Below are 72,089 nucleotides of genomic sequence, written 5' to 3'. Positions count from 1 at the left end.
TTTTCAATTCATTTGGGTGAAGATTTGATCTATCAATTGGTATTTATGATTGATCTTCACCAAGCTTATCAATTGGACTTCACATTGCTATTTGGAGCTAAATTGGAATCTTATTGACTATCCTCTACTCCAAGATAGCAAAGGTATCATTGTAATATGCATGATCATTTCATCCCTTACTTGTATGTGGTTAGTGCATATAGTACATGCTTAATAGGATCATGCATGACAAATGAAAAGTTTTAAATTCATAGCCTACCACTATTGCTTGAATGATTAGTTGATCTAGTGGTATGTATATGAGTTTGTTCATGAGCTAGTGAAACAAAGTACTTGATCTATTTTGGATTGATAACAAGTGACAAGAACAACATTGGCAAGATAACACTTAATGAGAGGTGTGAAGAAGCTTGTCATTGGTTCAAACCGGACTTGGAAGCTTAGGCAAATCAACTTAGTTCAAGTCAACAATTAGAAGCTTATGAAGATTAGAGTACAAGAGGAAGACAACTATGCAAATGGATATCTAGACCTAAATGGTTCTTCAATTGGTATCCTACAATTGGTACTCTTGATAGCAAATGTTCAAGAAAGTAAACAAGTGGTTCCATACTAGAAGACCTTAATCGGTAGAAGAATCCCATGTGGTATCGGACAAGATATTTTAATGATATCACATTTATACATATGGTATCTATCATACAAGAAGGTGGTTCCACAAGTGATCCTCAACTATAAGTGATCATCAAGCAAAGAAAGTTCCCTCACCAATAAGATTGTCAAGTGCATGACGCATGCTATGACATAGGGGGAGTGCCCCACCAAATCGTATTAAGGTCAAAGATCCTCTGTGGTATCTCAAGAGCAATTCAAGTAATGTCATTCCAACACATATGGTGATGTCCATAAAAAATGCAAGATTCAAGCCTCAACCATCTATCCCAATGCAATCCTTTGTCACAATGATATTCACACTTTTTCAATTGATATCAAGTGATTTGATTGGTATCACATGCCTTTTATAGAAATTGATGACAAAGGGGGAGAAGTTGGAACAAAGATATGATCATGGGATAAGTTGGACAACAAAAGATATGTTTCAAGGGGGAAGATCAAAGATGGACATGGACAAGGGAGTAACATTAAAAGAAAAGATGATGGATCAAAATTCTTGGACAAAAGTAAAGCACACAAGTAGGGGGAGCAAGCTCATGAACATTGATTGTTTGCATTTGATATGTGCATACTCATATGCTTGCTTGCATTGCATAAGTTTTAAATTCAATATGCATGCTTGTGTGGTGTATGCTAGTTATAGAACTTGATTAATGATATGATAACTAGCATGCATAGGTTGGTAGCTAGACTTGTGTTCTTCGAGAAAAGACTAGACCCTTGCTTTTAATGTTGATCTCATGGGGTTTCTAGTGTTTTTGTTGTCTAGCTACTCATGGTGCTAAGGATGGTGTACATTGAATGCTTCAAAAGCTATCGAACTTGGTATCAAACTACAAAGGTTTATTCTATACACCATAGCACTTAGTAGGGTTTTATGGTGCTTATCCAAATCTTGACATAGAGCTTAAATGTTGGATAAGTAGCATAAAATCCAAAACAAGTTAGCAATTTACACTTGTGTGAAGTGCTAGCTTGAAAAAGCTTAATTTCCATATCTTTGTAGAGTTGTCATCAATTACCAAAAAGGGGGAGATTGAAAGGTCCTTGTTTGGTTTCGGTAATTGAGTGACAACTTAGGTGGACTAATAGTGTTTATGTCAGATACGCAGGAGATTAGTCCACAGGTGATGATGTGATGATGGAGGAGCTCATTGCATATGAGACATGTCATGGAGTCATGTGACCAAGGTGGAGAAGATCAAGATGAGGCTTGGCTTGATGGACCGGTTGCAAGAGTGAAGGGCAAGTCGGAGGCTTTGAAGCGAGGGACCGCGTGTGACGGTGAAGCTTGAGCAAGACTTGGCGCCGATGGACCGAGGCAACGGTGAAGAGCAAGTGAGGTCAAGATCAATGAACCAATACGGTCACGTGATGATATGAAGTGGATCATATCATTTGGTTATTGGTTGGTGCTTGTGTTGCATCAACATTGGAGGAGATGGAATGGAAAGCACAAGGCAAAGGCATAACCTAGGGCATTTCCATTTCACCGGTCATAGGTGTGTAGAGAAGTTTATGACCGGATTTAGGATAGATGGCCGTACTATCAAGAGGGGCAGACCTGTTTGCATATCGGTCATCTAGTGCCACTTGAGCGATCTAACTTTGCATACGTGTTAGGATTGAGTGGCGTGGCAAGTTGAGAGGCTAACTCCTTTGGGAAAATATTTGTGAAAATGCTAACACACTTGCACATGGTGGTGTACACTTGGTGGTGTTGGCACATTTGCAAAGGAGGTGGAGTTCCTAGGGTTGAGAGGGGTGTGGGTTCCTCGCTCCCTCCCGCCGAGCTTGCGAGGCAGGATTCGGCGCTTTTGAGAAATTAAGTGCATATTTTCTATTGTGCCGGTGGGAATTTTTGGAGAAGTTGCGGGAGTGTTTCTCGCTGAGAAACACTCACCGAACGCTAAGTACGGAGGCACCAGACGTTGGCCTCAGAGTCCGGTGTGCTTGACCCTGCTAGGGTTGAGCACCGGACGCACTCTGAAAGCGTCCGGTGGTTAGCGTCCGGTGTGAGGAGGTTTTGTGACCCTCTCTGCGCATGGGTCCGGTGAGCACCGGACGCTACCGGTGCTTATCGTCCGGTGACCCGTAGGTTTGCAGAACTCTCTGCGCGTGAGTCCGGTGTGACGCAGTAGAGCGTCTGGTGGTGCTGTGCAGGCGCACGTGCGCAGTAGCCGTTGGCGGCAACGGTCGAGTTCAAACGGCTAGTGACATGTGGCTGACGCCTGAGCACCGGACGCTCGGGGTTGAGCGTCCGGTGGCTCCCTGTGAGCGTTCGGTGCCCACGTGTTTTGCCCAGTGAAGGGGCAACGGCTAGTATAGCCTTTGGGGCTAAAAATATAAGTGGTGACCGGCCTTGGTGTTGGGTATTTTAAACGCAAACAGAAAAATCCGTAAGCGCACGGATACCGGTGTAGCCTTCTCCCGGAAGTATTCTAGAGTATCGATTTTCCACAGGGAACGTGAGTGTACTAATTAAGATTCAAGATTGCCCAAGGATAACTTATATAATTATTTTTGGTGGGAGGTGAGGAAGTTTCCTGAGAGTTCTCTAGTTGATCTAAGAATCAAGAATTACTTCAAGATTATCTATATCGGGACATCAGAGCACTAACCACAGAAAGAGATGAGAAGGGGGCTAGGAAGGTCTAACTACGGTCCTACAAACACCGATCTGAACGAGGTGGAATACGTCGACCGTTAGGGCTGTCACTACCCTAGGGCTACCACAACAATCCGCAGGATTGGGTGCAATTCCAGGTAATTGCAAGACTAAACACCACGTCTAATCTATTAATTACTACTCTAATGTTTCAAAGATTAGAGCACTTGATGCAAGCGGGAATCCAATAAATAACTTGAATGTAAATAAATGTAATTAAAGAACTCAGGAATTGTGAATTGAAGAACCTAGAGAACGATGAAGAACGAACCAGTTGCTACAAAAGTACAATGTTGAAGAAGATCCGACAGATCCGGCTCCTCCTCCGCTCTCCTCTTCTCTCTCCCTATTTTCTAGATTACAACTAGAACTAACTAGAACTAGAACTAGAGGAACTAGAACTAGAACTAGATGAACTAGAACTAGAACTAGATGAACTAGAGGTAGAACTAGAAGAACTAGAGGGATCCTCTCTACTTGGATGAAGAATTGAAACCCTAGCTTTGATTTTGTAGAAGAGGTATGATCTCCAGGGGCCAGGGGGCCTTGCTTATATAGTCTTTTCAGATGAATTTGGGCCGTCGGATCAAACCGACATTAATCGCACGGTTTTCCTTGATCCCTTAGGTCGGTGGAACATGATCTCCGAAAAGGACTCTGTTTGGGCACTGTAGCAGGGCGGGCGCCCAGGAGAGTAGGGCGGGCGCCCTGCCTCCGAGCCCGATCGCCTTCCCGTTCGTTCCCGTGGCTTCTGGAGTCTTCTAGATGGTAGAAAATTGCGCGGCACGTTAATATCTCTATGTAAACCCGACGTGTGGGCCTTTCTTCCGTATTTCATGATAACCCCCTGCAGAAATAGACAAACACCAAAACTCATGGAATTCTGTCAGATAAAACCCTAAGTCTAGGTGTTGGTTATATTTGGATCCTTTTCCATGATTAATTGATTGTTAAATATGAGCATTAAGGACCGTCAACACTTAGCTGGTGCTGAGCACCATTGGGACTTAGTGTCCATGCTTGGGGAGTGCTAGGAAAGCCTCTAACTCACTTATGCTTGCAAGAGTGCGAATCAATAGCGATTGAGTGATTCTAGTGCATTGCATTGAGAGATTGCATAAAGTGGCTATTGGTGCAAAAGTTGATCTACAAACACAAAGGGCTAATACCCGATTCAAACGTTAAGGCGTGCCAGCCGATTTGACCTTACTATCGGCAAAGGTGGTAACTCGAATACTTTGGTCCCGACAACAGCGATGCGCTCGGATGTCACAGCCAAGAGGTATTCACGCGGAACTCGAGAATACGACGAGCATAAGTCGACGAACTCCTAAGAACTCGTAATGAAAAAGGAAAAATATGACGAAGTCGTCGAAAAAGTAGATGCTGGAATATGAGTAAAAACTTGTGTTTGATTGATTGATAGATATCTCATTACAAGGCCCTAGGGTCTACATTTATACCCTGCTTAAAGAGCTACAATCAGACACGACTAGGACTCGAATCCCAAATTAAACGGAATCCGTACACAAAACAAATTTAAATATCTATGGAAAACATAAAACTATCATCCCGTAACAGACCGGGACACCACTACAGGTCAATCGACAACTTTCACGTTCTCCTTCTTAGTCATCGGCAGACATCTCATCATAGCCATCAGCAAAGACTAACACTGACCATCGGCACGAACGTGTCACCACTTCTGGACTTAGTCACATTCAGCTGTCTCTTCATCGGCAAACACCCTCATCGGCAACTTCCCTAGTTACCGTTGTTCCTTCTGCCGATATATTCTTTACCGATCCCTGGGTAGGCATCCAAAAACGGCGTCAACACATGCCCCCCAATTTCGGAGTATAAAATCATTAATGCTCCGAAATTCTCTGCAATAATGATGCCTTTCTGCAATTAACTCTCCCAATTTGGCAACCGACCGTTGAAGTTGAACAACCCTGGCCCGATTCTTCTGCAGATTCCTCAAATTCCTCAACCTCCCAAACTGGACATCCCCACTTTATTCGCCCATCGGCAATATTACCGTTAGAGGGAGCTGCCGATGAACCGACCAGGAGATCTTGCACAGTGAAATATCAACAAATTACGACCGCTTGTTGTCAAATCACCTGTGCAATCCCTTGATTATCATGCGAACAGTTACCATATCCAACTGAACACCCTCGATTTTCACGGATGCGGCAAAGAGATAAGTCAGATTTGCCCTTGCCCGTCTTGTCCTATAAATACGTCCTTCTCGGGTACTCCTTCTCCATCGCATCATTCTACAGCTCCAACTCTACTTTCCTGGCGGCGGTACTGTTCGAGAGCTCCAAGAATTCCAACAAGAACTTCCTTCAACAACTCCCAAGTTTTCGATCTTCTCCCCTGCGAGGAGATGGCCATCAACTTCGTCATTCCAGAGGTCAGCGTACTGCCCTTTTTCCTGTACTTTTACTGTACCCCTGTTCATCTGTAATCTGTCTTACCGAATCCTTTTTCTTTCTGTTCTTCTTTTCACTTCAAAAAATTTCTAGCATTTGGCCGATAAGATCGTCATTCCTACCGATCAACCCCATCTCTAATGCCTTGGTCCACTAAGAAACTTGGATCTCACTGATCTTATAAACGTGGAGACAAATAGAATCCCTTTTAGAGCCAAGAATTTCTCTTTAGATCTATGGAAAGATGCTTTCCGTTCCTAGCCCAGTCCTACCAAGGGATGGAAGGACTGTTTTCTTTGAGTCAGTAACTCAAATGAGGTCCAATGGGGTGAACAGAAACTAGATCAGTGCATTAGATTGTCTCTTGCCGATATGGAGAGAAATGAATCGCTACTGATAGCTGCCTCATACTTCTGGTCAGATACACTTAATGCTTTTGTGTTTGGCCATGGCCCTGCTTCTCCTACACTTGCCGATGTGCTTATGCTCACTGGCTTAGATATATCCACTGCCGATACCACCCATCTGTTTGACACCAAACCTAGCGCGAGGGTGGAAACTCGTTCTATCGGCGGTTGGTCAGGGTATATTCAGAAGTATCATAGAACAGGACCTGTCAGTATAAAGGAGCAGACCACTTTCTTGAATATGTGGCTGGATAAGTTTGTATTCTGTGGTCGATCGGCAGGACCAACTTCTGTCTACCTATCGACAGCAGAAAGATTAGCTAATGGTGGCCGATTTCCCCTCAGCCGATATCTGCTCGGCTCTGCTTATCACCTCCTCCACCAGGTAGCCCAGAAACTACTGCTTGGTCAACCCATCGGCAACTTAGGGGGTCCCTGGTGGCTCATCAATATGTGGCTTAGTCTCCACATGCACAAGCGCCTTGAATTCGACCTTTTTGCACAGCGCTTCCCCAGGGATATAGCCGAGGACTATGAACTGGGCGAAGAAGAATCGGCAACTCGTTCTCCTCTGAACTTTGGCGAGGCCGCCATAGTTTTGCCTGGCACAGGTGGTAACGCAGACCAGGTTAGCCGATTCTTTCAAACTCTATAGGAGGGTCTGACCAGAGAACAGCGGGCATGGATGCCTTATGAAGATCCAGACACCAGATTCCCCCTGACTTTCGACCCTTTTAACGACGCTCTCAATAAAGATCACGAGGTGATGATGGCAATTATCAGCCCAAGAGCTATACCGGTGAACTTCTTTGGCAGTGGGAAAGCTTCTAATCTGACTTATGAGTTTTACAACCCATCGGCACTAGCTCACCAACTAGCTTTCGGCCAACTGCCGATTGCACTCTGCTACGCCGATGTGATAAAGCCAAGGGAAACTATCACCAACCATCTCGAGTGGATCAGAGTAGCCCAACTTCCACCAAATGCCGATACAGATGTTGATCTATCGGCTTGGGTTCCAGCTCTCTTCATCACTCAGACATACAAACAGTAGTGGGAAGAATGGAAAGAACACCTATTCTGTAGATCGGCTCTCACATACTGTGGCATGATCGACCCCCAGTACAAAGTCCCTGATAATACTGTAAGTACTCTAAACCGATACTTCAATCCTTTCACTTTCGCTTTTCATCGGTATCTTACTTCCCTTGTTACGTGCAGGTTGATGACACACCCCCATTGGTCAGCATGAGTGGTAAGCCGATTGAGCTTCTTCCATCGGGCCTGATCTCTTTGATCGGCAACAACGCTCCAACCTTGGCTGCTATAATGCATCGAGGTGTGCGTCTCAAGAAAGTTACCACCAAGCAGGTGAAGATATCCCCACCGGTAGCTGCCTCTACCTTAGCACAAGCCTTCAAGGTAAATTTTTGAATTCTTTTACTCATACCGATTCCATTCTTATACTCATTACACTTGTACTCACAAACTTCTCACTGTTGTATCAGCACACCGGCACATCGGCAAAGACCAGAAGTACGACTGCCGATGCCCCCCAGTCCAGTCATCTAAAGAGAAAATGCTCCAAGAGTACCAGATTACAAACAAAGCGCCAAAAAACAGCAACGCCTTCTCCTCCCCCAGTATCTCTGATTCTAGTAGAATCATCCCCTTCTTCTCCAGAAGTCCAGATGTCGTCTCCCCCTCAGCCATAGGAAGAACCCCAAGCGGAAGAACTCCAGCCAGAGGAACCTCAGCCAGAAGAAACATCGGCTGATGTACACGAGCAGACCGCCGATCCGGCAAGCCTAATCATAGCATCGGTAGTCTCCTCAATTCAGACGAGTATTGCACCCCCTCAAGGTGACACACTTTCCATTTACTGCCGATGAACCTATTTTTTCACTTTATTAACTACTTCTGTCAATCTTTCAGCTGACATAGTTCCATCGGCAATTCCAGCCGATCAGCCTGTAGCTCCATCGACGTCATCTAGTCAGAGGCGAGAAATAGCCCTAAAACAAGTGAGTTATCCAATCTTTACTTTCATTGTCATCAGTACTTGATCATGGAATAACTTATTTTGTTTTTCTTTCTCAGGAACAGGATTCTCCTGACAGCTTGTTCTCCTTCGCCATCAAGATTTCTAAGGATGAAGGTGAGGAGGCAAGTTCTTCTCGAGCTATTGGAATTTCATCGGCAGAAATCAGAGCAAAGTTAGAAGAATTATCGGCCCTCCTTCATCAAGACACGGCCCAATTGGTCGACGACTCCGATCCGGCCAAGGCCTTGTTCAAGACCCTCAGAGGCCAAATTCCTGCAGATACCGAGGAGATCCTCTTCAAGGCTGCTCACTTAGAAAGTCGGCGGCTTCAATATCAAAAGGCCGCTCAGCGCCTTGCCGATAGAGCTAATCACGCCCAGCTCTCAGAAGAGATGATAAAAGTGAAGCTCCTTGCCGATGAAAAGCACAAGAGCATCGGCATCTTGAAGTCCTCAGGAGATGCGCTGAAGCACAAGATCTCTGATCTATCGGCAAAGAGAGAAGCTTTGTTGGCAGAACTCAAACAGGTAGAAGAAGCCTTGTCCCAAGCTCAACAAGAAGAAAGCCAGCTGCCTGAGGCGATCAAGCTTCTTGAACAAGAGCAAAATGTCCAAGCCCGCAAAGGACTGCAGATGAAGAAGAAGCTGAAGCCACTGGAGGGCTCTGCCGATGATGACATGAAGGAGATAGAAGAAGCCAACCAGATCCGTCTGCGCGCCATATCGACGATCCAGGCTTTGTTAAACATGCGAATTCTTCATCGGCGGTATACTTGCTCTTTTCTTCCAAACACTCCTGATGTTTTTTGGTCTAGCCGATAGGATTGTTATCGGCACCTTTTAAAACATTGAGTCCGGCCCCAGATATACTTTGGTCCAGCCGATAGGAATGTTATCGGCACTCTAAACTTTTATGCATCAACCCATATGCTAGGATAATATTTCTTTAGATACTTGCCGTTCAATGCCCTGGGAAATTCAACTCCTTTGAGAGTCTCTAAAATATAAGCGTTACCAGGAGCAGATCGATTTACCCGATAAGGACCCTCCCAATTGGGAGTCCACTTCCCAACTTTTGAGCTTTTAGTCCCAATCGGTAAGATTAGTTTCCATACTAAGTCTCCATCGGCAAACTCCTTAACCTTTACCTTCTTATCATACCATCTGGCAACTCTCTTCTTATTCTCTTCTATACTTATCAAAACCCTTAGCCGATGCCCTGCTAAATCATCCAACTCGTCTGTCATCAAAGTAGCATAATCATCGGCAACCAATTGATCTTGAAAGGATAGTCACCTAGACCCAGTTTTAATTTCCCAAGGTAACACTACATCATGTCCATACACCAACTGATAAGGTGAAACTTTGGTCGACCCATGACAAGCCATCCGATATGACCATAAAGCTTCATTCAACAACGTATGCCACCTCCTAGGATTTTCTTCAATCTTCTGTTTAATAAGCTTGATAATTCCTTTATTAGATGCCTCAGCCTGCCCATTAGCTTGAGCATAATCAGGAGAAGAATTTAATACTTTAATTCCCATACCGATTACAAACTCATCAAACTCCCGTGATATAAACATAGTACCCTGATCGGTAGTAATTGTTTGAGGAATTCCAAATCGGTAAATAATATGCTCTTTTACAAAATCAATCATGTTGGCCGATGTGACTTTCTTCAAAGGAATAGCTTCAACCCACTTGGTGAAATAATCGGTGGCAACCAAGATAATCTTATGCCCTTTACTTGATGGCGGGTAAATCTGGCCGATTAAGTCAATAGCCCATCCACGGAACGGCCAGGGTTTGATAATAGGATTCATGGCCGATGCGGGTGCTCTTTGAACATTGCCAAATTTCTGACACCCTTTGAAGTACTTAAAACAATCCTCAAGTATAGTTGGCCAATAATACCCATTTCTCCTGATCATCCACTTCATCTTAAATGCCGACTGATGTGCTCCACACACTCCTTCATGGATCTCTCCCATTAAACTCTTAGCTCCATCATCACCTAAGCATTTGAGAAGAACTCCATCGATTGTCCGATAATATAATTCATCCTCGAGGAGCACATACTTGGTGGCTTGAAACCGAACATGCCTTTCAACTTTCTTGGATGGATCCTTCAAATAATCAACGATCTCTTTCCTCCAATCATCGGCACCGGTTACCGATAACACGTTAACCATAGGTTGATACCCTGAAGCATGCTGAGCCAACCGGTTAGCCTTCTCATTATGTAACCGGGGAACATGCTCTAATCGGAAATCTTTGAATTCCTTTAATAGCCGCATACTTTTTTCATAATAAGCTATCAGGACTTCGCTTCGGCATTCATAGCTTCCAGCCAATTGATTTATAACCAGCATAGAATCTCCGAAGACTTCAACAGCATCAGCATGGAATTCTCTTAACAATTCCAACCCCTTTATCAAAGCTTGATACTTGGCTTGATTATTGGTTGATGTGGCAACAATCGGCAAGGAGAACTCATATTTCCTTCCCCGAGGGGAAATTAACACTATGCCGATTCCTGCCCCCCGGTCACACGTGGATCCATCAAAGAAGAGCGTCCAAGGTACAATTTCCAAAGTCTCCACCGTACCGCAATGTTGAGTCACAAAATCGGCCATAACCTGTCCTTTAACCGCTTTAGCCGATTCGTAACGCAGATCGAACTACGACAGTGCCAAAATCCACTTACCGATCCTGCCACTCATGATCGGCATAGATAGCATATATCAGACCACATCGTCTTTGCATATAACAGTGCACTCGGCCGATAGTAAATAGTGCCTCAATTTAGTACATGAGAAATATAGGCATAAACACAACTCTTCAATGGCCGAATACCAGGTTTCAGCATCAACCAACCTCCTGCTTAAATAGTAAATCACACGCTCCTTCCCCTCAAATTCTTGAATTAAAGCCGAACCGATGACCATCCCATCGGTAGATAAATATAATCTGAAGGGCTTTCCTTGCTGAGGTGGAATTAGAACTGGAGGATTCACCAAATAATTCTTGATTTCATCTAAAGCCAACTGTTACTCTTTCCCCCATACGAACTCTTGATCAGCTTTCAATTTGAGTAGAGGACTGAAAGCACGAATTTTACCAGACAAGTTAGATATAAATCTCCTGATAAAATTTACCTTGCCAATCAAGGACTGGAGCTCAGTTTTGTTGGTAGGAGCAACTATTTTGTTGATAGCATCAACGGATCTCCTACTAATTTCAATTCCCCTTTGATGCACCATGAAACCAAGAAATTGTCCTGCCGATACACCAAATGCATACTTGTTAGGGTTCATCTTTAAACTATGCTTCCTTGTGCATTCCAACACCTTTCGCAAATCGGTAAGATGTTTTGTGAAATCTCCAGACTTAACCACCACATCATCAATATAAATTTCCACCAGCTTGCCGATGAACTCATGAAAGATAAGGCCCTCTGATAAGTAGCACCAGCATTTTTCAAGCCAAAGGTCATGACTATCCATTCAAACAACCCAACATGACCAGGACATCTAAATGCAGTCTTTGGAATATCTTCTTCAGCCATGAATATCTGATTGTACCCTACATTGCCATCCATAAAGCTGATGATCCGATGCCTAGCCGCAGCATCAACTAGCAGATCGGCAACTGACATTGGGTAGCCATCCATTGGCGTGGCTTTATTAAGATTCCTGAAATCAATACAAACCCGAAGCTTCCCATTTTTCTTGTAAACTGGAACAATATTGGAAATCCACTCGGCATACCGACACTGCTGAATAAATTTGGCCTTGATAAGTTTAGTTATTTCGGCCTTGATATCAGGAAGAATATTAGGATTACATCGGCGAGCTGGCCGCTGATGTGGCCTAAATCCAGATTTGATAGGCAACCGATGTTCAACAATCGATCGGTCCAACCCAGACATCTCAGTATAATCCCAAGCAAAGCAATCTTTATATTCCTTTAACAAATCAGTTAACTGCTGCTTACACTCAGAATTTAACTTAGCACTAATGAAAGTAGGTCTAGGTTTATCACCACTACCTATATCTACCTCTACTAAATCTTCGGCCGATGTGAATCCCTGGCCTAATTTTCCATCATCGGCGAACCTATCCATTAAAACTCCTCATCAGAACCGACTGCTTAGATCGGTGGAATTTCATAATCGGCAACTTTGAGGAAATCCTTCTCCCAAATCTATCCTGAGATGCACCTAGTTCTTTCATAAGTGTCCGCCTCAGCCGATGCAATAACATAAGAAGAATCTCCCGGGACAATCTCAATCTTGTCACCTACCCACTGGACCAAACATTGGTGCATTTTTGATGGAATGCAACAATTGGCATGAATCCAGTCTCTCCCTAACAGCAGATTATAAGCACCTTTTCCACTATTCACAAAGAAAGTTGTCGACAAGGTTTTGCTGCCGATGGTCAACTCGACACAGATTGCCCCCTTAACCGGAGATACATTTCCCTCAAAGTCTTTTAGCATCATATCGGTCTTGGTCAGATCTTGATCTCCTTTTCCAAGCTTCCGATAGACTGCATATGGCATGATGTTGATAGCAGCTCCACCATCAATCAATATCTTGGTCATCGGCTGACCATCAACTCTTCCTTTGACAAACAGGGCTTTAAGATGCTGCCTTTCATTGTCGGCAGGCTTTTCAAAGATAGTTGTCATCGGATCTAGAGCCAACTGAGCTATTTGGTTGGCAAACTCCAACTTTTCATTGTCACTAGATGGCGCGAGGAACTCCATCGGCAACATAAAAACCATGTTAACATCTGCCAATGGCCCTTTCCCCTTAGGATCCAGTTGTTGTTGATCCCCAGACTGACCAGAGTTCTCGCCCTTACTTAGCTCCTCTCGTCTTTCGTGCTGCAATCTCCTTTTTTATGTCTTAGTCAACCCCTCTGGACACCATGGGGGAAGTGGTGACTGCCTTGCTGATGGACGAGGATGTTCCCTTGATTCGACACGATAGGTATTAGCATCCCTGCAAAATATGAACTCATCGGGAACCCGAGCATTTGCCATCTCTTCAAGCTCTTCTTGATTCCTAGGAAAATACTGAACACGATTGCCAAGCCTATCGTGTACGCTGAGTCTGCCCCCCAGCCGATCATGAACTGACGCTCTCCCCCTAATCGGCCCATTAAACCGCCGATCATCATCATGATAGCGCCGATCGGATCTGTCATATCGATCATAACCATTGCATTCAGGGCAATCTCTAATAGTGGGCAATTTAATATTCTGCTCCCAGCAATGGATAAAGAACGGGCAGTTCCAGTGATCTCTGTGCCGATTCCATTCTTGTCGACGTCTTTCTTCTTCCCGATGATAGTCTTATTGATGGTGCCGATACCGATCTTCGCGTTGCTGCCAAGTCTCCCGAGGCCTTCTATGAGTTATCATAATACCAGACCGGGGAGGCCTTCCCGAGTTAATTCCCTCTTGGATCAAGCCTTTTCCTTTAGCATCGGCAACAGTAATTTGATGCTGAGGATCCACCGATGCACTTCTTTCAGCTGCTTCCGATGTCAAGACCTTGGTCTTTCCCTTAGCATCCAACATATTTGTTGGGAAAGGATGTTCATCAATCTTCATCGGCTTCTGAGCTTTAGAATCAAACTTTATTCTCCTATATTCTATAGCCGATTGCAGCTGTTGTCTGAAAACTTTGCATTCATTGGTGCTGTGAGAAGTCGCATTGTGCCACTTGCAATATTTCATCTTCTTTAATTCTTCAGCCGATGGAATCACATGATTGGGCGACAACTTGATTTGGCCTTCCTGAAGTAGAAAGTCAAATATTCTATCGGCTTTAGTGATATCAAATGCGAACTTCTCCGGCTCTTTATGCCCGAAAGGGCAAGACATCAGCTTCTTGTTTTTTATCCATTCTGCCAAACTGAGGACTGGCTCCTCATCAGAATCCGAGCTTGTTGCTTCATCAACAAATGACACCTTTTTGTTCCACGCTCTCTTGGGCTCAAAAGGTCTGATATCCTGATCAGAAATTCTCTGCACCAAATGACTTAAGCTTTCAAACTCTTGAGAGGCATACTTGTCCCTGACGTGTGGCAACAAACCTTGGAAAGCCAAATCGGCTAGTTGCCGATCGTCCAAAACCAGACTATAGCATTTGTTCTTGACCTCCCGCAATCTCTGCACAAAACTTTCAACCGATTCATCATTGCGTTGCTTCAATTTGACCAAATCGTTGATCTTCTTCTCATGGACTCCAGAAAAGAAGTATTTATGGAATTGCTTCTCTGGATCGGCCTAAGTAATCACTGAGTTAGGAGGCAATGAAATAAACCAGGTGAAAGTCAATCCAGACAAGGATGACGAGAACAAGTGAACCCTCAATTCGTCTCTGTTAGCAGCCTCGCCACATTGGATGATGAACCTGTTGACATGCTCCATAGTTGACGTATCATCCTGTCCAGAAAACTTAGTAAAATCGGGTACCTTGTACCGATTTGGAAGTGGGATTAAATCATATGCAGGAGGATACGGTGTCCGATAAGAGTAAGTATTGACTTTGGGTTTTATCCCAAACTGGTCTCTCATTACTTCAGCAATCTTATCGGCCCAATAAGCATCGGCATCTTGCCGATGAGGTGGTTGTGGATCTGATGCCTGCTAATAAACCTCCACATGTCGCTGAGGCGCACGATCTGCATGAAACATACGGTTGATCGTCTGACCACCAAACTGTTGACCAAGATTCATCGGCTGGTTGACCAACCCTTGATTCTGGAACCCAGGTTGGATCTGGCCTTGTTGAAACCCTGTAGCCTGATAATTCTGTTGAGGCATCTATGGAAAGACTTGCTGCCCTGTGCATCCATTGTTGGCATTCATCGGCGTAAACCCTGCCGATGACTGGAAATTGGGCATCATCATTGAGTTGACATACCTCGGCTGAGTCATAAACCTCTGTTGCGTCGGCATTGAATCTGCCGATGCATTAGGCATCTGGAACGTCGGAGCTTGAGAATTCCCAGTGTAAGGTCTTGCAGTAGTAGTTGTAGTATATTGGGGACTCTGATTCATCGGCATATTTGGAGGTGCTGATGCCATAGGAGCCTTGCCTCTCATATCAGCCGTTTGAGATGTACCAGGTGTTTTCAACATGAACTCTGGGGGCATACCAAAACACCACCAATTAGGAGGAACAGATCCCGACATTACCGATGCCAATAGGTCTGTAGTGAGCTTGATCGACTCTTCTGATGTTGATGGATTGGTCGGCATCGGCGTGGATTGCGCATTAGTGACTCCTAACGTACTTGGAGGAACAGCTGTTTCTGCGCCCGCAGCGGCTGTAGCAGCCGATGGAGCTATGACCACTGGTGATCCCGGTTGATGATAGACAGGGCCCACATAATTTGGTGGCAATTGTCCTTCTTTGAAAGTTGTAGCCACGGCATTGAAAACCGTATTGGACAGCACACCAGCTTGATTGATCAAGGCACGATTAATAGCACTATCAACCATGTCTTGAAGTTTACCAGGATTGGCATCAAAAGTAACCTGCCGAGGAGCCGGCAGTGCTTCTTTCTAGATTACTTCGCCACTCCTGTTGATGCTGAAGGACTTCAAACATTGTTGCTTGTAATCCTCCATGGCCTTTGCAATAGCTTGCTTCTACTCATCTTTGAGATTAGCTTCCGTCACGGGGATGACGTTCTCCAAGTCGAAATCGCTAGTCGCCATGTCGATCTTGATCTTGAATCTCGTCCCACTGGGCGTGCCAAAAGATGTGTTGGTGCAAAAGTTGATCTGCAAACACAAAGGGCTAATACCCGATTCAAACGTTAAGGCGTGCCAGCCGATTTGACCTTACTATCGGCAAAGGTGGTAACTCGAATACTTTGGTCCCGACAACAGCGATGCGCCCGGATGACACGGCCAAGAGGTATTCACGCGGAACTCGAGAATACGCCGAGCTTAAGTCGACGAACTCCTAAGAACTCATAATGAAAAAGGAAAAATATGACGAAGTCGTCGAAAAAGTAGATGCTGGAATATGAGTAAAAACTTGTGTTTGATTGATTGATAGATATCTCATTACAAGGCCCTAGGGTCTATATTTATACCCTGCTTAAAGAGCTACAATCAGACACGACTAGGACTCAAATCCCAAATTAAACGGAATCCGTACACAAAATGAATTTAAATATCTATGGAAAACATAAAACTATCCTCCCGTAACAGACCGGGACACCACTACAGGTCAATCGGCAACTTTCACGTTCTCCTTCTGAGTCATCGGCAGACTTCTCATCATAGCCATCAGCAAAGACTAACGCTGACCATCGGATGAACGTGTCACCACTTCTGGACTTAGTCACATTAAGCTGTCTCTTCATCAACAAACACCCTCATCGGCAACTTCCCTAGTTACCGTTGTTCCTTCTGCCGATCTATTCTTTACCGATCCCTGGGTAGGCATCCAAAAATGGCATCAATAGTGGCACTAAGTGTTCATGTTGCAAGCCGGGGGTGCTTGTTACTCTTGGAGGTTGCTACCTCCTAGACGGCTTGGTGGCTTGTGACTCCATCGAAGCACGCAAGGAGATTGTGCGGTGCTCCGGAGAAGAGATTGACAGGGGTACGGTACTCACCCTGCGGGGATCGCGAAGAGCAACTCTATTGGATCGTGCGTGTCATTGGCTACCTCACTTGTGGGTAGGTTCTTGCGGTGTCCTAGTGGGGACGAGGTTCGTGTAACACCTCTTAGCCGCCGAACCACCAAGTGTTGGTCGACACAACGGGGACGTAGCTTGGTGGCAACCAAGTGAACCTCGGGAGAAAATCATCGTGTCAACATTGTTCTTCCTGTTAGTTTGCAAGTCCCTAACACAAGCTTGTTCTTACATTCATTTTCTTGTGCTTGTGTAGTTGCTCTTGTATTTAGCTATCTTGTGTAGCTTGCTAAGTTACCTTCTTGCTTGTGTAGCTAGAAGTAGTTTCTCTTGCGTGACTAATTTGGTTTGTGTAACCTTGTTAGTCACATTGCTTAGTTTGTGTAGCTAAGTATTTTGCGCTCTCTAATTTGGCATTTGTTGCCTTGTTATTGAGCTTGCTAGTGAGCTTAGGCTTTGTGCGCTTTGCCTCACTAGTTTGTGTAGGAGCTCCCCGGTTTGCAAAGTACTAGTGGCATAGGTTTGTGTGACCTTGCTCCTAGAATTGGTTAGGTGAGCTCTTGCTAAGGTAGCACCTTGCTTGCTTGCTTAGGATCTTTTCAAGGTGCTAGAGAACTTAGACAGAGGGGTGTAGTCTTGGCTAGACTGATAGTTTTAATTCTGCATTTGTTTTGGTTAGCTGACGCGTTAAGTTTTAGAAAGGACTATTCACCCCCCCTCTAGTCCGCCATCTCGACCCTTCACTGGCCTATAAAAGGACCCCCTTGGCCACTGTTTTGAGATGGGAGAAAAGAAGAGAACACAAGAAGAGGCTCAAGCATAGCATAGAGCTTAGAGCAAGTGTTAGCGTAGTAGCTCCCTCACTTAGGTAGCCAGCTTAGCTCCATAGACTCTCTGCTTCTAGCTCAGCTTCGCTTTAGCAGTTGGGAGTTGTAAGAGGGATGGGTAGCCGGGCATAGCTCAGCTTGGAGACGAGAAGAGTCTTCCTTCTCTCTACTCTAGTATTATACCTTTGCTATCTTAGTACTGATTTATTTATCATTTACCTTTGGTATTTTAAGTGCTATTTACCTTTCAAGTACTTAGTTCATAGTGATCATATCATCAGTGAGCTTAGGTGCTTGATTGTGTTGGGATAAGTGCTTGGTTAGTTTAGAGTTAGTTGTTCAAGCTAGTAATTGCTCTATCATCTAGTTAGGGTGTATTTACTCCAGAGCTCGGGTAAAGATAGTAGGATTATAGATTAAGCATGGTGCTTAGGCTATACATTCAGATACGGTTAGACCCACGGATAGCTAGGGTAGCACCAGGTGGTGATAGCCCTGATTGCCTATGTATTCCCCCATGTTCGGTCTAGTTCTTAAAACATAAGGCTCGTTGTGCTTCGTGCCTGAGATTCAGGATGGGTACGCCTCTTTGCTTGACTTGAATAACTAGTGCTATCCTTTTACTGGGTCCCCTAAATCTAATACCACTCTTATTTATCTAGGTTAGCTGGTAGATTAGTTTGGTTATCCTTTACCCATCCATTTACCATTCCTAGCTCCGATCATCTATTCTTACCCAACTCGACCACATCACCCTAGCCTTCCTTTGGGGACTTATAAATCGACACCTAGTTACTCACCAGGCGAAGTGCTACACACGATGGTTTTGTGTGCTTGCTGATCCCATTCACCTAGGTAGATTGCAATCATGCCTGTTGCCCCTACTAGTGTCGGGATTCACAACCCCGCTAGGCACTAGTGGACTAGCCAATTCTAGCCTCACCTTAGGTGTAGCTAAGAACTACCGACCTGACGCTTCTAGTATTATTACTAGGATAGTAGTTAACCTCTGTCCTCTCTTAGTATCACTAAGAAGTGTCATTATGCATTTCTAGCGTCGTTGCTTGGGACTAGACTTTGTGTCCACCTTTGGTGATTGCGTTAAGAATTGCCAACAAGTACTGTTTTGTCACATGTTGGAAAATCATGATCCATCTGACAACATGTTCTGGCCATTGGATGAAACCAACATGGCTTTGGACGCCTTAGATGGACTCCTGGAGGTGTCACCCGGATCGGTGACATGGCTGGCCATGTTGGGGGTGGCGCCCGCCATGTGGGCCTGACGGCTGCCACCTTGGCATGGTGCCTGCCACCCTAGTTGGCCTATGTGGCACTAGGTGTGGTGTGTTGCCTTCTAGGTGTGTCCTTTTTGCTATTTTTCCTGTTATTTCCTGCATACAAATAAATTTCTCTGTACATGTGGAACTAGGTAAGTAATAACCAAAATATGCACATGTTCATGTTGATTTACCATATTTTTGGATGAAATGTTGATGGTCAAAACAGGTGTTAAGGACCATCAATAGTCACCACCTGCCCCTTATCCGTCAACCATGGGGAATGAAGAAAACAAAAATAACTTCTAGCCTAGACACCATGTATATGCGATCCACTAATACTCTAGTATGCATACAAGGGTCTCTATCTAGAGTAACCATCTCTGGAGTAATGATGAACCCGCAAACAAGTAAGAGTAAAGCTTAACTAAACCAAAGACTTTGTAACCAAAAGAACCACAAACACTTACTTGGTAGGAAAACATGTTGAAGTATAATTTCCTGTCGAGGTGCAAGGTAGGAAGATACCGACAAGCCTGATGCATCCTCAAACTCTTCCTCACATCTCTCCCTTACAACTCTAGCTAGCTACTAGGGCCTAAGCCCTTTGGAGTATTGCTCAAATGAAGTGCTCTTAATCCTTGGTGTGGTGCTGTGAATGAGAGGGAGTAAGGGGGTATTTATAGGTTGAGAGGAGGAGTAGAGGCCACTCAATGTGCCACATTAGCAATTTGTGTGCCTCTTCACCTTTGCCCTTGGATTAAACCGTCATTAGATTTAATGGTGGATATAGAATGGAGTTGTGCTTCCTTGGATTGCTTCATGTTTTGAGCAAACCGACATCCTCCGTGCCGAGTCTTATTGAAGCCACATGCAACTGATGTTTGGAGAGGCGGTAAGAGCCAACTGACCAATGTTTGGGCCAAATGGTGCCCACAGGGGGCCGACCGCCCCTAGGGAGTTGTTGCTCCTTTTTTGAGCCAAAGTGGTCCATTTTTAGTGCATGAGCCCCTGGGTATATGTGGGTCATGCCTATAAATTTTCACACAATTTTGATATTGTTTGGTTTGTGTTTGGGCCCTTTTTCTCCATATGACTGGCCCTAATTTTGTCTAGTAGTATGCCTTCCTCTTTCTGGACTCTTTTTGCTTTGCACAATACCGTGTCACAATTAAAAAAGTGGTCCATTTTTAGTGCATGAGCCCCTGATTTTGTGCATTTTGAATGTATTTTGCATGTATTCCATGAATGCCCTTCCTGCAAATGATTAAACACCAAAACTTGTGGAGATTGTTATTTTCAAAGACCTATTTCTATGTTTGGTGCTTGTATGCTAAGAATTTATATAAGTGTTGGTGCTATGAAATATGAGTTAAGAACCACCAACAAAGACTAGCTTTAAGGATTTTGTAGTTGCGGTTTGTTTGAGCTATGGTGGCATGAAACAAGATAAAGTGGTTTCCCATCTTCCCAAGTTGAGAGCTGATGAGATAGACTGCTTCCACAATCTAGAGACTTCTGAGTATGGTCATGAGGCAATCTAGAGACTACTTCAAGGATTTTGCATGCCATCATTCCTACTATTGGTTAGGATGATCGTGGTATGGGGTAGCCTTCCTTGGAGATTGTCAATGCCATGCTATTTGGTGATCAGCTCAACATGCTAGACTCGATGGCAAACCTATTGCTTGTGTGCAAGAGCAACGTGGATGCTCCATTGATCTTCCAGCCATACATCATGGCTCTCGTGCTGCACACTATTAGGTACTTCTATGGTGCTTGCATTGTTACTCATGGCGTTTACATACCATTTTCTAGTCAGGAATGCTTAAAGATGGCAATGGGTAATTACCCGCCGGGTATATGTTACCCATACCCTTACCCAGAGAAAATATTTTACCCATTAATTTACCCATATCCGTGCACAGGTAAGAGTTTTTCCCATACCCTTACCCATGCGGGTAATGGGTAACCCATGGGTTATCCTTACCCATGATTCCAAGAATACTTGCAAAAAATAAATACATATTTAAATGTTTCAGGCTCCCAATTTTAGCCAAAGCATCACAAGTCATTAATAAAATCATCAAATATACAAGCTTTATGAACACTTGATCAAGTAATCTAATAGATAAATCCATTCTAGATAACAAGTGACAAAATTCACAAGTTTCCGTGCTGTGCGGCCGTCGCAAGGAGATAGGGGAAAAGGGAGGGAGCGGATGGGTGAGATACTAAGGTGATGGCTTAGGATTTGATAGTATTATATATGATTTTTATTAGACTTGAGCTGTATATAGTGATTTTGGCCCATCATTCTAACTTATTGAATCGGGTTAAAATTACTCGTGGGTTAACGGGTATGGGTAATGCAGTCTCATACCCTTACCCGCTGGGTAAAACTTTTTTCCCATTATCTTACCCATGGGTAAAAAAATAGCCATACCCTTACCCTAATGAGGTAATTACCCATCGAGTTTCGGGTTTTGGGTAAAAATTGCCATCTTTAGGAATGCTACTTGTCCTGTGATTCTTCTCCAAGGGCTCTACGGATCTGAGGCTCCATTCTCTATGTATGTCAAGAATTTCTCTTCTCTTAGCACTTAAACACCTCTATTTTCAACCTATCCAAAATAGTAGTTTGATTCTTGGGTGCTTGTCTACACTTATGCATGGTTAGTTCCTTCCGAGGCCGTCCTCTATGGTCATCTGGTACCACCAGCTATGGTGTCGCTTTGTTGAGGTCATATGGTGTTGCTTTTGCTTCTATCAATACAGTTCCATGTGAACATTCATGCCTTCATTCATCTTGAGCTTTGGTTGATATTAATTACCATTTTCCTTGAAATATTATATGCTTTGAATGGGTCTTGAGACTCACCTTCCCTAGGTGAACTTCTGCTAACTCAATTTTGGGTTGCTAGTCTATCTTCTGTAGGTGCTCCTCTTGCTAAGCCTTTGGTTTGTCACAATCATCGTCAGAACCATGGCCGTGATGCTTCTTGATGTCATGGAGCTTAGGGCTAATAACTCTACTTGAATGTTGTTTGTTGGACCAAGGGCATAGCTTTTGCTCCTATCTATGATGCTTGAACTAAAGCTTCCTGGTAACCATCCTTATGTCCTAGTGCCGCTGGCACTCATCTTGCTACTAGGTTGTGGTAAAAACCGTGACATGTCTATGGTACATCCTTTCTCATGATGTACAGATAATCCAACTTTTATTGTGTCCAACAGTTGAACTTGCAGTGACTAATGTTCATGGTTGGGTTGGTACTTCATTACTCTTGTTCCTATGTTTGTTCACACCTAGTGTGGTTTTCGTTTGCTTGTAGTTGATGTTGATCATTGTACAACTGTATCCACATTGAGAATGGGACTAACCTCCATATCTCATGAACCAAAGATAAGGGTTGCCTCATGTCTTCATCCTTTACCCAGTCCGTCGTGAGTGTCCAATGAGAGATTCAAGTGGTTGCCCAGTCAGTGTCCCAGAAACTACACACCAACAACAACCCCTTTGCTAGTTTCGCGGATAAACCGGTCATGAATAGTTACCTAGCTTGCCATCCCCATCCATGACATGTCATATATATGGGTGTTTACTTGGTCTCACCTATCCTAATATATGGACCTTACTGCTCCATGAGCTATCTCGTCTGAGATCCCATCTCACATAACTGTTGACGGTCCTTAAGTACCAAATATAATCATCAAATAAATAAAGAAAAGGATCCAAATGCAACCAACATCTAAACTTAGGGTTTTATCTGACAGAATTCCATGAGTTTTGGTGTTTGTCTATTTCTGTAGGGGGTTATCAGGAAATATGGAGAGAAGGCCCATAAGTCGGGTTTACATAGAGATATTAACGTGCCGCGCAATTTTCTATCATCTAGAAGACTCCAGAAGCCACGGGAACAAAGCGGAAGCTGAGAGGGCTCAGGGACAGGGCGCCCGCCCAAGTCCTTAGGGCGCCTGCCCACCTATTTCAGCCAATCACGTTCAACTTCACGGATTATGCTCCACCGACCTAAAGGATCAAGAATAACCATTCAATCAATGTCGGTTTGATCCGACGGCCCAGATTCACTTGAGGGGACTATATAAGCAGACCCCCTGGCCCCTGGAGGAGGCACCCTTTGATCCCTATTCATTATTCATAGACAGAGCAAAAGCTAGGGTTTAGAGATGAGAGCTCTCCACTCTTCTCTAAACTAGAGTAGATCTAGATAGTAGCGAGATGGAGAGCGAAGGAGGATTAGAGGAGAGGCCGGTCTGTCAGTTCTTCCTCCAGTTGTACTTCATCATGATCAAGCTCTAATCAAGCTTGCTCATGGGACGACTCTGGTAATCTACTTCTAATTCATTATGCAATTACTAATCATGTATGTTCTGGTTCACAACTCTTTTGAGTGCTTTAATCTATAGGACGCTATAGGTGAGAGTTGTAGTATAGGTGTAAGCATGGTGCTTAGACCTAGATTACTTGTGGATATCCCCTGTCTAGCCGGATCATGTGGTAGGCCGCGTAAGTGACAGCTATGTTGGTCCTCTGTAGTCCACCTCCCGTTAGCAGAAATGGTAGGGTTTATCGGCCTATGGATAAGCATCCTTTGTGGTGTATTCTTATCACGTGGTTCGTCCCAGACATAGACATACCCCATTGAAGTAGAGAAACCATAGTTATCCTCTCTATTCTGCTACCATCGCCCATATACTAGATTGCTCTACTCTCTATTCCCATATTATCACCCATTGTTATCTTACCTTTAATATTGTTCTTATTCAATTCTACCATCTTTTCTATTTACACCCACTTATCTATCTTGGTTAAGTTAGAACGTAGTTGGTTCTCCCGTTTCCCTGTGGATACGATAAAACCTTTAACCGGGTAAAAGCTTCAACGGTATCCGTGCACTTGCGGATTATCTGTGTGCGTATAAATACCATAGTACACTCTAGTGCCATGCTGGGGATGACAACCAAGTATTCAAGTGGTGTTAGCAAGTGTCAACAAGCATTTTTGGCGCCGTTGCGGGGGAAACGGTTGCTGAATTGACTACGAACTAGCTTAATCATTTTCCAAAAAAATAAAATAAAATAAATGAAATAAAAAATATATTTCCTTTTATCCTTTGCCTCATCTCTGCTGTTCTTTCTTCTTATCTAATCCTTGATCTCTGGTCTATCATGAATTCAAACATGTCTATCTTTGAATTTCATAGACCTACAGGCACACATCTCGAACCACCAAAATCTTCAAAGCCTATCATAGCCTCTAGTTTTGAGATAGACCCCGAATACATAGAATTTGTTCAAAAACAACCTTTCTTAGGAGAAGGTGAGGAAAACCCATACACACACCTAAGAGAGTTTTATCGAGTTTGTGACCTCCTTCGCATAGAAGGCATGTCCGATGAGACCCTTAAATCGAAGCTATTTCCGTTCTCTTTAACGGGAAAAGCTAGACATTGGTATAAACTCAAAGTAGGGAGTGTTCATGGAGATTGGAAGGAGTTATATAATAGTTTTCTTTTTAAATATTTTCCAATCTCTAAAGTGGCGGAACTTCGGCGTGAGATTATTTCTTTTTGACAACTGGAAGAAGATTCTCTCGGCAAATCATGGGACCGCTTTATTAACCTTACTCTTGCTGGCCCAAAGCTTTCTATTCCAGAAGATGTTCTTCTAATTCACTTTTTTGAGGGCCTTAGTAGGGAAAATAAGCAAACCTTGAATACAGCCTCTAGAGGATCCTTCTATCACCTACCTCCTAGTGAAGCTAGGGATTTAATTGATTCATTGAGCAGGAAGTTTCCTAGCATTTATATCCCTAAGAAAGAGAAAGAACCAGTTCCTAGACAAGAAGAAGAAGTTTCGATAGCCAGATCACAACCACTTCAATTCCAAACTTTAGCTATCGATCCTAAACCATCAATACCCCAAAATTCTCCAAGAGAGGAAGGAATTCTGACATTAAATCTTTGACATACTGATGGTTTAGACTTTTGGTTCCATAAGAAACCTTCAAGCAGAGATAATTCAAATCCTTGCAATAATGGTTTTCTTAGAGAATGTCCTGGTTCCTGTTATGAAGAAGTCAAGGATGACATATCAAGTGAAGGAGAGCTAAACCATATAGAAGATTCTATCTGCTCCCCTTCCATGTTCACAAATTCTAAATCCATCCTTGACCTTAGAGACCCCTCTTATCCCTCTCCTTTTAAGTCTCATAATGATCCTAGCAATTCACCAAGACGACCAAACCATAGGAGTCATGAAGACCATAAGGATGGCATGTCAAGTAATGCCATAGAAGGAGAGCTAAGCCATATAGAAGATTCTATCAGCTCCACTTTCCTGATCACAAGTTCTAAATGGCTGGAATGTGTAGGATGGATGGATAAGGAAGAAGCCTTAATGGATTCTGACTTTGGCTCAACTTCAAATGGTGAGTTCTTGACTCCCTTTGAAGATGAGATTCATCCAGCTACGGAAGAGGACATTGGTGAGACCAATCCAGAAGAAACTCTGAACATTCAGATTGGAGATGAAGATAACATTAATGAGCATGGAATTTATTTCATAGCCAATTCATTTACTCCATGCTCATATGTAACATCTTCCCAATCTATTGGTCTCTCCAACATCACCACATTTGAGATCTCCAACCCCCTCTTCCTTTCTATTTATAAAAACTTTAAAAGGGCGGTTGTCGATGCATATGTCTATAATAAATATTGCAGATCTCATTGAGTTGATCTTGATATAGGTCAGCGTTAGAAGGGAAACCACTTCGCCGACGTAAATTGATGGTTTCCCAAGGACAAGCTTAGTGTCTTAAAATAAGCACCGATCAGATCATAACATGAGCTTTTAATTATTTACAACATTACCTGGTGTATTGAGCATATAAGGATAATTGTAAAAATATTCCTTCGGGTATTCTTGTCACTAACCTTTCTAGGATTGGAGCAAGAAGATCAGATGAATGACAAGCACATGGTATGTCCAACCAATCATCATACAATATTGAATTAAATTCATCCAAACTTGAATTTTGCAAAATTCAAGCTTGGGGGACTACTGTACATAAAAACATCCTTTGCCATGTTGCTATGCTGGTTGTCTCTACCATTGAGACATGCTCAATTTGTTAAATACTAATCACACTACTTCATCTCCACTTGAGTAGATCTCTATAAATGCTCTCATGCTACCTTTATTTGCTTTAGTATATGTCTAGGTTTGGAGTAGTTTCATTTATCTCTTAATTAAGCATGGTGCTTAGTTAAGAATGATGATCTTACTGTTGACGGTCCATAAGTACCAAATATAATCATCAAATAAATAAAGAAAAGGATCCAAATACAACCAACACCCAGACTTAGGGTTTTATCTCACAGAATTCCATGAGTTTTGGTGTTTGTCTATTTCTGCAGGGGGTTATCAGGAAATACGGAAGAAAGGCCCACATGTCGGGATTACATAGAGATATCAACACACCGCGTAATTTTCTACCATCTAGAAGACTCCAGAAGCCACGAAAAGAAAGCAGAGGCCGAAAGGGGCCAGGCCCAGGGCGCCCGCCCTGAGGACCTAGGCGCCCGCCCTCTGTTGGATGCCAATCAGGACTCTCTTCGCACACAACATTCCACCGACCTAAAGGATCAAGGATAACATAGTACCACATCGCCTGCTGGACCAAAAACGCACAAAGGAGGACTATATAAGCAAGGCCCCTGGCCCCTGGAGGAGAACAAGTTTATCATAGAGTTGAGGGGAGCCCTCGAAGGAAAACCTCTCCTCTAAATAAAATTTATTTAGGCTTAGCATCCAATGTGAGTAGAAATAGATCTTCTAGTTTCTACTAGATTGAGAGATATAGAGTGGAGGTGTAGATCGGAGGAAGGCCGGCCTGTCGGTGTCTACTCCGAGGTTGTACCTGCGGGATCAAGTCTTCTAACCCGAGGCTTGCTCCTAAGATTCTTCAGTAATTCGACTTCTAATTCTAGTAAGTTCTTGTTTTATTGTTCTTTGGTTTATGAGTTTACTTTAATCCTCTTCCGGTTGAGTATTAGAGTAATCATTGCTAGCATAAACGTGGTGTTTAGGCTAGGGTACTCATAGATATCCCCTGACTAGCTAGACCGTGGTAGTAGCGAGGAACGTGACATTTCCAAGTTACCTTTGTATCCCATATCTTGTTAGCAGGACGAGTAGGGTTTATAGGTGTGGGTCGAACATCCTTTGTGGTGTCTAGATTCCGTAAGCTTCCCCAATAGAACAGTAGATCATCCTTACCAATGTTAGAACGAGACTACGGTTGCAGTCTTCTCTATACATCGCTCACATCGAGAAACATTCTTTGTAGCCTAAAGGGATAGTAGCAATAGATTTGGTTAGTCAGATGCACCCTTTCTCCCAGTGGTAAAAATATAAATACGATAACTCTGGATAACCTCCCGGGTGAAATGCTCACCGATATCTGTGCGCTTGCGGATCATTTCCTTATTGCGTTACCAAATATCAACAAGCATTTCTGGCGCCGTTGCCGGGTAGAAAGACGGTTTGCTGAGATAACTTTGAATCTTGCTATTATCTTATATTATACTTTTATACTTTTATTCTTTTAACTTTTTATTTTTTTCATCTCTATGGATAACTCAAATTCCATACCTATTATTGAATTTTTTGCACCTTCGGAGACCAGCCATAGACCATGGGAGTCAACAAGTCCTGCCCCTAATTATGATCTGTGTCCGGAGTTGATTGCAATAGGTCAAAACCAACCCTTTTCTATAGCTGAGATCCTATCTTTTAATCAAGAAGATAATGCACTTTTAGCTACACCTAGGGAATCTCTTAATTTTTCTATAAATTCTGGTTTAAACCTAGCCCAACAAGACCATGTTTTTTCTTGATATTTTTACATTGGTCTTAATCATATACCCTTTGGTAGAGTCTTTCTTTCTTTATCTATCAGTAAAGGAAGGTATGTCTTCATTCATGGACATCCTTCTTGTACTAGTCTTCATAGAAAAATCTTAGAGATAGAGAAGGAATCATCTCCCAGACAAGGAAAGGAAGTTTCAATAGCCAATTTCCAAACATTTCAATCCCATGATTCGGCTATCCATCCCATCCTTGAGCCTAATAATTTCTACTATGCTCTTTCTTTTGAACCTCCCGATAAACCTATGAATTTCTCTAGACATCCCGTTCATAAGAGTCACCAAGACCACAAATAGGATCGAGAAGAGCAACATCAATGGCTAGAGGGCATTAAAAATCCATGTGCTATCACCACATTTGAGATCTCCAACCCTCTCTTCCTTTATATTTATAACAACTTTAAAAGAGCGGTTGTCGATGCATATGTCTATAATAAATATTGCAGATCTCGTTGAGTTGATTTTGATATAGGTCAGCGTTGGAGGGGAAACCACATCGCTGACATAAATTGATGGTTTCCCAAAGCTTAGTGTCCTAAAACAAGCACTGATCGTGAACTTCTAATTATTTGCAACATTGCCTTGTGTATTGAGCATATAAAGATAATTGTAGAAATATTCCTTCGGGTATTCTTGCCACTAACCTTTCCAGGATTGGAGCAAGAAGATCCGAGGAATGACAAGCGCAAGGTATGACCAACCAATCATCATGCAACATTGAATTAAATTCATCCAATCTTGAATTTTGCAAAATTGAAGATTGGGGGAGTACTTTACATCATTTGCCATGTTGCTATGTTGGTTGTCCTTACCTTTGAGACATGCTCAATTTGTTAAACACTAATCACACTACTTCATCTCCACTTGAGTAGATCTCTATAAATTCCATCATGCTACCTTTGTTTATCCTAGTAAGTGTTGGTTTGGAAGTACTCGACATACTTCCATTGGCATTTAAATTAAGCATGGTGCTTAGGTTAAATAGCCTTCCTTAATCTGATTATACATGGAGTCTAGTTTGGTTACTGAACTAAAAACTGCTTGAGTAGGCATTAGTATATTTTGTCGGACTAACCCCTGCAGGAAAACTTTCAATATTAACCTGGGAAGTCCTAAGCTACAAGCTCATTGGAGATAAAGGAGACACAGGAAATTTAACAACTTGCACAAGGAAGACATAGCTCATTCATCATAAAGAGATGATCCACGGAGGGTGCCACAAACACGATGCACAACCGCTAAGAAAGGAAAGCTTCCACAAGGTGATACTATACCATCACTCTTCATGTAAGGTAACATCTTAAGGTACGTGACTATCGCTTTTATAAGCTTCTCCTTGGTTCTGGCATTCACATAAATAAAGAGACAAACATGTATGATTTATAACTCTAAATTAACCAACCTAATTAATTCAACATGTTTAGCTCTTTAATCTTTGTTCTTAGTACTACCTTCGTGATCCCACACTCCTAATCATATAAGCTAATATGTTGCACATTCAATCTTTGGAAGATATAAACAAAACATAAATATAGATAGATTATCTTTCCATTAGGTTGAGCCATCTGATCTGACAAATGCTACACTCATTATCCATCAACTTTGTCTTGCTCACTGTGCTTAAGGTTAGAGAAGAACAAATACAGTTTTGGTTCTGTTGGTGTTTTCCACCAACAGGGCCCATGCACTTGATCTCTGCCTTGGCTCTATGAACAGGTACACTTCAAGCAAAACATGGAGGAGTTTTACAACTCCCAGACTCCACCAAGTGAAGGGCCTGGATCTACGAGCACAAACACACTAAGCAGGATATTGTCAACACCACACTTCGAACTACTGCGCAAACGAAGAACATGGGTGACTCCGTATCAAGAGGTGCAGGTGTCAAGATCCACACCTAATCATATGATGCACCTAAAGGATGAAGACGGTGAGAAGTCTTGACCAGAAGACTTAAAACATTGGATCCTTGTCGGAGGAGGTCAAGATCGTCGACTCAAGTCGCCTTTCCTGATTAAGAAGGATGACCCTAGTGTTCTAAGCATCGAGTGCACAATCAATGGATACTCTTTTCAGAAGATACTCTACGACACCGGATCTGACGACAACATAATGGCCGCAGTCACTTATCAGCTCCTGCACGGAACCGTGCTCCTACAACCAAGATACATTCAGCTCTAGACGATTTTCAGGTCATTGACATGGGAGAAGACGAGTATGATCCACCTACCATCCTTGGAAGACAGTTCCTCAACACTATCAAAGCCATCATCTACTTTGGAACCGGAAAAGTCCACATGCACTTCCCCTCTGAGAAGGTATGCCACTACTTTAATGATTCTAACTATATAGTTGAAGATTCTAAGCAGGTCAGGACAAGAAGAAGGCGACGCAACCAAAATCAAAGGAGGCAAATCATCAAGGACGGATGGGCAGACTACGAAGGAGAAGTGGTAAGGTCTGAAGACATACAGCTTGAACAGAACTATCCTGAGGAGACCGTAGCACCGAGTCACGTGTGGAGGGAGAAGATAGTTATACACGAAGAGGAGGCGCCACCGGAATCACCGACTACACCATCCAGCGAATCCCAGGACAACTGAGAAAACAGATAGTCCCGTTCGGAGGACTTAAAAACATCGAACGCCTTACCAAGAGGTAAACTTGGTAGTTATCCTTTTCCTTTCAATTATTCAATTATAGTTTGCTTAGTTAATCAGGATTCATATCATCTCGAAAAGAAAATAAAAATGTTAAAAATAGTAAGCCCCATGTGAGTATGCTCATGGCATAAAACCCATAGGCACATTCACTGTGGTGGCATAAAATAAATATGTTTTCATCTTACAATAAAAATATAAAAATAATAAGTGCATGATCCTGCTAAATAAATAACATTTATTGAGGAGGCTCAACATGATAATGGCTAGATATTTATGCTAACACCTAACCAGTTCCACAAAGCTTTGTTGTCTATTTGAGCTCCACAGAATTCAAGGATCAAAGAAGACTAGCAGACGGAGGACATCCTAATCGCTGTCAGGGTGATGCCGACATTCAAATACACCTCCGTCACCTGCTAGCTACATCAGAAGAAATTACGTCAAAATCCAGCTTGGGGGAGAGCACCCCCATTTATCGAGCTAAGTGTTTCTACTCGCATTTATACTTTACTGAAATAATAAAAAGATGCATAATCATAAAAACCCAATTAAAGATTTTGTGCTTTTATATATATCTTTCCTTAGTTTGCTAAATAAATAAATAAATAAAGTTTGCTATGAACCCTCATGATAAGCTCTCACATGGAAATGATGAATAGTTGCTCTGCCATGACTAGTTCTTAAAATTGAAATCTCTCTCAAGTTTAGGCATAACTATTATGAATTAAGATTTGCTCTAAACCTGAACTTGTGGGAAGAGTACTTGATCTAAAGTCTAAGTCGTTAACGGATATGATATGGGAAGGTTGAGCTGCTGTTTATCTGTTTCTAGAGATGCTAGAATTCTGGAGAATTTTATCTTTGAAAATCTTTAAAATAACACATGATGAGTTCCTGTATGATGAGAGTTTAAAATCCTACCACAGCCACATATACATACTTATTAGACTATGAACCATATATTTACTTTTTACTACTTATGAGCATTGAGTGTGGTCAAGCTGTGTAGACCCTTAGGAGCTTGTCATGTGGTTAAAATCAAGATTCACTTGCATGTTCACTCATATATGCTGCTTTTATTCCGGAAGTACGCATCCACATACATCCACTCATTTCCATCTCCAGATTCACCCAAAATTATTCTACTCCTAATCCGGGAGAGAATAGCTAAAAACATTTTCCTATCCTTGTTATTCCCTGTGAAATAAATGTTACAGTTATTTTGGTTACTACCACTTGCTACATTATTTCAGGACATGAGTGCTCAAAAAAAAAGAAGAAAAAAAAATATACGAGGAAATAAAAAGGGGCAAGTGCCCGGAACCTCGAAGAAAAGAAAAAGTGAGACGAGAGGTAAAAATGGACAAGTGTCCGACAGTAGAATTAAGGGTACAAGATACCCACCTGAGAGGAAAGAAAAAGAAAATATAGAGCATCTCATTCTCCTCAAAAAGCTTCAAAGTGCAAGAACAGGTATGTATCCCTTTAAAAGAGCAAAAGTAGAATTAGACTTTCACCATTGTTATCACCATCATCACCATACACCATTCATTCGCCACACATGCACATCTTGATTTGACTTATTGACTTGTTTCTCTGGATCCATGGTTTGACTATGCAATAAATGTCTTGTAAGTATGTATTAGCTGTCTCCCACCTATGAGCTCCAGATATCAAAACCTTATTAGAGTAGGGTGAGAGAGAAGGTAATATCACTATGCATTATACCAAAAATACCACATACTTTGAGAGAAGGCATATACCATTACTGCCTTGGTAAGGATCCAGAAATACCACAAAAGAGGGATTTGAGAGAATCATATAAGGAATCTCTGAGTTTTATTTGAAAATCTGCAAAAACTCCAGAGCTATAGCTGATTAAGAATAAGAGACATGGCGCTTGACTTGACCGTTCTATCTTTTAACTGCTCAAGACAAAAGTGACGGTTACAAGCCCCATGGTGAAAGGTAAAATGAGTAAGTTTTAAGTCTTAACAGTTCACTCTAACTCAGAGATGAGATCTTACTTTTAAAGCATGAAACCACTGCAGAAACTCTTGAGTTCATCCTTGCTCAGGGACGAGCAAGAGGTAAGCTTGGGGGAGTTGTTGACGGTCCATAAGTACCAAATATAATCATCAAATAAATAAAGAAAAGGATCCAAATACAACCAACACCCAGACTTAGGGTTTTATCTGACAGAATTCCACGAGTTTTGGTGTTTGTCTATTTCTGCAGGGGTTATCAGGAAATGCGGAAGAAAGGCCCACATGTCGGGATTACATAGAGATATCAACACACCGCGCAATTTTCTACCATCTAGAAGACTCCAGAAGCCACAGGAAGAAAGCAGAGGCCGAAAGGGGCCAGGCCCAGGGCGCCCGCCCTGAGGACCTGGGCGCCCGCCCTCTGTTGGATGCCAATCAGGACTCTCTTCGCACACGACGTTCCACTGACCTAAAGGATCAAGGATAACATAGTACCACATCGCCTGCTGGACCAAAAACGCACAAAGGAGGAGGACTATATAAGCAAGGCCCCTGGCCCCTGGAGGAGAACAATTTTATCATAGAGTTGAGGGGAGCCCTCGAAGGAAAACCTCTCCTCTAAATAAAATTTATTTAGGCTTAGCATCCAATGTGAGTAGAAATAGATCTTCTAGTTTCTACTAGATTGAGAGATATAGAGTGGAGGTGTAGATCGGAGGAAGGCCGGCCTGTCGGTGTCTACTCCGAGGTTGTACCTGCGGGATCAAGTCTTCTAACCCGAGGCTTGCTCCTAAGATTCTTCAGTAATTCGACTTCTAATTCTAGTAAGTTCTTGTTTTATTGTTCTTTGGTTTATGAGTTTACTTTAATCCTCTTCCGGTTGAGTATTAGAGTAATCATTGCTAGCGTAAACGTGGTGTTTAGGCTAGGGTACTCATAGATATCGCCTGACTAGCTAGACCGTGGTAGTAGCGAGGAACGTGACATTTCCGAGTTACCTTTGTATCCCATATCTTGTTAGCAGGACGGGTAGGGTTTATAGTGTTGACGGTCCTTAATGCTCACATTTAACCATCAATTAATCATGGAAAAGGATCCAAATGCAACCAACACCCAGACTTAGGGTTTTATCTGACAGAATTCCACGAGTTTTGGTGTTTGTCTATTTTTGCAGGGGGTTATCAGGAAATACGGAAGAAAGGCCCACACGTCAGGATTACATAGAGATATTAACGTGCTGCGCAATTTTCTATCATCTAGAAGACTCCAGAAGCCACAGGAACGAACGGGAGGCCGAGCGGGCCCGGAGGCAGGGCGCCCGCCCTACCCCCCTGGGCGCCCGCCCTCCTCTGCTGGCCAATCAGCACGAGTCTCGAGGATTATGCTCCACCGACTCTAAGGATCGAGGAAAATCACACGATGAAGGTCGGTTTGATCGGATGGTGGCGAATAACATGGAAATTCCTTGGGAGCTACTCTTCCTAGATTTCTTGGGGACTACTCTTCCTAGATTTCTTGGGGGCTACTCTTCCTGGACTATATAAGCAGACCCCCACCAGCCCCTGGAGGCATACCTCTTCTACAGAATCAAAGCTAGGGTTTCAATTCTTCATCCAAGTAGAGAGGATCCCTCTAGTTCTTCTAGTTCTACCTCTAGTTCATCTAGATCTAGTTCTAGTTCATCTAGTTCTAGTTCTAGTTCCTCTAGTTCTAGTTCTAGTTAGTTCTAGTTGTAATCTAGAAAATAGGGAGAGAGAAGAGGAGAGCGGAGGAGGAGCTGGATCTGTCGGATCTTCCTCAACATTATACTTTTGCAGCATCTGGTTCGTTCTTCATCATTCTCCAGGTTCTTCAATTCATAATTCCTGAGTTCTTTAATTACTTTTATTTACATTCAAGTTATTTATTGGATTCCCGCTTGCATCAAGTGCTCTAGTATTTATAACGCTAGAGTAGTAATTAATAGATTAGACGTGGTGTTTAGTCTTGCGATTACCTGGGATTGCACCCAATCCTGCGGATTGTTGTGGTAGCCTTAGGGTAGTGACAGCCCTAACGGTCGACGTATTCCACCACGTTCGGATCGGTGTTTGTAGGACCGTAGTCAGACCTTCCTAGCCCCCTTCTCATCTCTTTCTGTGGTTAGTGCTCTGATGTCCCGATATAGATAATCTTGAAGTAATTCTTGATTCTTAGATCAACTAGAGAACTCTCAGGAAACTTCCTCTCTTCCCACCAAAAATAATTATATAGTTATCCTTGGGCGATCTTGGATCTTAATTAGTACACTCACGTTCTCTGTGGAAAATCGATACTCTGGAATACTCCCGGGTGAAAGCTACATCGGTATCCGTGCGCTTGCGGATTTTTCTGTTTGCGTTTAAAATACCCAACAAGCTTTCTGGCGCCGTTGCCGGGGAACGGTAGCTGTGCTAGTTTCGAACCAAGTCGTCCGTGTATCCTTTTTCTTTTCCTTTTTTACCACACTCACCTTACCACTTTCACCATACCACATGGATTTCACTCTAAGCATTAATGAGCATGGAATTTATTTCATAACCACTTCACTTACTCCAAGCTCATATGCAACATCTTCACAATCCATTGGTCTCTCCAACATCACCACATTCGAGATCTCCAACCCCCTCTTCCTTTCTATTTATAAAAACTTTAAATGGGCGGTTGTCGATGCATATGTCTATAAGAAATATTGCAGATCTCGTTGAGTTGATCTTGATATAGGTCAGCGTTGGAGGGGAAACCACTTCGCAGACATAAATTGATGGTTTCCCAAGGACAAGCTTAGTGTCCTAAAACAAGCACTAATCAGATTGTAACATGAGCTTTTAATTATTTGCAATATTAACTTGTGTATTGAGCATATAAGGATAATTGTAAAAAAAAATCCTTCGGGTATTCTTGTCACTAACCTTTCCAGGATTGGAGCAAGAAGATCGGATGAATGACAAGCACAAGGTATGTACAACCAATCATCATACAACATTGAATTAAATTCATCCAAACTTGAATTTTGCAAAATTCAAGCTTGGGGGAGTACTTTACATAAAAACATCCTTTGCCATGTTGCTATATTGGTTGACCCTACCATTGAGACATGCTCAATTTGTTAAATACTAATCACACTACTTCATCTCCACTTGAGTAGATCTCTATAAATGCTCTCATGCTACCTTTATTTGCTTTAGTATATGTCTAGGTTTGGAGTAGTTTCATTTATCTCTTAATTAAGCTTGGTGCTTAGTTTAGGAATGATGATCTTACTTCCAAGGAGTTTTAAATTAAGCATGGTGCTTAGGTTAAAATGCCCTCCTGAATCAAATTAGACATGGTGTCTAGGTTGATTTTTGAGCCGATAGTATGCTATAGTAGATATTGGATATTTTGTTGGACTAACCCCTGCAGGAAAACTTTCACTATCGACCTGGGAAGTCCTGGGATAAACTCACATTGGAGACAAAGAGAGAGACACATGAAGTTTAACAATTTGCACGAGGAAGGCATAGCTCACAAGAGATGATCCATGGAGGGTGCCACAAGCACGATGCACAACCGCTAAAGCTTCCACAAGGAGATACTGTACCATCACTCTTCAAGTAAGGTAACATCTTAAGGTACTTGACTCTCACTTTTATAAGCTTCTCCTTGGTTCTGGCGTTCACATGAATAAAAGAGACAAACATGTATGATTTACAACTCTAAAATAACCAACCCAATTAATTCAACATGTTTAGTCCTTTAATCTTTGTTTATAGTACTACCTTTGTGATCCCACACTCCTAATCATATAAGCTAAAATGTTGCACATTCAATCTCTGGAAGATATAAACAAAACATAAGTATACATAGATTATCTTTCCATTAGGTTGAGCGATGTGATCTGACAAATGTTTTAAATATTACACTCATGATCTTATTATCCATCAACTTGGTCTTGCTCATTATGCTTAAGGATAGAGAAGAATAAAAACACTTTTAGTTCTGTTGGTGTTTTCCACCAACAGGGCCCATGCACTTGATCTCTGCCTTGTCTTTATGAGCAGGTACACTTCGAGCAAAATATGAAGCACTTTTACAACTCCCAGACTCCACCAAGTGAAGAACCTAGATCTATGAGCTCAAGCACACTGGAGATACTGGACACTCAGGCAATCACTGCCCTGAGATGCTTAAAGACGTAACTTCTGGAGTAACCCCGTTATGGAAGTAATTACTGACCTTCCGCCGGTCAAGAGAGACAACCTAGGACGCCCCGTCATCCCGATCTCCATCGGCATGGTGGACTTCCCAGAAGCACTCTGTGACTTTGGCTCCAGCGTCAACATTATGCCCAGGGTACTCTATGAAAAATTCTTTACACATCCTTTATTAGAAACAACCATGTGTTTGCAGTCTGCAGATCAGACACTAAGTTTCCCAAAGGGAATATTGAAGAACCTCTGCGTTCGAGTTGGTACCTTGTACGCCCCAGCAAACTTCGTGGTGATAGAGACTGGTACTGATGAGAGGGCACCCATCTTAGGGAGGCCATTCCTGAACACCTCGGGAGCTGTCATCTACGCTAGTGCTGCCAAGATCAGTTTCTACATCAAAGGGAGAAATGAGACATTTTCCTTCAAGAACAAGACTACACAATCTCAGAGCACTCCCGACATGAACCAAGGAAGAGGACCAACAGGAGGAACAGGAACAAGCAAGTGTGGACCGAGTCAGCTAAGATGGTCACTGCAGTTCAAGGAGGTCAAGATCATCTATTTAAGTCACCGTTCCTGACCAAGAAGGACGACCCTGGTGTTCCAAGCATCGAGTGCACAATCAACGGATATTCTTTTCAGAAGACACTCTACGACACCGGATCTGACATCAATGGCCGCAGTCACTTATCAGCTCCTGCATGGAACCATGCCCCTACAACCAACATACATTCAGCTCTAGATGATTTTAAGGTTATTGAAATGGGAGAAGACGAGTACAATCCACCCATCACCATTGGAAGACCGTTCTTTAGCACCATTAAAGCAATCATATACATTGGAACTAGAGAAGTCCACATGCACTTCCCCTCAGAGAAGGTACGCCACTGTTTTACTGACCCTAACTATATAGTTGAAGACTCTAAGCAGGTCAGGGCAAGAAGAAGACGACGCAACCGCAACCAGAGGAGGCAAATCATCAAGGACGGATGGGCAGACTATGAAGGAGAAGTCGTAAGGTCTGAAGACATACAGCTTGAACAGAACTGTCCTGAGAAGACCGTAGCACCGAGTCAGGTGTTGAGAGAGAAGATAGTTATACACGAAGACCTGGCACCGCCGGAATCACCGACTATGCCATCCACCGAATCCTAGGACGATTGAGAAAACAGAGAGTCTCGTTCGGAGGACTTAAAAACACCGAACGCCTTGCCAAGAGGTAAACTTGGTAGTTATCCTTTTCCTTTCAATTATTTAAAATAGTTTGCTTAGTTAATCAGGTTCATGCTATCTTGAAAAGAAAATAAAAATGTTAAAAATAGTAAGCCCCATGTGAGTATGCTCATGGCATAAAACCCATAAGTACATTCACTGTGGTGGCGTAAAAATAAATATATATATTCCTATCCTATAAAAATGAAAATATAAAAATAAATTTATGATCCTACTAAAGAGAGTAACATTTATTGAGGAGGCTCAACATGATAAAGGCTAGATATTTATGCTAACACTTAACTAGTTCCACAAAGCTTTGTTGTCTATTTGAGCTCCACAGAATTAAAGGATCAAAGAAGACTAGCAGAAGGAGGACATCCTAATCGCTGTCACGGTGCTGCCGACATTCAAATACACCTCCGCCACCTGCTAGCTACATCAGAAGAAACTTCGTCAAAATCTAGCTTGGGGGAGAGCACCCCCATTTATCCAGCTAAGTATTCTACTCACGTTTATACTTTACTCTAATAATAAAAAGATGCATAATCATAAAAACCAAATAAAGATTTTGTGCTTATATATATATCTTTGCTTAGTTTGCTAAATAAATAAATAAATAAAGTTTGCCATGAACCCTCATGATAGCCCTCACATGGAAATGATGAATAGTTGCTCTACCATGACTAGTTCTCAAAATTGAAATCTCTCTCAAGTTTAGGCATGACTGTTATTAATTAAGATTTGTTCTAAACCTGAACTTGTGGGAAGAGTACTTGATCTAAAGTCTAAGTCGTTAACGGATATGATATGGGAAGGTTGAGCTGCTGTTTATCTGTTCCTAGAGATGCTAGAATTCTGGAGAATTTTATCTTTGAAAATCTTTAAAATGTTGCATGATGAGTTCCTGTATGATGAGAGTTTAAATTCCTACCACAGCCATATATACATGCTTGCTAGACTATGAGCCACACATTTACTTTTTACTGCTTATGAGTATTGAGTGTGGTCAAGCTGTGTAGACCCTTAGGAGCTTGTCATGTGGTTAAGTCAAGATTCACTTGCACGTTCACTCATACATGCTACTTCTACTCTGGAAGTACCATCCACATATACCGATTTCCATCTCCAGAACCACCCAAAAATATTCTACTCCTAATCCGAGAGAGAATAGCCAAAAATATTTCTATTTTTTCTCTGTGAAATAAATGCTCAAGTTATCTTGTTACTACCACTTGCTATATTATCTCATGAGATGAGTGCTCTAAAGAAAAAAAAGAAAAAAAAAGAATACGAGGAAATAAAAAGGGGCAAGTGCCCGAAACCTCGAAAGAAAGAAAAAGTGAAACGAGAGGTAAAGGACAAGTGTCCCACAGTAGAATTAGGGGTACAAGATACTCACCTGAGAGAAAAGAAAAAAAAAGAAAGAAAAAGAAAATACAGAGCATCTCATTCTCCCTGAAAGTTTCAAAAGAGCAAGAAAGGTATGTATCCCCTCAAAAGAGCACAAGTAGAATTAGACTTTCACCATTGTTATCACCATCATCACCATACACCATTCATTCACCAGACATGCACATCTTGATTTGACTTACTGACTTGTTCTTCTGGATCCATGGTTTGACTATGCAATAAATGTCTTGTAAGTATGTATTAGCTGTCTCCCACCTATGAGCTCCAGATATCAAAACCTTATTAGAGTAGGGTGAGAGAGAACGCAATGCCACTATGCCTTATACCACAAATACCACATACTTTGAGAGAAGGCATACACCATTACTGCCTTGGTAAGGATCCAGAAATACCACAAAAGAGAGACTAGAGAGAGTCATACAAGGAATCTCTGAGTTTTATTTGAAAATCTGCAAAAACTCCAGAGCTATAGTTAATCGAAGAACAAGAGACATGGTGCTTGACTAGACTGTTCTATCTTTTAACTACTCAAGACAGAAGTGACGGTTACAAACCCCATGGTGAAAGGTAATATGAGTAAGTTTTAAGTCTTAACAGTTTACTCTAACCAGAGATGAGATCTTGTTTAAACGCATGTGTATCTTTAAGTTATGAAACCACTGTAGAAACTCTTGAGTCCATCTTTGTTCAGGGACGAGCAAAGGTTAAGCTTAGAGGAGCTTGTTGACAGTCCTTAATGCTCACATTTAACCATCAATTAATCATGGAAAAGGATCCAAATGCAACCAACACCCAGACTTAGGGTTTTATCTGACAGAATTCCACGAGTTTTGGTGTTTGTCTATTTCTGCAGGGGGTTATCAGGAAATACGGAAGAAAGGCCCACACGTCAGGATTACATAGAGATATTAACGTGCCGCGCAATTTTCTATCATCTAGAAGACTCAAGAAGCCACGGGAACAAAGCGGAAGCTGAGAGGGCTCAGGGACACGGGAACAAAGCGGAAACTGAGAGCGCCCGCCCTACCCCTCTGGGCGCCCGCCCTCCTCTGCTGGCCAATCAGCACGAGTCTCGGGGATTATGCTCCACCGACTCTAAGGATCGAGGAAAATCACACGATGAAGGTCGGTTTGATCGGATGGTGGAGAATAACGTGGGAATTCCTTGGGAGCTACTCTTCCTAGATTTCTTGAGGACTACTCTTCCTAGATTTCTTGGGGGCTACTCTTCCTGGACTATATAAGCAGACCCCCACCAGCCCCTGGAGGCATACCTCTTCTACAGAATCAAAGCTAGGGTTTCAATTCTTCATCCAAGTAGAGAGGATCCCTCTAGTTCTTCTAGTTCTACCTCTAGTTCATCTAGATCTAGTTCTAGTTCATCTAGTTCTAGTTCTAGTTCCTCTAGTTCTAGTTCTAGTTAGTTCTAGTTGTAATCTAGAAAATAGGGAGAGAGAAGAGGAGAGCGGAGGAGGAGCTGGATCTGTCGGATCTTCCTCAACATTATACTTTTGCAGCATCTGGTTCGTTCTTCATCATTCTCCAGGTTCTTCAATTCATAATTCCTGAGTTCTTTAATTACTTTTATTTACATTCAAGTTATTTATTGGATTCCCGCTTGCATCAAGTGCTCTAGTCTTTATAACGCTAGAGTAGTAATTAATAGATTAGACGTGGTGTTTAGTCTTGCGATTACCTGGGATTGCACCCAATCCTGCGGATTGTTGTGGTAGCCTTAGGGTAGTGACAGCCCTAACGGTCGACGTATTCCACCACGTTCGGATCGGTGTTTGTAGGACCGTAGTCAGACCTTCCTAGCCCCCTTCTCACCTCTTTCTGTGGTTAGTGCTCTGATGTCCCGATATAGATAATCTTGAAGTAATTCTTGATTCTTAGATCAACTAGAGAACTCTCAGGAAACTTCCTCTCTTCCCACCAAAAATAATTATATAGTTATCCTTGGGCGATCTTGGATCTTAATTAGTACACTCACGTTCTCTGTGGAAAATCGATACTCTGGAATACTCCCGGGTGAAAGCTACATCGGTATCCGTGCGCTTGCGGATTTTTCTGTTTGCGTTTAAAATACCCAACATATAGATGCAGGTCGAACATCCTTTGTGGTGTCTAGATTCCGTAAGCTTCCCCAATAGAACAGTAGATCATCCTTACCAAGGTCAGAACGAGACTACGGTTGCAGTCTTCTCTATACATCGCTAACATCGAGAAACATTCTTTGTAGCCTAAAGGGATAGTAGCAATAGATTTGGTTAGTCAGATGCACCCTTTCTCCCAGTGGTAAAAATATAAATACGATAACTCTGGATAACCTCCTGGTGAAATGCTCATCGATATCCGTGCGCTTGCGGATCATTTCCTTATTGTGTTACCAAATATCAACACTTACTTCCAAGGAATTTTAAATTAAGCATGGTGCTTAGGTTAAAATGCCCTCCTAAATCAAATTAGACATGGTGTCTAGGTTGATTTTTGAGCTGATAGTATGCTATAGTAGATATTGGATATTTTGTTGGACTAACCCCTGCAGGAAAACTTTCAATATCAACCTGGGAAGTCCTGGATAAACTCACATTGGAGACAAAGAGAGGGACACATGAAGTTTAACAATTTACACAAGGAAGACATAGTTCATAAGAGATGATCCATGGAGGGTGCCACAAACACGATGCACAACCGCTAAGTGTTGACGGTCCTTAAGTATCAAATTTAATTAACAAATAAATAAAGAAAAGGATCCAAATGAAATCAAGATCTAGACTTAGGGTTTTATCTGACAGAATTCCACGAGTTTTGGTGTTTGTCTATTTCTGCAGGGGGTTATCAGGAAATATGGAAGAAAGGCCCACATGTCGGGATTACGTAAAGATATTAACGTGCTGCGCAATTATCTTACATCTAGAAGACTCCAAAAGCCACGAGACCGAAGCGGAGGCGAAACGGGGCCAGACCCTGGGCGGCCGCCCAGTTGGTCAGGGCGCCCGCCCTGCCCCTGAGTCCAATCAGGACTCTGCTTTGCGGGAGATCTCCACCGACCTAAAGGATGAATCTAAACCATACAATCTATGTCGGTTTGATCCAAGGGCCCATATTCACTTGAAGGGACTATAAAACCAGACCCCCTGGCCCCTGGAGGAGAGAGCCTCTCAACCCTAATTCATTGTTCCATCAAGGGAGAAGAAGCCTCTGATCAAGATTAGAGCCACCACATCAATTAGATATCTAGATTAGCATAGCTACATAGGATTAGAACTAGAAGGAGTCAATCTTCGATTGGTTTCCGGATCTGTGAGGAGGATTCTTGGTAATTCTCTAATTGTGCTTCTAATTGCTTTCTAATTATCTTTGTTCTTCAATATTATGAATATGACTTTGTTCTACTTCAATATATTGCTTATGACTTTGCTATATTTGCTTATATTCAAGATTATATTGTTCTTAGTTTATCATAGTTATGTACTTGGCTTAGTTAGATACGATCTATATACATGCTTAGGATCGTATAGCGTTTATCCATCGGATCCATGGGTAAATGATAGATATTGTGTAGGCGTGGTGCTTATACCGTATTTATCTGCGATTGTACCCAATATGCCAGATCGTGGGGTGGTTCGTGATAGTGACAGCTTCATTGATTCTTATATAGTCCCCCTCTCGTGTATTGGGCTGGCAGAGCAACATTATTACAGGGGAGTGATTGCTATGTTTCTCATATTCCTTGCTAATATCACTATGCATGGGCGTAGTCTTGTCTCACAATGATTGCTAAGTATGCTTGCACTAACTATGATAATACTAGACTATATAGTTAAGAATAACTTAGGGAATATTCTTGTAGTTCGTTCTAATACCATGCTAATGACTTTCTAGAGTATCTAATTGAGGTGCTTATCATATTTATTATGTGGCTAGATCAGATTAGTTATCCTTGTCACTATTATTATTTCATATATCTTTTATGTGACACTTATCCATGTATGAAGAGTTAGATATAATGTTCTCAATTATACATGCAATGATAGATGCTCAATCTCATATTCTATTCTGTAATCATTAGTGATGATTTCTAATCCCTTCCCAGTGGTAAAAATATAAATAACGATACCTGGAATACTTCCCGGTTAAAATGCTACATCGGTATTAATCTGTGCGCTTGCAGATCCCATTCATTATTTATTTAGAAGAGCAATTGCATATTTCAATACCGCGTCTCTTATATCATGCTGGGGATGACAACTTGGCTTAAGTGGTGTAAGGGATAGGTTTGGCATTTTTGGCACCGTTACTAGATTTAGAGAACTTAGTCTACTTTTAGTAATGATGTTAAGAATACCCAACACTAAGAAAGGAAAGCTTCCACAAGGTGATACTATACCATCACTCTTCAAGTAAGATAACACCTTAAGGTACTTGACTATCACTTTTATAAGCTTCTCCTTGGTTTTGGTGTTCACATAAATAAAGAGACAAACATGTATGATTTATAACTCCAAATTAACCAACCTAACTAATTCAGCATGTTTAGTCCTTTAATCTTTGTTCCTAGTACTACCTCCATGATCCCACACTACTAATCGTATGAGCTAAAATGTTACACATTCAATCTTTGAGAGATATAAAGAAAAAGACATATTCATAGATAGATTATCTTTCCATAAGGTTGAGCGATCTGATCTGACAAATGTTATAAGTGCTACACTCATGAACTTATCATCCATCAACTTTGTCTTGCTCACTATGCTTAAGGATAAAGAAGAATAAATATACTCTTGGTTCTGTTGGTGTTTTCCACCAACAGGACCCATACACTTGATCTCTGCCTTGTCTCTATGAGCAGGTACACTTGGAACAAAACATGGTGGAGTTTTACAACTCCTAGATTCCACCAAGTGAAGAACCTGGATCTACGAGCACAAACACACTGAGTAGGATGTTGCCAACGCCGCACTTCGAACTACTGGGCAAACGAAGAACATGGGTGACACCGTATCAAGAGGTGCAGACGTCAAGGTCCACACCTGAATCAAATGACGCACCTAAAGAATGAACACGGTGAGAAGTCTTGTTCAGAAGACTTAAAAAATTGAACCCTCGCCGAAAGGTAAAATCGATAATTATCTATATTTATCCTTTCTACATCCTCTTTTCCCTTTAATTATTTACTTTCCTTAAATGTCTTGTTAGTTAATCATGCTATCTTAAAAAGAAAATAAAAATGTTAAAAATAGTAAGCCCCATGTGAGTATGCTCGTGGCATAAAACCCATAAGTACATTCACTGTGGTGGCGTAAAAATAAAATAAATATATTCCTGTCCTACAAAAATGAAAATATAAAAATAAATTTAGGATCCTACCAAAGAGAGTAATATTTATTAGAGGAAGCTCAACATGATAATGGCTAAGAGATTTTATGCTAACACTTAACTAGTTCCACAAAGCTTTGTTGTCTATTTGGGCTCCACAGAATTCAAGGATCAATAAAACTAGCAGACGGAGGACATCTTAATCGCTGTCAGGGTGCTGCCGACATTCAAATACACCTCCACCACCTGCTAGCTACATCAGAAGAAATTACGTCAAAATCTAGCTTTGGGGAGAGCACCCCTATTTATCCAGCTAAGTGTTTCTACTCGCGTTTATACTTTAATCAAATAATAAAAAGATGCATAATCATAAAAACCCAAATAAAGATTTTATGCTGATATGTATATCTATGCTTAGTTTGCTAAATAAATAAATAAATAAAGTTTGCTATGAACCCTCATGATAGCCCTCACATGGAAATGATGAATAGTTGCTCTACCATGACTAGTTCTCAAAATTGAAATCTCTCTCAAGTTTAGGCATGACTGTTATGAATTAAGATTTGCTCTAAATCTGAACTTGTGGGAAGAGTACTTGATCTAAAGTCTAAGTCGTTAACGGATATGATATGGGAAGGTTGAGCTGCTGTTTATCTGTTCCTAGAGATGCTAGAATTCTGGAGAATTTTATCTTTGAAAATCTTTAAAATATTGCATGATGAGTTCCTGTATGATGAGAGTTTAAAATCCTATCACAGCCACATATACATGCTTATTAGACTATGCACCATACATTTACTTTTTACTGCTAATGAGCATTGAGTGTGGTCAAGTTGTGTAGACCCTTAGGAGCTTGTCATGCGGTTAAAATCAAGATTCACTTGCACCTTCACTCATACATGCTGCTTCTACTCCGGAAGTACGCATCCACATACATCCACTCATTTCCATCTCCAGATTTACCCCAAAATTATTCTACTCCTATCCAGGAGAGAATAGCCAAAAATATTATTCTATCCCTGTTATTCCCTGTGAAATAAATGCTCGAGATATTTTGGTAACTACCACTTGCTACATTATTCCAGGAGGGTGACTGCTCTGAAAAAAAAGTAAATACGAGGAAATAAAAAGGGGCAAGTGCCCGAAACCTCGGAAAAAGAAAAAAAGAAAAAAAATGAGACGAGAGGTAAAAATGGACAAGTGTCCGACAGTAGAATTAGGGGTACAAGATACCCACCTGAGAGAAAAGAAAAAGAAAATATAGAGCATCTCATTCCCCCTCAAAAAGCATCTAAGTGCAAGAAAGGTATGTATCCCCTCAAAAGAGCAAAAGTAGAATTAGACTTTCACCATTGTTTTCACCATTATCACCATTATCACCATCATCACCATACACTATTCTTTCACCACACATGCACATCTTGATTTGACTTATTGACTTGTTTCTCTGGATCCATGGTTTGACTATGCAATAAATGTCTTGTAAGTATGTATTAGCTGTCTCCCACCTATGAGCTCCAGATATCAAAACCTTATTAGAGTAGGGTGAGAGAGAAGGCAATGTTACTATGCCTCATATCACAAATACCACATACTTTGAGAGAAGGCATATATCATCACTGCCTTGGTAAGGATCCAGAAATACCACAAAAGAGAGATTTGAGAGAGTCATACAAGGAATCTCTGAGTTTTATTTGAAAATCTACAAAAACTCCAGAGCTATAGTTGATCAAAGAACAAGAGACATGGTGCTTGACTTGACCGTTCTATCTTTTAACTACTCAAGACATAAGTGACGGTTGCAAGCCCCATGGTGAAAGGTAATATGAGTAAGTTTTAAATCTTAATAATTTACCCTAACCTAGAGATGAGATCTTATTTAAACGCATGTGTACCTTTAAGGCATAAAACCACTGTAGAAACTCTTGAGTCCATCCTTGCTCAGGGACGAGCAAGAGGTAAGCTTGGGGGAGTTGTTGACGGTCCTTAAGTACCAAATATAATCATCAAATAAATAAAAAAAAGGATCCAAATGCAACCAACATCTAAACTTAGGGTTTTATCTGACAGAATTCCACGAGTTTTGGTGTTTCTCTATTTCTGCAGGGGGTTATCAGGAAATATGGAGAGAAGGCCCACATGTCGGGTTTACATAGAGATATTAACGTGCCGCGCAATTTTCTATCATCTAGAAGACTCAAGAAGCCACGGGAACAAAGCGGAAGCCGAGAGGGCTCAGGGACAGGGCGCCCGCCCAAGTCCTTAGGGCACCCGCCCACCTATTTCGGCCAATCACATTCAACTTCGCGGATTATGCTCCACCGACCTAAAGGATCAAGAATAACCGTTCAATCAATGTCGGTTTGATCCGACGGCCCAGATTCACTTGAGGAGACTATATAAGCAGACCACCTGGCCCCTGGAGGAGGCACCCCTTGATCCCTATTCATTATTCATAGACAGAGCAAAAGCTAGGGTTTAGAGATGAGAGCTCTCCTCTCTTCTCTAAACTAGAGTAGATCTAGATAGTAGCGAGATGGAGAGCGAAGGAGGATTAGAGGAGAGGCCAGCCTGTCGGTTCTTCCTCCGGTTGTACTTCGTCATGATCAAGCTCTAATCAAGCTTGCTCATGGGATGACTCTGGTAATCTACTTCTAATTCATTATGCAATTACTAATCATGTATGTTCTGGTTCACAACTCGTTTGAGTGCTTTAATCTATAGGACGCTATAGGTGAGAGTTGTAGTATAGGTGTAAGCGTGGTGCTTAGACCAAGATTACTTGTGGATATCCCCTGTCTAGCCGGATCATGTGGTAGGCCGCGTAAGTGACAGCTATATTGGTCCTCTGTAGTCCACCTCCCGTTAGCAGGACTGGTAGGGTTTATCGGCCTATGGATAAGCATCCTTTGTGGTGTATTCTTATCACGTGGTTCGTCCCAGACATAGACATACCCCTTGAAGTAGAGAAACTATAGTTATCCTCTCTATTCTGCTATCATCGCCCATATACTAGATTGCTCTACTCTCTATTCCCATATTATCACCCATTGTTATCTTACCTTTAATATTGTTCTTATTCAATTCTACCATCTTTCCTATTTCCACCCACTTATCTATCTTGGTTAAGTTAGAACGTAGTTGGTTCTCCCGTTTCCCTGTGGATACGATAAAACCTTTAACCGGTAAAAGCTTCAACGGTATCCGTGCGCTTGCGGATTATCTGTGTGCGTATAAATACCATAGTACACTCTAGTGCCATGCTGGGGATGACAACCTAGTATTCAAGTGGTGTTAGCAAGTGTCAACAATGACCTACCCCTCGCATGAGCTAGACATCCATGTTATCATCAAGGTGCCATATTGGGGTCCTTAGTCCTTAGCCAGGTTAGATAGATAGTCAAGTTGTACCCTGATAGGTTTTCGTAATTAATTATCCAAGTTTAGCATCCTACACTCGTGAGTATGAGTTCCCTTCTCATGCTGAACATCTACTGTTATCCCCCAACTAAGCAATAAGCATTAAGTGTCCCATTCCCATTGTTTAGATGAGAGGCTTCTATAGATTATTAGACTACTCTATGTGTAGTGTGATAGTGTCTATTAACCAAGACTATATGCAATGCACACCCATAATATAACAATGTGCATATCCGAAATAGGGGTTATAGATAGTGAGGTGCTTGCCCGATGATTTTTTTGTTCTGACACCTAAAGTTGATGTTGAAGACTTACACTCTTTCCTAAAAGAATATGAGAGATCGTGTAAGAGACACATCGATAATCGAAGCGATAGGGGATCTGGGATGAATGGGTTTAGGTTACACTACATCTGGTAGGCTTACTAGTTCTATCTTACAAACGATCCATTCTATCTATGGACGATCCATTGTATTGGATGCTAAAGTGGATTATCTCTGTCCCGGCTCTATACTAGTTGACGAGTGCTATAACTCAATGGATACTCCAGCGTGAGTGATGGCAGATGCTTTGTTGTGCTACTAGGTGATCCCTATCTAAGGTTTAGAGGACACTATGTGATAACGCAGACACTCCGCTGTACCAACCTGGTAGGGGAAGAGGTTACTTAGTGGTTTCTTATGGGCTAACACACACTCCATTGTATGAGTGATAGAACCTATGCTCTTTGTGATCCTAGGTTTCAAGCTTAGATTTGTGGAGTTATGCATTGTGCATATGCTCAGCATTCTATGGTGGCTTTGATGACTCATTTCTCACCAATGCTCGGGTATGAGCTATTTTCACTAGGTGTGGCTCAAGGCTTCAAGACCAAATCGAGATGCATAAGATAATGGAAAAACCTGAGATTGAGATACAAATCATTGGCTCTTGAGACACGAGCTTCCATAGCCTAAAGATTGAAGATCCAACTCTTTCTCTTCCAACCTTCCATCATCTCCAACATCCATCAAACCATACATTGGGCAAAATCCACAAAATGAGAGCTACCTTCTTGAGCTCATCATGACCATCTCAAAGATGCTAATGGGATCCATAGGTGCAGGCTGATGCCTTCCTTCTCCTTGCTCCTTTCATCCTTCCTTCACTCCTTTCTCTCTCTAGTTCTAGGGTCTTTTCTTGTTCTTGATAGGTAGATAGAGAGGTGATATTTGCAAATGAGTGGATCAGTGAGAGGATGAGTGGGAGACTACTCCCTTAGCTGATGATGTATCGCGACTCATGCTGACATCGGATCATCCGGTGTGCTGACAGGCGATCCGTAATTCCTGTTTCTATTGAATTGACTAAGTCCTTAGGTGAACATGGTCGATAACTATAACAACATGTTAAAATTTGCCCTTAGGGGTGATCAAGTGTCATTTTTCTTATCATCTAGCTCTCTGGCTAGTCGATGACTGACTCAAATCGGTGATCCAGGTGGCTGCCTGTGTTGTGGTGGATTCGGGTCGTTACACATGTGCCAATGAAAAAGGAATAAGAAGCATAAGAAGAGAATGGCATGTGGGCTCTATGTGTTAGATAACTCATCTCACTTTTGATGTTTATGGACCAAACATAAGTATAGGCCGGTCCTATTCCTTCTTAACTTAACTAAACAGAAAATTAAGTTATCCCATCCCAGAGTTAGGATCACCTATTCCATCTTATCTACCAATCAAATGCTAGCTAAGTGTAAGAGAATTTACACCAAGGCCCTATTTAGATTAAGGATGAAAATTTTTTAGGTGTCATATCGGATGTGTCGGAAGAATGTCGGGAAGAGTTTTTAGAAATTAATAAAAAAAACAAATTATATAGCTCGTTAGAAAACTGCAAGACAAATCTATTAAGTATAATTAATCTATCATTAGCACATGTGGGTTACTGTAGCACTTAAGGCTAATCATAGAGTAACTAGGTTTAAAATATTCGTCTCGTGATTTTTAACCAAACTGTATAATTAGTTTATTTTTTATCTATATTTAATATTTCATGTATATATCAAAGATTCGATGGGATGCATCAAAATTTTTTTGGGCGAGGACTAAACACGGCCCAAGTGTGAGCGGTGGCTATGCCCATTATTTGTAGTTCTTAAATTCTACCGGCATTTTGGTTGGGGGTGACGGTTGATATAGACATCTCCGATCCACTTTACTTAATGATACTACCTACCAACAATTTTCAAAAGTCCATATATACATGACCATGAATGCTTCGATCAACAGAAGAAAACCATATACAATACCACATAGCGGAAAATGGATCCCGAAACAGCGACGACTCTACGGAAGCGGCCGCTCTCAGTCCGCATCTCGAAACCAGGGGAGTCTGGCGGCAGCATGGCAGAAACTCTGCCGGCGCCGGAGCCCCTCAGCCCTACCGCTCGTCTCTTCAAGGATTTGTTCATAGTCACCTTGTTCGGGTCTAGCAAGCCCATCGACCTTGCCGCTGTCCGTGCCGGCCTGCTCAGACTTGTTGCTCGCCACCCCCGCTTTTGCTCCATCCAGGCCACCGACACATTCAACGACGGCACGCCACGGTGGGTGCGGACCACGGTGAACGTCGACGACCACATCGTCGTCCCGAGCCTGGAGGACGACGGCGACGTGGCGACCAACCCAGAGCAGGCCGTGGAGGACTACGTGGCGTCGCTGTCGACGCTGGCCATGGACTTCTCCCGCCCGCTCTGGGAGTTCCACATCCTCAACTTCCCGACCTCCGCCACGGTCGCGGCAACCGCCGTGTTCCGATGCCACCACTCGCTCGGTGACGGCACGTCCATGATCTCGCTCGTCCTCGCGTCGGCGCAGACCGCGGACAGCCCGGCGGAGGTGGAAGCCGCCGCCTCCATGCCGCCGCCGGTACGTCGTAAAGGCCAGATCTACTTCCGGCCACGCCCACCACGGTCCGCGGGCGTCTTAGCTCTCGCCAAGTGGGCTTGGTCCTTCGTCGTGCTCGCATGGAATACCATGGTCGACCTGGCTGGCTTCTTCGCAACCCTACTCTTCTTAAACGACCCCGATACGCCCTTCAAGCAAGCGGACCACCTCGCGGAAGCCAAGAGCAGGCGCGTCGTGCACCGAGGCCTCAGTCTTGATGACATCAAGTACATCAAGAACGTATTGAACTGCGTAAGTCCAAAACATAAGGCTTTATTTAAAGAGACGACAGAGACCTAATGATTTATCATCTCGTTCGACCTTGCTAGCGATGTCATTTGTGAAGAATATAGTAGAACTTATAACGGAGACCAACTTATACATATAGAAAAATATATATATTTTTTAAAGAAAATTATTGGACTGCAGACAGTGAACGACGTGCTAGTTGGCGTGACTTCCGCGGCTCTCTCAAGATATTATTTTCGGAAAATCGGTGAGTGTTCATCCCATAATACAAGTCCTGCTTTTGATTGCCTCGCATATACTATATATGTTCTGACAGGTTTGTAATATATAAGGAGTCCAAGTTTAATTTTTTATGCCAAATCATTTTATATATTCACCTATGACTTTACAGGGAAGCATATATAACATTTATATACTACATCAAAAGGTTATAGACCTATATTTCATAATGCATCTAATGATGCAAATTTAATGTTATAAATAGGATGGTTCTTTTCTAAAAACTTGGTTAAATTAAAGGATAATTTGATTTAGGACAAACTTAGCTAGACTTGTTATATTTTAGGATAGATATTATGACCATCTGCGTTGCACAACTCATCCGGCGGGTCCTGCAGGTGACACTGATACAAAAAAGGTCATCTGCATTCGGTCACTCATCCCTGTCAATATAAGATCGGCACCTGGCCTACAGGTGAGAACGAACCAACTGTATATGGGAACTTATTTTACGTCACAAGATCGATGCTGCACATACATGATAAATCAGGAATTGCTGACGACATACTTTTCACAACATATAACCGTAATATTCAGGCATTAGCTGACATGCTGGATTCAAGCAACGGCAAAGACGTAGCATGGGGAAATCGACTGGGCTTCATCCTTCTGCCATTGCAAATAGCCTCGTACAATGATCCCCTGGAATACATTCGTAAGGCCAAGAAAACGGCGGACAGGAAAAAGTTCTCGTTGGAAGTCCTCTTCACGCATGCAGTTGTTGAAATAACCACCAAACTCCTTGGGGCCAAGGTATACGACGACAGATGTACTATTTCTCATTCCTCATTTCCACTATATATTTTGTTAGCTAGTCATCTGGAACGCCGGCCGGTAGTCATTTCAATTTTGCACAAGAGAGGTAGTAATTAATTCAGTATATGCAGAGAGCGAGGTGTGATGCAGGCGGGTGGAGCTTAGCTACGTCGAACATATTTGGAATCTTGCAGTACCAAGCTAGCTTACACTGTGCTCTCCACCCGTTTCAAATTATAAGATATCATGACCTTTTTTTAGATATATAGGTTTGCTATGTGATTAGACATATATATTTAACTATGTACATAGTAAAAACTATGTATCTATAAAAGGGAAAACGTCTTACAGTTTATAATGAAGAGAGTAGTATTTTGTACAATTAATTAGTTAAATAGCTATTAGATTAAATACTTAGATAATATGAAAATTTTCATGCGTGGAACCTGCCTATATATTGATGACGCAAGTTCGATGATTACTTTCCTGTTGCAAAAGGAATACTACGCCAAAACTGCTAATTATTGCCAGGTCGGAACCCATCACTATTAGAATTGCATCTGACAGAGGATAACCAGACGTGTCATGACTGCTGGTTTGACGACCCGGTAGTGATATATAGTAAGCTATCACTGTTGAATAAAAACTTTAGCTGATAAGTGATATTCAGGGCTATCATTATCGGGTTGACGCTTGAACCGGAGTGATACATCAAGCGTAAAGCAATGCTTCCTTTCAGTTTATTGTTTCTGACAGACTGTATGTGTAAATTTTAAATAAAACCAGGCGGCTGGCCTTGTCTTCGATCGCATGCTCGGTCATACTACCATATCACTCTCCAGTGTGATGGGACCAGTCGAGAAGATAGAGCTTTCTGGGCATCCAATCGTCTTCATTGCGCCGACCACCTTCGGCGTGCCTGAAGTAAGTTCTAGTTACAAAGCAGTTGGTACTGCATTTTATATACTTAATTCCATTTAAGGTAAAAATGAAGTTAATAGCTGTTGCTAGAAAATTTTGCATCCGTTAACTTGAAAATGTACGAGGGAAGCTCTCCATTTCATTTCATAATTTTTATTCCTGCGACGTTGGATATTTGTGCGTAATAATCCGTAGTCATCAACATCATATAACAATTAAAGTAATGTCAGTTGATTTGCCTCGAAAGCTTAGGTCGTTTCATAATACTATAATTTGCACATGGAATAATATAGTATAATATAAAATATAATCTTCATATTAGTTAGTGTTTTGGTGCTTAATGGCTTATTTTTTAATTAGTAGGAGTAACATTCAGAGCTGTAGATAGAATAGAGTGCAGCAGTAACTCGATCCTTCGGGCAGGAAAACTCGGTGCATAATGAAACTATTACGGCTCAGGTTGCGTAGATGATAGGAGTGTGAGGTTGGAGGCCGGGGCTTGATCGAACGGCCGACGGCGTGGTGGCGGCGCCGTAGCCGGCGCCCATGAACTAAACTACTATAGCTGTGCGAGGAATAGTGGCTGGACACCAAGGGAGACAACAAGTCTCAATCCCAGGCTACTCTTTCATTCATCGATCATGTTAGACAACAAGTCTCGATCCCAGGCTGCTACTCTTCCATTCATCGATCATGTTTACTTATTACAGACATCGACTTAGAGTACTGAACATGCATCCCAACACTTAAGGCTATCTACTAGAATTATTGAAACAAGCAACTCATTCAAACAGCCTTGCATGTTGCTGCTAATCTTGGCGTGGTGATCATTCTCAGCCACTGGTCTTGCACTTCTTCTGGTATGTGCGTCACGCAAGGCTTTGGGCTTGTCCATAGCATCTCAGCATCTGGCCCTCGTCCTTCGCTAGTACTGCTGACCTACCGTAACATCTCTTCCCGCCTCGGCAAACAGCTCGTTCCTCGAGCTGCACATCCGAGTAGAGAGTCTTGAAGTTGGCCAGGGGCTCCCAGGTGGCGTCGTCCTACGGAAGGCCTTGCCACTTGACGAGGATGCGCCACGCGCCGTGACGAAGCTGGGCGCACAGGACCTGCGCAGGGGCTGCCAGTAGTCGCCCGTCCTGAACCGGTGGCAGCACGGCCGGTGCTGATGGTGGCGAGCCAGCGTAGTTGTAAGGCTTTAATAGCCCCACATAAAAGATGTCATGCAGGCACGCGTCCGCGGGGAGTCAAAGACGATAAGCCACCAGCCCGATCCGCTCGAGGATCTAGAACGGCCTGGCATAGCATGGTCACAGCTTGCCCTTGGACGGCGAAGCGAGCGCATGGTTGGGTCGGTGGAGAAGTCGGAGCAGCACCCATGCGCCCACGTCGAACTCTATCTCGCGATGGTGCTCATCGTAGTGGCGCTTGGCGTACTACTGGGCCTGAAGAAGACGCTCGCGAACCTCCTCAAGTAACGCGTCGTGGTCCCGCAGCATGGCGTCCACCGCCTCCGTTTGGGCCACCCCGGCATGGTGTGGCAGGAGTGGTGGCAGGGGTCGGCCGTACACAACCTGGAATGGCGATGCCCGGAGTGTCATGTAGTACGAGGTGTTGTAGCAGTACTCCACCCAAGAGAGCCAGTCGACCCACGAACGAGGTCAATCACCTGTCGTACAGCGCAAGTACATTGTGATGATCTTGTTGACGAACTCGAACTGGCCATCCGTCTAAGAGTGGAAGGCCGTACTAAGCCGCTGCTTGACACCTGCACATTTAAAGAGGTCGCCCCAAAGAGTGCTGGTGAAGACTGAGTCGCGTTCGCTGACGATGGAGCTAGTAAAGTCGTGCAGGCGCACGATCCCGTCGAAGAAGGCACGGGCGACGAAGGCGGCGGTGTAGGGGTGGTTGAGCGCGATGAACTAGGCGTACTTTGAGAAGCAGTCCACCACTGTCAAAACCACAGACTTGTCGTGCACCTTCGGAAGCCCCTTATGAAGTCTATGGAGATATCTGCTCACACCTACGACGGAACGTCCAAGGGCTGAAGTAGGCCGGTCGGCTGTGTGGTCGGCGTCTTGTTTCGCTAGCACACGTCGCATGAGCAAACGAAGTCGTGCACCAACTGGTGGTCACCGGGGATGTAGAAGTCCGCGCGGAGGCGGGTTTTCTAGACCCCCTCGTGCCCTACCGAGTGAGCTAAGGTCACCACTTGGTGGCACAAGTCATCGGTGGCAGGCACGTAGATGCGCTTGCAGTGGAGGAGGAAACCATCGTCGGCTACCCACGGCTCGCCTAGAGACACAGCCTCCCATTGCTGCAACAGGTCGCACGCGACCGGGTCGGCCGCGGTGGCGCCGCGGATGTCGGCGTAGAGGTCAAAGGAGGGCCCAGAGAGGACACAGAGCGCCGCAGTCTCCTCAGTGCGCCAGGATAGCGTGTTGACCATCGAGATGAGCCGCCCATGGTAGTACTCGACGGTGAAGTCGAACCCGAACAGCTTGGTGAGCCACTAGTGCTGGAGCACGGTGGACAACTGCCGGTCCAGGAGGATCTTCAGACTGTAGTGGTCGGTGCGGACGAGGAACCGGCGCCCGCACATGTACGGGCGCCAGTGTCGGACTGCTTGCACTAGTCCAATGAGCTCGCGCTCATAGGCCACTATCGCGAAGGGTTGACTGAAGAAGGCTAGGGCCCCCCTCCCTGGTGTAGAACGGCACCAAAGTCGGTGTCAGAGGCGTCGTAGTCAACTACGAATTAGCGCACAATGTTAGTCATCTGTAGGACCGGCGCCGACGAGAGCGCCCGCTTTAGGGCAGCGAAGGCCTCATCGGCCTCCGCCATCTAGACAAACGCCTCCTTCCGTAAGAGACGTGTGAGGGGTGCCGCGATGGAGCCAAAGTCATGAATGAACTTCCGATAGTAGCCGGCGAGGCCCAGGAAGCCACGCACCCCGCGTGGAGAGCATGGTAGTGGCCACGAGGCGACCGTGACCACCTTTGGCGCTGTCCATGGCGATCCATCAGCGTAGATGACATGGCCAAGGTAGGAGACGGAGAAGGCCCTAAAGGAGCACTTCAACCTCTTTAGAAAGAGGTCATGGGCTCGTAGGGCGGTGAAGACGAGGCCGACGTGCTGCAGGTGCTCGGACCACGACGTGCTGTAGATCAAAGTGTTGTCAAAGAAAACCAGCATGAACCTATGGAGGAAGGGGCGGAGCACGTCGTTCATCAACACCTAAAATGTTGTAGGAGCATTGGAAAGCCCAAACGGCATCACCAGGAACTCGAAGTGGTCATGGTGGGTGCGGAACACCGTCTTCTCGATGTCTGCCGGGTGCATGCGCATCTGGTGGTACCCCGAGCGGAGGTTGAGCTTGGTGAAGTACTTGGCCCCATGGAGCTCATCTAGAAGCTCATCAACCACTGGGATCGGGAACTTGTCCTTGGACGTACGGTCATTGAGCGTGCGGTAGTTGATGTAGAAGTGCCATGACCCATCCGCCTTCTTGACGAGGAGCACAGGCGCTGAGAATGGAGAAGTATTGGGGCGGATGATGCCTTGCTCTAGCATGGCGGCGCACTGGCACTCCAGCTCATCCTTCTGCAACTAGGGGTACCGGTACGGTCGCACTGCCACCGGCGCTGTCCCGGGCAATAGGTGTATGCGGTGGTTGTATGGGTGGGCTGGTGGGAGGGCATGTGGTGTGCCGAAGACAGCGTCATGCTGAAGGAGAATCTCATCCAGCAGCGGGTGGTGTGGATTCGAAGCAACCATGGCCAGCGACCGCTGTTGGGAGGGCGTGCCTGGGGCGCCCACACACTGCCACATGACGCGGCAACCCCCGTGGATGATGGACACGGTGAGCCCCTCGATGTCCCAGGTGAGGGCGCCTAGCGTGCCGAGGAAGTCGACGCCGAGGATGAAGTCAAAGCAGCCCAGCACGAGGCCCACATAGGTGATGACAAGGGCACCCCACTGATGTCGACCGGTACATAACAGGTGATGCCCTCACAGGACACGCGCTCGCTGTTGGCCACCGTAATGCGAAGCTGGTCACTGCCTTGAGGAGCGAGGCCAAGGCACCGCATGGCCACGCCCTGGAGGAAGGTGTGGGTAGAGCCGGTGTACAGGAGAGCGAGGAGACGCTTGCCCTTGATCGTCACGGGTAGGAGCATAGTATGGTGATGCCTGCAAGAGCGTGTACACAAACCACAAGAGCATGAGCGTGAGCATCCGCTGTAGCGGCAGTGTCCATAGGCACAGCCGCGGCCACGACGTCTCTGGATGTCTCCTTGTCATTGTCGGGGAAGTCGTCCGCCTCTAGGAAGAAAAGGCGGGGGCACACATGCCCACGCACGTACTGCTCGTCACAGTTGTAGCTGAGGCCCTAACGACAGTATTCCAGCATCTCAGCCAGCGAGAGGCGATGATATGGCCGCACGGGTGCCCCTGGGGCTGCTGCGCCTGTTGCTGCCACGCTAGCAGCGGCCGGTGCAAGCAACGCTGGAGCTCCAGCTGGGGTCGCAGCCGCCTCCTGTTGGTGTGGGGGAAGGGTTGGCCGTGGGGGAGGGCAGGTGCCGCACTGCTGAGGGATTGCTGCCGCAGCCAGCGCCCGTTTCTCGAAGGCGCGAGCGAGGAACTTGAGGTCAGGCGCGGCGCGCGCGCATCGCGACGTTGACCCGAATGTGTTCTGGGAGACTGTCGACAACGTCTGGAAGCGGTCTGCAAACTCATGGACCGTGGAGTAGAAAGGAAGGTGTCCCAACTTGGCCAGCTACGAGCCGTAGATAGGCAGTCCAAAGCGAAGACGACAAAGCTCCTTCAAGCACTCCCAGGATGTCATGCCTTTGTCCAATAGGAGGGCATAGTACCATGTCTGAGCGACGGCGGTGAGGTGGTACGGCCATCCACGTCCGCTGTTCCATCGGGGTGCGCTGGCCCCAAAAGAATTGTTCACTATGGGTGAGCCAATTCAGCGGGTCGACGGAGCCATCGTACATCGCAAAGTCGATCTTGTAGGTCCGTCACTGGAAGGCCCCCGTGCCAAACATCGTGGGAGCGGCCGCCGAGGGCGCCCCGCCGGGCGCTGGTGCTACGGCCTGTGCAGACCAGGCGTTGGAGCCATGGAAGAGGGTGCCATCAACACCTCCATAGAGCGTGCCCGACGCCGGAACGCCCCCATGGCCCAAGCCCGCCATGATCGGAGGAGTCGGGTGGGCCGACGGACCCGGAGGAGTAGACCGGCACGACGTCGGTGAGCCACAGCGGCAGCGGGGATGGCCAGTGGGGAAACAGGATCTCCTAGATGGAAACGCGCCTGGGGGAACCGCCGGTGAGAGCGGGGTGGTGCGCGCCGCGCTGTCCTGCGGCATGTCATAGGGGAAGACGACGTTCGAGGCGGGGGACGCGGCAGTTGCTGTTGTGGATTGGGCGCCAGCTGTGACAGTTGCTGCTACGTAGAGGGCACCGACAGCAGTTGCGGGTGCGGGTGGTAAGGCGCCACCCCCTGTTGCGGCCTCAAGAGCAAGGCGTGGACATCTGCCATCCTTTTGCCCAGGTCGAGGATGGCGGCAGTCAACTGCTCGTTCGTCATCACCCCCACGACGGATGAAGAAGCCCCGACAGCCAGCTACAGCGATCCTGCGGGCAGAGGCACGGATGGAAGCTGTGCGGATGCATTGGGTTCCGGTGGTACGGCGGTTGAAGCGGGCGGCGGCAGCGACATTGGATCGGGTGAGGTCTCTGATACCAGGTTGTTACGGCTCAAGTTGCGTAGATGATAGGAGTGTGAGGTTGGAGGCCGGGGCTTGAACTGCCGACGGCGCGGTGGCGGCGCCGATGAACTAAACGACTATAGCTGTGCGAGGAATAGTGGCTAGGCGCCCAAGGGAGACAAGTCTCAATCCCAGGCTACACTTCCATTCATCGATCATGTTTACTTATTACAGGACTTAGAGTACTGAACATGCATCCCTACACTTAAGGCTAGCTACTAGAATTATTCAAACAAGCAACTCATTCAAACAGCCTTGCATGCTGCTGCTAATCTTGGCGTGATGATCTTTCTCAGCCACTTGTCTTGCGCTTCTTCTAGTATGTGCGTCAGGCAAGGCTCTGGGCTTGTCCATCGCATCTTAGCCACTGGTCCTGGTCCTTCGCTGGTACTGCTGACCCACCGTAACAGAAACTTTTACTGAGGATGGCCTCATAAGCCTCTAAAATCGTTGTGTTATTTAGCCCAAAAACAATGTTATTTCTATACATTTATTTTTCTTCTTTTCAACAAAAATAAAAGATGTGCCGTAGCGATGAAAAATTAAATTAGGCATCGGAAACAGCTTCCGGTTCTGTTTTCGTGGAAGTTTACTGATGAGATACAAAATAAACCATTAAAGTTGTGGATTTTATCTAATATATGCCTTGGTTTGCTACCTTGTTTGTAGGCTCTTTGCTTGAACTTCCAGAGTTACATGAACACTGTAAGGGTGGTCCTAGCAGTGGATCACACGAAAATTCCAGATTACCATATTCTTTTGGACGACTTCACTGCATCCCTTAAGACCATCCGAGATGCGGCCAAAACAACAGGAGGAGAATGAAACCGTCCAATATATGTACATGCGAGAAGTAAGAAGTTTGCTGCTGTTAAGAAAATAAAACTTCCCAGTTTTTTTTTTCAGACGAAAAACAGTATGTTCATTAGAATTTGAGTCATGCTCATAGTTTGCAAATTTTAAAATTCAGAAAACTGTATCAGTCAACGTTATGCACAAATAAAGAGGGTATCTATATATATTGTTGCGTAAGATGTTTAAAAAGTTATCTTCGCTGTATCACAGCCGCTTTCTGCCATCGGCAATGGCCTTCCATAGCCACTTGGTATCTTAAGCCTTGTTTATTTTGAATCACATTATTAAACATGTAAACGCTCATCTCTCTCAAAGAACCATGTAAACGTCATACATAGGCACAGATCTCACACAATGTAAATGCACATCAATCACCGCTGTTAGGAAATAATGCAATAATAGATCGAACATGAGACACAGATTTTTACGTGAAAAACCCTTGCGGAAAAAAATCATGGGCGCCAACCGGCGATTTTCACTATATGACGAGAGTTTACAGAATGCAGAGAATAATGAGTTGTCTCTCCCTATCAACTCTTCCCATATGGCTTATGTTGATGCAAAACTGATCTGCAAACACAAAGGGCTAATACCCGATTCAAACGTTAAGGCGTGCCAGCCGATTTAACCTTACTATCGGCAAAGGTGATAACTCGAATACTTTAGTCCTGACAACAGCGATGCGCCCGGATGTCACGGCTAAGAGGTACTCACACGGAACTCGAGAACACGTCGAGCTTAAGTCGACGAATTCCTAAGAACTCGTAATAAAAGGGAAAAAGTATGACGAAATCGTCGAAAAAGTAGGTGCTGGAATATGAGTAAAAACGTATGTTTGATTGATTGACAGATGTCTCATTACAAGGCCCTAGGGTTCATACTTATACCCTGCTCAAAGAGCTACAACTAAACACGACTAGAATTCGAATTCCAAATTACACGGAATCCGTACACAAAACGACTTAAATAAATAAGGAAATAACAAAGTTTTCTCCCGTGACAAACTAAAATTCTTCCATAAACCGATCAGCAGTTTCCGGACTCCTCCTCCGTGTCATCGGCAGACTTGCCATGGTCATCGGCAGACTCCTCTATTATAGCCATCGGCATAAACACATCACTGCCCGTAGACTTAGTCACATTCGACCTCTCCTTCATCGGCAACCATCCTCATCGGCAATTCATCCTGTAAACAGCATACTTGCCACCTCATCCTGCCATCCTGGACACGTGCCCAAAAACGGTGTCAACACATGCCCCCCAATTTCGAAGCATAAAACTATTAATGCTCCGAAATTCTCTGCAGTAATAATGCCTTTTCCCGCAATTAATGCTCCTAATCTGGTAACCAACAACCTCAATCTGAACAACTCCGATCCTATTCTCCCGCAGATTCCTCGAAATCCCCAACTTCCTAAGTAGGCATTTCTCTCTCAACCGTACATCGGCAATATTATCATTACGAAGATCTGCCGATGTACTGACCAGGACGTTCGTACAAACGGCTACCTCCCCTTTATTCGTTCATCGGCAATATGACCGTTATAGAACGCTGCCGATGGACCGACCAGGAAATCTCGCGCAGTAAAATATCTTCCGATAATGACCGCTTCCCGTCAAATCACCTGCACAATCCCTTGATTACCGTGCGAACAGTTACCATATCTACCTGAGTACCTTCGGATTTCTCGGATGCGGCAAAGAGATAAGTCAGATTTGCCCTTGCCCGCTTTGTCCTATAAATAGTTCCTTCTCGGGTACTCCTTCCCCATCACATCATTCCACCACCCCAACTTCACTTTTCCAGCGGCGGCGCCATTCGAAACTCCCAAGGTTTCCGACAAACACTCTTCCTCATCAACCCCGGTGCCTTCAAACACTCTCTTCGCAGCAAGATGGCCATTAGCTTCGTCGTCCCCGAGGTCAGATCTCCATCTCGTCTCCTGTATATTTTTCTCGTATCTCTGTTCATCCACAATTCATTTTACTGAATATTTTCCTTTTTCCTTTTTCTTTTGTGTTTCCTTTACGCCCAAAATCACTAGGAATTATCCAACAAAATTGTCATCCCCACTGATCAACCACACCTTCAATGCCTCGGCCCTCTAGGGGACCCAGATCCAACCGACCTTATCAACGCAGAAACCAACAGGATCCCCTTTAGAGCTGAAAACTTTTCTTTAGATCTGTGGAAAGACACCTTCCGCTCTTGGCCAAGTCCTACCGTAGGGTGGAAAGACTGGTTCTTGAGGGTTAGCAATTCTAATGAAGTCCAATGGGGTGAAAGGAAGCTAGCCCAATGCATCAGGCTATCCATTGCCGATATGCACAGGAACGAGTCGCTGTTGATAGCTGCGTCTCATTTTTGGTCAGACACCCTTAATGCTTTTGTCTTTGGCCACGGCCCTGTTTCTCCCACTCTTGCCGATGTAGCTATGCTTACTGGTCTAGACGTGTCTTCTGCCGATAGCACCCACTTCTTTGATACCGCTCCTAGTGCCAAAGTGGAGATTCGCACTATCGGCGGTTGGTCAGGGTACATTCAGAAGTATCGTGGGAAGGGGCCTGTCACTATAAAGGAACGAACCACCTTTCTGAACATGTGGCTGGACAAGTTTATATTCTGTGGTCGATCGGCAGGACCGACTTCCGTCTATTTATCGGCAGCAGAGAGACTGGCTAACGGTGGCCAATTTCCTCTCGGCCGATACTTGCTTGGCGCTGCTTACCATCTTCTCCACCAAGTAGTCCAGAAACTCCTACTTGGCCAGTCCATCGGCAACTTGGGAGGCCCCTGGTGGTTCATTAATATGTGGCTCAATCTGCATTTGCATAAGCGCCTTGACTTCAACTTGTTCACACAACACTTCCCAAGAGATATAGCCGAAAATCATGTGTTGGGTGAAGAGGAATTGGCAACACGTGCCCCCTTGAACTTTGGCGAAGCTGCCATAGTGCTACCTGGTTTAGGGAGTAATCTGGATCAGATCGGCCGATTCTTCCAGACTCTGTATGAGGGCTTGGCCAGAGATGAACGACCATGGTTGGCTTATGACGACCCAGACAGTATGCTCCCTCTAACCTTCAATCCATTTGATGAAGCTCTTGACAGGGATAATGAAGTGATGACGGCAATTGTGACTCCCAGAATCATACCAGTGAATTTCTTCGGTAGCACAAAAACCTCTCCCCAAACCTATGAATTTTACAATCCATCGGCATTAGCTCGTCAGCTAGCTTTCGGCCAGTTGCCGATTGCACTTCCTTATGCCGATGTGATAAAACCTAGAGAACCCATCACCAACTTTCTTGAGTGGAATCGAGTAGCCCAACTACCACCAAATGCCGATACAGATATAGATCTGTCAGAATGGGTTCCAGCTGCCTTTATTACTCAGGCATACAAGCTATGGTGGGCAGAATGGAAAGAGCATCTATTCTGCAGATCGGCCCTCTCATATCGCGGCATGATCGACCCCGAATACGAAGTCCCTGATGACAACGTAAGTATTTCAAACCGATGTTTCATTTTTTCAATACTATTTCCATCGGTAGCTTACCCTTGTATTCCTTTTGCAGGTTGACAACATTCCCTCGTCGGTTAGCAGGAGTGGCAAGCCGATCGACTTGTCTCCATCAGGCCCGATCTCCTCAATTGGCCATAATGCTCCCACTCTGGCTTCCGTCGTGCATCGGGGTGTACGCCTCAGGAAAGTCACCACCAAGAGAACCCAGACATCACCAACGGTAGCTGCTTCCACTTTGGCGCAGGCTTTCAAGGCAATTTGTCAATCCTTTTTCTTTTATATTGACTATTTTTATATCGGCTATATCTGTGCTTATAAACCCCTTTTCGTTATTGCAGCAAACCGGTGCATCGGCAAAAGCCAAGCGTCAAAGTGCCGATGCGCCCCAGTCTAGCCAGCCAAAGAGAAAGGGCACCAAAGGTGCTAAGGCTGGAACAAAGCGCCAGAAAGTGGCAACTCCCCCTCCTCCTTCGGTGTCTCCAATTCCGGTGGAGTCTTCTCCTTCTTCTCCAGAAGTTCAGACACAGCAAGTACCGTCTCCCCAACCAATGCAGGAAGCACCACAGATGGAAGAACTTCAGTTAGAAGCACCCCAATCAGAAGATGTGCCGGCCGATGTAGGAGATCAAACTACCGATCCAGCAGGTTCAATCATACTATCGGTGGTTTCTTCACTTCAGACAAGTATTATCCTTCCTCAAGGTAACGTACTCTCCTCCAAATTGCTGTCGATGAGCTTCTTCTCTTCGATCTTATAACCTTTTCTGTTAACTTTCAGCTGACATCGTCCCATCGGCAACACTTGCCGATCAACCTGTAGCTCCATCGGTATCTTTCAGTCAAAGGCAAGAAATTGCCTTGAAGCAAGTAAGTCTTCCAACTTTCCACTAGTATTGTCTGCCGAAGCTCTGACCATAAAAATGATTTATTCCATCTTCTCTTCCAGGAACAAGATTCTCCCGACAGCTTATTCTCCTTCGCCATTGATATCTCCAAAGAAGAAGGTGAGGAAGCGAGCTCCTCTCGGGCAGTTGGGGCTGTATCGGCAGAAACCAGGGCTAAGCTGGAAGAGCTATCGGCCATACTTCATCAAGACACAGCTCAACTGGTCAACGATTCCGATCCAGCCAAGGCCTTGTTCAAGACCCTTAGAGGCCAAATTCCTGCCGATGCTGAAGAAACCCTCTTCCAGGCTGCACACCTAGAAAGCCGCCAGCTGCAGTACCAGAGAGCCACTCGGCGCCTTGCCGATAGAGCTGCTCAAATCCAGCTCTCTGAGGAGATGATGAAAGAAAAACTCTTAGCCGATGAGAAGCATAAGAACATCGGCATCTTAAAGTCCTCAGGTGATGTACTAAAGCAGAAAGTCTCTGATCTATCGGCCAAAAGAGAAGCCCTGCTGGCCGAACTTAAGCAAGTAGAGGATGCTCTGTCTCAGGCCCAGCAAGAAGAGAGCCAACTGCCGGAGACCATCAAGCACCTCGAGCAAGAACGAAATGCCCACGGTCGCAAAGCGCTGCAGTTAAAGAAGAAGCTGAAGCCGATAGAAGGTTCTGCCAATGATGATACCAAAGAGATAGAAACAGCCAATCGGATCCGGCTGCGCGCCATATCGGCCATCCAAGCGCTGCTGAACATCTGAAGCTCTCATCGGCAACTCACCTTTGTTCTTCTGCATTTCAGCTTTCTTACTGTCTTAGTCTAGCCGATAGGACTGTTATCGGCATCTTTTGAAACATTAAGTCCATCCCCAGATACACTTTAATCCAGCCGATAGGAGTGTTATCGGCATTTAAACTTTTATGCATCGACCCATATGCTAGGGTAGTACTTTTTTAGATATTTGCCATTTAATGCTCTGGGAAATTCAACTCCTTCGAGAGTTTCTAGAATATAGGCATTACCGGGAGCCGATCGACTTATCCGATAAGGGCCTTCCCAATTAGGAGACCACTTTCCAAACTTCGAACTTTTAGTCCCGACTGACAAAATTAATTTCCATACCAAATCTCCATCGGCGAACTCCTTAGCCCTCACTTTCTTATCATACCATCTAGCAACTCTCTTCTTATTTTCTTCTATACTCATCAAAGCCTTTAATCGATGTCCTGCTAGATAATCTAACTCATCGGTCATCAAAGTGGCATACTCATCGGCAGCTAACTGATCTTGAAAAGATAATCGCCTAGACCCAGCCTTAATCTCCCAAGGCAATACTGCATCATGCCCATACACCAATTGATAGGGTGATACCTTGGTTGATCCATGACAAGCCATCCGATAAGACCACAGCGCTTCATTTAATAATGTATGCCACCGCTTAGGATTTTCTTCAATCTTTCGTTGAATAAGCTTGATAATTCCTTTGTTAGACGCCTCGGCCTGCCCATTGGCTTGAGCATAATAAGGAGAAGAATTCAACACTTTAATCCCCATACCGATTGCGAATTCATCAAACTCCCCCGATGTGAACATAGTGCCTTGATCGGTAGTAATTGTCTGAGGAATCCCAAATCGGTAAATAATGTGCTCCTTCACAAAATCAATCATATTGGCCGAGTTGACCTTCTTCAAAGGAATAGCTTCAACCCATTTAGTGAAATAATCAGTGGCAACCAGAATAAACTTATGCCCCTTACTAGATGGTGGATAAATCTGACCGATTAGATCGATAGCCCATCCCCGGAACGGCCAAGGCTTGATAATAGGATTCATAGCCGATGCGGGTGCTCTTTGAATGTTACCAAACTTTTGACAACCTTGACATCCCTTGAAATACTTAAAGCAATCCTCAAGTATGGTCGGCCAAAAATATCCATTCCTTCTAATCATCCATTTCATCTTGAAAGCCGACTGATGTGCTCCACACACACCTTCATGGATCTCTCCCATCAAACTCTTAGCTTCATCATCACCTAAGCATCGGAGAAGAATTCCATCAATAGTCCGATAATACAATTCATCTTCGAGGAGCACATACTTGGTTGCTTGAAATCGGACTCGTCTTTCAACTTTCTTGGATGGATCTTTCAAATAATCAATAATTTCCTTCCTCCAATCATCGGCACCGATTGCCGATATTGCATTAATCATAGGCTGATATCCCGAGGCATGCTGAGCTAACCGATTGGCCTCTTCATTATACAATCGAGGAATATGCTCTAATCGGAAATCTTTGAATTCTTTCAACAGTCGCACGCTTTTCTCGAAATAAGTTATGAGAACTTCACTTCGGCATTCATAACTCCCGATCAATTGATTTATAACTAGCATAGAATCTCCGAAGACTTCAACAGCATCAGCACGAACTTCTCTTAACAACTCCAATCCCTTGATCAGAGCCTGATACTCAGCCTGATTATTTGTTGATGTAGTAACAATCGGCAAGGAAAATTCATACTTCCTCCCCTTAGGGGAAACTAATATAATGCCGATTCCTACCCCCCGGTCACATATAGATCCATCAAAGAAAAACGTCCAGGGTACAATTTCCAAGGCTTCTACTACACCACAATGCTGAGTCACAAAATCGGCCATAATCTGCCCTTTGACTGCCTTAGCCGATTCGTAACGCAGATCGAACTCCGACAGCGCTAAAATCCATTTACCGATCCTGCCACTCATAATCGGCATGGATAGCATGTACCGGACCACGTCATCTTTGCAGACAACAGTGCATTCGGCCGATAGCAGGTAATGCCTCAATTTGATACATGAAAAATATAAGCATAAGCATAATTTTTCAATGGCCGAATATCTGGTTTTAGCATCAATCAACCTCCTACTCAAGTAATAAATTACCCTCTCTTTCCCTTCAAATTCTTGAACTAAAGCTGAACCGATAACTGTTCCATCGGTAGACAAATACAATCTGAAGGGCTTTCCCTGTTGAGGTGGAACTAGAACTGGAGGATTCACTAGGTACTCCTTGATTTCATCCAGAGCCAACTGCTGTTTTTCTCCCCCAAATAAATTCTTGATCGGCTTTCAACTTAAGAAGAGGACTGAAAGCACGAATTTTACCAGACAAATTAGATATAAATCTCCTAACAAAATTTACCTTGCCGATCAAGGATTGGAGCTCAGTTTTGTTGGTAGGGGCCACTATTTTATTAATGGCGTCAATAGATCTTCAACTAATTTCAATTCCCCTTTGATGCACCATGAAACCAAGAAATTGCCCTACCGATACACCAAATGCACACTTATTGGGATTCATCTTCAATCCATGCTTCCTCGTGCACTCTAACACTTTTTGTAAGTCGGCAAGATGTTTTGAGAAATCCCCAGATTTAACCACCACATCATCAATATAGATTTCTACCAGCTTGCCGATGAACTCATGAAATATAAAATTCATGGCCCTTTGATAAGTAGCACCAGCATTCTTCAACCCAAAGGTCATGACTATCCATTCAAATAACCCAACATGACCAGGACACCTGAATGCGGTTTTTGGAATATCTTCCTCTGCCATGAATATTTGATTGTATCCCGCATTACCATCCATAAAGCTAATGATCTGATGACTAGCCGCAGCGTCAACCAGCAGATCGGCAACAGGCATTGGGTATCCATCCATCGGCGTAGCTTTATTGAGATTCCTGAAATCAATGCACACCCGAAGCTTCCCGTTTTTCTTGTAAACCCGAACGACATTGGAAATCCACTCGGCATACCGACACTGCCGAATAAACTTAGCTTCAATGAGTTTGGTGATTTCGGCCTTGATATCAGGTAAAATGTTAGGATTACATCGGCGAGCTGGTTGCTGATGTGGCCGAAATCCAGACTTGATGGGTAACCGATGTTCAACAATTGATCGGTCTAAACCAGGCATCTCGGTATAATCCCAAGCAAAGCAATCTTTATATTCCTTTAACAAATTAGTTAATTGTTGCTTACACTCAGGATCTAAATTAGCACTAATAAAAGTAGGTTTAGGCTTATCACCACTACCTATATCTACTTCTACCAAATCATCGGCCGATGTGAAGCCCTGGCCTAATTTTCCATCATCGGCGAATCTATCCATTAAAAACCGTCGTCAGAACCGACTGCTTGGATCGGTGGAATTTCGTAATCGGCAACCTTGAGAAAATCTTTCTCCCAAACTTCTCCTGAAATGCACCTTGTCCTCTCATAGGTGTCTGCTTCTGCCGATGCAATAACATAAGAAGAATCCCCCGGGACAATCTCAATTTTGTCACCTACCCACTGAACCAAGCATTGGTGCATTGTAGATGGGATGCAACAATTGGCATGAATCCAATCTCTTCCCAACAATAAGTTGTAAGCTCCCTTTCCACTGATCACGAAGAAAGTTGTCGGCAAGGTTTTGCTGCCGATAGTCAGCTCTACACATATTGCCCCTTTGACCGGAGACACGTTTCCTTCAAAATCCTTGAGCATCATATCGGTCTTGGTTAAATCCTGATCCCCTTTCCCAAGCTTCCGATATACTGTATACGGCATAATATTAATAGCAGCTCCACCATCAACTAGGATCTTGGTCATTGGCTGCCCATCAACCCTTCCTTTGACGAACAGAGCTTTGAGATGCTATCTTTCATCATCGGCAGGTTTCTCAAAGATAGCTGTCATAGGATCCAGAGCCAGCTGAGCTATCTGATCGGAAAACTCTAACTCATCATCACTGGATGGTGCAAGAAACTCCATCGGCAACATAAAGACCATGTTGACTCCTGCCGATGGACCTTCCCTCTTAGTGTCTGATGGCTGCTGACTTCCAGAGTTCTCGCCTTTGCTTAGCCCCTCTTGCCTTTCGCGTTGCAATCTCCTTTTCTGTGTTTTAGTTAACCCTTCAGGACACCATGGAGGGAGTGGCTTTTGCCTTGCCGCCGAGCGTCGGTTCTCCCTTGACTCCATACGATGCGTGTTAGCATCCCTGCAAAATATGAATTCATCGGGAACTCGCGCATTAGCCATCTCCTCGAGTTCTTCCTAGTTCCTGGGAAAATATTGGACACGATCACCAAGCCTATCGTGCACGCCAAGCCTGCCCCCCAGCCGATCATGAACTGACGCCCTTCCTCTGATTGGCCCATTAAATCGCCGATCATCATCATGATAACGCCGATCGGTCCTGTCGTACCGATCATAACCGTTGCACTCAGGGCAGTCTCTGACAGTAGGAAGCTTGATATTTTCCTCCCAACAATGGATGAAGAACAGACAATTCCAATGATCTCTATGCCGATTCCACTCCTGTCGGCGTCTTTCTTCCTCCCGTCGATAATCCTCTCGTTGGTGCCGATATCGATCTTCCCGTTGCTGCCAATTCTCTCGAGGCCTTCTATGAGTTATAACGATGCCGGACCGAGGAGGCCTACCCGAATTAGTCCCTTCCTGGACCAAGCCTTTACTCTTTGCATCGGCAGTAGTAATCTGATGTTGAGGATCTACCGATGCACTTTTCTCAGCTGCTTCCGACGTTAAGACCTTGGCCTTCCCCTTTGCATCCAACATGTTTGTCGGGAAAGGATGCTGGTCTATCTTCATCGGCTTCTGAGTCTTGGAACTGTCAAATTTAATTCTCCCAGACTCTATTGCCGATTGCAGCTGCTGTCTGAAAACTTTGCACTCATTGGTGTCATGAGAAGTTGCATTATGCCAATTGCAATATTTCATCCTCCTCAACTCCTGTGCCGACGGGATCACGTGATTAGGAGACAACTTGATCTGACCTTCCTGGAGTAGAAAATCAAATATCTTATAGGCCTTAGCAGTGTCGAAAGCGAACTTTTCTGGTTCCTTTTGCCCAAAAGGACAAGACATCGGCTTCTTGTTCTTCACCCACTCTGCCAAGCCGATTACAGGTTCCTCATCAGAATCTGAACTTGTTGCTTCATCAACAAACGACACCTTCTTGTTCCATGCTCTTTTGGGCTCAAAAGGCTTGATGTCTTGATCAGAAATCCTCTGTACTTAATGACTTAAGCTTTCAAACTCCTGAGAGGCATACTTATCCCTGATGTGTGGCAATAAACCCTGGAAAGCCAAATCGGCTAGCTGCCGATCATCCAGAACCAGACTGTAACATTTATTTTTGACCTCCCGTATCCTCTGCACAAAACTCTCGACCGATTCATCATTGCGTTGTCTCAATTTGACCAAATCGGTGATCTTCTTCTCATGAACTCCAGAAAAGAAGTACTTGTGGAATTGTTTCTCCAGATCGACCCAAGTGATCACTGAATTAGGAGGTAATGATATGAACCAGGTAAAGGCCGATCCAGACAATGACGATGAAAATAGACGAACCCTCAATTCGTCCCTGTTACCAGCTTCTCCGCATTGAATGATGAACCTGTTGACATGCTCCATAGTTGACGTGTCATCTTGCCCGGAAAACTTAGTAAAGTCTGGTACCTTGTACCGATGTGGAAGCGGGATTGTAACAGAACCGTCCAATTTATAAGAATTCAAGTGAATTAGCGACCACGGGAGTAGTCAAGCCAATGGACTTGAACCCATATAAATCCGGTAGTCCGACGAAATCTCAAAGGACCTCGATTCAACCAACATACAACCAAGATCGTACATGATCAAGCATCACCATCACAGATTACAACATTCATCACCGAACATAGTTTTACATCACATCAGAGTTAAAAGGAGGTTATTACAAACCATGGCAGTAGCGGAAACAAAGTAGTTTTGAAACAACAACAACCCCGTTTATAATACATGCCAGATCTAGGGTCAAGTCCCAACAAAAGCACAACTGAAGGTAAAGGAGGTGATCACGCCCATGATCTACTCATCATCCGCAGCTGGGTGATGACAGTTAGCACAATAGCCGTGATAGACGACATCATCTGCAACAGGGGTAAATAAAACCCTGAGTACTAGAATGTACTCAGCTAGACTTACCCGTCATAACCAGAAATAAAGTGACACCAAGGAGTATGCAAGGCTGATCTTTGTGGACTGGTTTGACTCATCTTTTGCATAAAAGCCTTTGTTATAAGTAACTCATTTATCAAATTTCAGCAGCGAGTTTATTACTTAGCAACTATCCACTAGATTAGCACCTGTTCTAAGCATACACTTGAGTCTTTAAGCATTACAATAATAACCATATCCGGATTATCACATAGCCATCATCATTCTCATCATAACCATTAGGTTCATTTAGTGAGTTCTACGTTGCCGCTGCCCAAGTCAAGTTCTCACTATCCGGGAGAGACGGCGATTCGAATCGATTCCTATCCAGCTGGAGGGGTATTCCTAGCACTCACCCAAGCATACTTCATGACGGCAGCTCGGATCACCTTTAGCACAACTCCGGACCAAGTCGCGGGTCCGTCCAGCGCCGCACCCCCAGGGACCGCCAATCTGCCAGGGCAGGACTCCAACCTGACACCTGGGCTTACGCCATTGACTCCCCGCACATCCTTACTACCAACCGGGGTGCGCACTCATACAGAACGGGGTATCCGGCCTGAGTTGCACTCGTAGGCTTCGCGGTCGGAACGACTTATCCGGCCAACTAAGTGATAGGCATGCGTTCAACATGACACGGGGACGTACAGCGATTCGGTCCTTAAACGACACAGACGGGGATAGATTC

At 43.9% G+C, this 72,089-nt stretch overlaps 1 protein-coding gene across 1 annotated transcript; it reads left to right on the top strand.

Annotated features, from left to right (window-relative positions):
• Positions 50,460 to 60,143, top strand: LOC8085766 (O-acyltransferase WSD1). Its single transcript, XM_021462761.1, has 6 exons — positions 50,460 to 51,381; positions 51,559 to 51,625; positions 51,996 to 52,072; positions 52,195 to 52,410; positions 53,200 to 53,337; positions 59,781 to 60,143. Exons 1-6 carry the CDS (start codon positions 50,509 to 50,511, stop codon positions 59,934 to 59,936), a joined length of 1,527 nt encoding a protein of 508 aa, XP_021318436.1. The 5' UTR covers positions 50,460 to 50,508; the 3' UTR covers positions 59,937 to 60,143.

Source organism: Sorghum bicolor, chromosome 6, assembly GCF_000003195.3.
Source record: "Sorghum bicolor cultivar BTx623 chromosome 6, Sorghum_bicolor_NCBIv3, whole genome shotgun sequence".
In the NCBI taxonomy this organism is placed as follows: Eukaryota; Viridiplantae; Streptophyta; class Magnoliopsida; order Poales; family Poaceae; genus Sorghum; species Sorghum bicolor.
This window is presented reverse-complemented; position numbering and strand designations above follow the sequence as displayed.

What these genes read in the sequence shown, in the direction of transcription:
- LOC8085766 (XM_021462761.1), top strand. Translation starts at nt 50,509, where the DNA reads ATGGATCCCGAAACAGCGACGACTCTACGGAAGCGGCCGCTCTCAGTC. An exon ending in GATCGGCACCTGGCCTACAG is followed by an intron (nt 52,073 to 52,194) that starts GTGAGAACGAAC and finishes CGTAATATTCAG; the next exon opens with GCATTAGCTGACATGCTGGA. An exon ending in CCAAACTCCTTGGGGCCAAG is followed by an intron (nt 52,411 to 53,199) that starts GTATACGACGAC and finishes AAATAAAACCAG; the next exon opens with GCGGCTGGCCTTGTCTTCGA.